At 39.8% G+C, this 72,089-nt stretch overlaps 2 protein-coding genes and 2 pseudogenes across 2 annotated transcripts in view; all 4 read right to left on the reverse strand.

Annotated features, from left to right (window-relative positions):
- Positions 1-23,773: 23,773 nt before the first annotated feature.
- LOC113882789 lies at positions 23,774-37,917 on the reverse strand (annotated as a pseudogene).
- Positions 37,918-49,483: 11,566 nt separating this feature from the next.
- On the reverse strand, positions 49,484-53,309 carry LOC113884529 (T-cell surface glycoprotein CD1b-2). Its single transcript, XM_027529161.1, has 6 exons — positions 53,068-53,309; positions 52,547-52,813; positions 51,607-51,885; positions 51,035-51,313; positions 50,439-50,532; positions 49,484-49,801 (listed from the first exon to the last, which is right to left on the reverse strand). The coding sequence occupies exons 1-6, from the start codon at positions 53,126-53,128 to the stop codon at positions 49,780-49,782; spliced, it is 1,002 nt and encodes a 333-aa protein (XP_027384962.1). The 5' UTR covers positions 53,129-53,309; the 3' UTR covers positions 49,484-49,779.
- Positions 53,310-58,322: 5,013 nt separating this feature from the next.
- On the reverse strand, positions 58,323-61,579 carry LOC113882793 (annotated as a pseudogene).
- Positions 61,580-70,478: 8,899 nt separating this feature from the next.
- LOC113882800 (T-cell surface glycoprotein CD1b-2-like) overlaps positions 70,479-72,089 on the reverse strand; it is a 5,268-nt gene continuing 3,657 nt past the window's right edge. The window contains exons 3-5 of the mRNA XM_027525945.1: position 72,089; positions 71,424-71,585; positions 70,479-70,786 (exon numbers count right to left, since the gene is read on the reverse strand). The exon at position 72,089 is cut by the window's right edge and continues 278 nt beyond it. Of these exons, the coding sequence (XP_027381746.1) occupies positions 71,464-71,585; position 72,089 (123 nt within the window). The 3' untranslated portion in view covers positions 70,479-70,786; positions 71,424-71,463. The remainder of the gene's footprint in view (positions 70,787-71,423; positions 71,586-72,088) is intronic.

Raw genomic sequence — 72,089 nt, forward strand, 5'->3', positions numbered from 1 at the left:
TCTTCTGACAATCTTGATTACAGCTTGAACTTCATTCAGCCTGGCAGTTCACATGATGTACTCTGCATACAAGTTAAATAAGCAGGGTGACAGTATACAGCTTTGATGTATTCCTTTCCCAATTTGGAACCAGTCCATTTTTTCATGTCCAGTTCTAACTGTTGTTTCTTGACCTAAATACAGGTTTCTTAGGAGGCAGGTAAGGTGATCTGGTATCACCATCTCTTGAAAAATTTTCCACAGTTTGTTGTGATCCACACAAAGGCTTTAGCGTAGTCAATGAAGCAGAAGTAGATATTTTTCTGGAATTCTCTTGCTTTTTCTATGATTCAATGTGTCGACAATTTGATCTGTGATTCCTCTGCCTTTTCTAAATCTAGTTTGTATACCTGAAAAGTAGTTCATGTACTTTTGGAGCTTAACTTGAAGGATTTTTACTATTACCTTGAAGTATGTAAAATGAGTACAATCGTGCAGTAGCTTGAACATTCCTTGGCATTGCCTTTCATTGGTATTGGAATTAAAAATGACCTTTTCCAGTCTTGTTGCCACTGCTGAGTTTTCCAAATTTGCTGGCATATTGAATGCAGCCCTTTCACAGCATCATCTTTTAGGATTTGAAGTAGCTCAGCTGGAATTCCATCACCTCCACTAGCTTTGTTCATAGTGATGCTTCCTAAGGTCCAGGTGACTTCACACTCCAGGATATCTGGCTCTAGGTGAGTGATCACACCTTCATGGTTATCCGAGTCATTAAGCTATTTTTTGTATAGTTCTTCTGTGTATGCTTGCCATCTCTTCTGAATATCTTCTGCTTCTCCTAGTTCCTTACTGCTTCTGCCCTTTATTTTACCCATCTTTGCATGAAATGGACCCTTGAAATCTCTAATTTTCTTGAAGAGATCACTAGTCTTTCCTGTTCTATTGCTTTTATTTCTTTGCATTGTTCACTTATGAAAGCTTTCTCATCTCTCCTTGCCATCTTTGGAACTCTGCCTTCATGGGTATGTCTTTAGGAGGCTGAAAACATGAAACATAAGAAGAGGTTAAGGGAGTGTAAGTCATGCTCACACCTTAATCTTCCCCAAGACTCCACATTTGACCCACTGTTATAAAACCCTCATCAAGGTCTCTGAGCTGAGACACACAGATTCTGAAGACAGAAGCCCAATATGTCTCCCTTTGCCTGGAAAATCTGTCCTTCTCTATTCACCCAAAGCTCTGTCTTCAGGATTTCTTCACCAGTGTTCTGAGAGGCTGAGTTTTCAGTAACAGCCTGAACACTTAACCTGGGGAATCTGATGTTATCTCCAGATACATGGTGTCAGAAATGGGCTGAGTTATAAGATCCCCAGCTGGCCAAAAGTGTTGTTTGTTAGATGTATGGAAAATCCCTTACCTCACACACTGGATCTGGGTGCTCAAAATCCTTGGATCACAATAGAATAAACACAAAGAGAATAGAAGAAAGGACATGATAAAGAAAATGATATGATAACAGGAAAAAAAAAAGTTAAAACTTAGTTTTTGAAAAATTTATAAAATTGATAATCTCCTGTAAATATCAGAAAGAGAACAGAGAGAGAACACCAATTTCTAAGATCTGTTTTTTTAAAAAACAGGGACATATGTAGTTATGAACCCCATAGATATTAACATGATTTAACAAAAAGAAGGTATTATGCACAAGCCAATATTTGGCAAAACTAATACAATTATGTAAAGTTTAAAAATTAAATAAAATTAAAAGGATTAAAAAAGGATAAAAAAAGAAATCTGAAAAATTGGACAAATTTTGTTAAATCAAAATTTACCAAATGACACAGAGAAATAGACAATTTGAAAAGAGCTATTTTTATTTTAAAAAAACTGTTAAATTTAAACCTCCCTCCTCAAAAATAAGAAAACAAAAATTCCAACATAAATCTTCACTGCTTAATTTTACCAAGTATTTATTTTAAAAATAGATATATCACAGAAGCTTTCTCTGAGAATAAAAAGATAGGAAAGCTTTCTTGACTTGTTTTATGAGGCAAAAAACTCTCAATACCAATACTTGACAATGGAATTTTAAGAATAGAAAAACATTATAAATAAAACATTAGGAAATTGGATCCACATAATACATTATAAGTAAGTTAAATAAACAAAATTTTGTTTTACCATTTGAGAATTTACGTGTGACTCAAAACAATAAAAATAGAAAACATATAAAACATTTTGTCATCTCAAGAAATTCAGAATAAGCTCTTAATGAAGCTTAATAGTCATCCATAATAAAAATGGTAATAAAAAATTTAATAACTTTAAAAGAAAGTGTTCTTAATCTGAAAAAAATTATCCATGATACACTTAGAGCAATTACCATACCTAACGTTGTTTTTCAGTCACTATGTTGTGTCTGACTCTTTGCAGCTTCATGGACTGCAGCACTCCAGGCTTCCCTGTCCTTGACTATTTCAGGAGTTTGCTCAAACTCATGTCCATTGAATCAGTGATGACATTCAACCATCTCATCCTCTGTCATCTCCTTCTCCTCTTGCCCTCAATCTTTCCCAGCATCAGGGTCTTCTCCAAAGAGTTTGTTCTTTCCATCAGGTGGCCAAAGTATTGAACTTCAGCTTCAGCATCAGCCCTTCCAATGAATTTCAGGGTTGATACCTAATATTAATTGTTAGAATATTCTTATCCAGTAAAAGTAAAAAGATGAGAATGTCATCTGTCAGTTCTATGCACTGGTTCAGAGTCAATGCCATTGGACAAGAAAATGCAATAGAAGATAGTAAGAGGACTGAAAAAAAATGAGAATTTTCATATTTAGAGCTATTATGAGAGTATGAATAAAAAATCAAAAAGGATTTACAGATAAAATATTATACTTAATAAGTTAATTTAACATGCATACTGGAAGCAAGGACAAAATATTTTAACATATTTCTATATATTAGCAAAATCAAACTAACACATACACAGGGACAAAAACTCTTATATAAAAAAGAGTTGAAGAGCTCTTGTATTGTGAGACTTAAGATTTTTTTTTTTGAAAGTCTTTCATCTACAGGTCATAGTTAAAGTCATGAGTAAATTAACACTTTCCAAAGTAAGGAAACTTAGGGAAAAAAACACAAGTCCAAAAAACCACCTTTAAGATATGATGACTTGATGGAAGGAGGAGAAATAAAAGGAGTGAAGAAAACAGAGAAAAGCTACAAAAAGGATATGAAAAAGCTGTTACAAGACATCAGAAAGCAAAATAATTTCAGAATTTTAAAACAAGTGAAAATTCTAGCTCAGTTTTAAAAGGAAGAAATGAGATTGTTGTGCTCATATAACTGAAATATCCAGAGGCAGGTAGCCTCCAGATCTGCTCTTTGGCTCTGTCCACCCAAAGAAAGGCAATGCCAAAGAATGCTCAAACTACCACACAATTGCACTCATCTCACACGCTAGTAAAGTAATGCTCAAAATTCTCCAAGCCAGGCTTCAGCAATATGTGAACTGTGAACTTCCTGATGTTCGAGCTGGTTTTAGAAAAGGCAGAGGAACCAGAGATCAAATTGCCAACATCTGCTGGATCATAGAAAAAGCAAGAGAGTTCCAGAAAAACATCTATTTCTGCTTTATTGACTATGCCAAAGCCTTTGACTGTGTGGATCACAATAAACTGTGGAAAATTCTGAAAGACATGGGAATACCAGACCACCTGACCCACCTCTTGAGAAACCTATATGCAGGTCAGGAAGCAACAGTTAGACCTGGACATGGAACAACAGATTGGTTCCAAATAGGAAAAGGAGTTTGTCAAGGCTGTATATCATCACCTTGTTTATTTAACTTATATGCAGAGTACATCATGAGAAACGCTGGACTGAAAGAAGCACAAGCTGGGATCAAGATTGCTGGGAGAAATATGAATAACCTCAGATATGCAGATGATACCACCCTTATGGCAGAAAGTGAAGAGGAACTCAAAAGCCTCTTGATGAAAGTGAAAGTGGAGAGTGAAAAAGTTGGCTTAAAGCTCAACATTCAGAAAATGAAGATCATGGCATCCGGTCCCATCACTTCATGGGAAATAGATGGGGAAACAGTGGAATCAGTGTCAGACTTTATTTTTCCGGGCTCCAAAATCACTACAGATGGTGACTGCAGCCATGAAATTAAAAGACGCTTACTCCTTGGAAGGAAGGTTATGACCAACCTAGATAGCATATTCAAAAGCAGAGACATTACTTTGCCAACAAAGGTCTGTCTAGTCAAGGCTATGGTTTTTCCCGTGGTCATATATGGATGTGAGAGTTAGACTGTGAAGAAGGCTGAGCGCCAAAGAATTGATGCTTTTGAACTGTGGTGTTGGAGAAGACTCTTGAGAGTCCCTTGGACTTCAAGGAGATCCAACTAGTCCATTCTGAAGGAGATCAGCCCTGGGATTTCTTTGGAAGGAATGATGCTGAAGCTGAAACTCCAGTACTTTGGCCACTTCATGCAAAGAGTTGACTTATTGGAAAAGACTCTGATGCTGGGAGGGATTGGGGGCAAGAGGAGAAGGGGACGACAGAGGATGAGCTGGCTGGATGGCATCACTGACTCGATGGACGTGAGTCTGAGTGAACTCCGGGAGTTGGTAATGGACAGGGAGGCCTGGCGTGCTGCGATTCATGGGGTCGCAAAGAGTCGGACACGACTGAGTGACTGATCTCATCTGATCTGATCCTGTTCTATTTCTGAACTTCATTCCTGGTCCAGTTTTAACTACACAACAAAATTCTACAGCAACTTTGAGCTTAGAATGAATTATACCATCCAGATGAAGAGTCCTTCTTTTTTCCACCACCGAATATAAACTGTAGACCTCAGTTAGGTTGCTGCTAAGTCGCTTCAGTCGTGTCCGACTCTGTGTGACCCCATAGACGGCAGCCCACCAGGCTCCCTGGTCCCTGGGATTCTCCAGGCAAGAACACTGGAGTGGGTTGCCATTTCCTTCTCCAATGCATGGAAGTGAAAAGTGAAAGTGAAGTCGCTCAGTCGTCTCCGACTCTTAGCGATCCCATGGACTGCAGCCCTCCAGGCTCCTCCGTCCATGGGATTTTCCAGGCAAGAGTACTTGAGTGGGGTGCCATCAGTTAGGTTAGAGCACCAATTATTACAACTAAGTGATGAGAAGGGAGGTGAAATGTTATATATTATCATCGACCTTAACCCTTATCTGGGGTCCATTTACTATCCAGGGACATTTGGAAAAGTTTGAAGATCTATTTTGTTATTATAACTTGGGGAGAAATTACTGGCATCTGGTGACAGAGTCTGGAGAAGGCAATGGCAACCCACTCCAGTTCTCTTGCCTGGAAAATCCCATGGGTGGAGGAGCCTGGTAAGCTGCAGTCCATGGGGTCGCTAACAGTCGGACAGGATGAGTGACTTCACTTGCACTTTCATGCATTGGAGAAGGAAATGGCAACCCACTCCAGTGTTCTTGCCTGGAGAATCCTGAGGACGAGGGAGCCTGGTGGCCTGCCGTCTATGGGGTCTCACAGGGTGGGACACAAATGAAGCGACTTAGCAGCAGCAGCAGCAGTGACAGAGGCCGGTTCAGTTCAGTTCAGTCACTCAGTCGTGTCCGACTGTTTGCGACCCCGTGGACTGCAGCACACAAGGCCTCCCTGTCCATCACCAACACCCAGAGTCCACCCAAACCCATGTCCATCAAGTCGGTGATACCATCCAACTATCTCATCCTCTGTCATCTCCTTCTCCTCCTACCTTCAATCTTTCCCAGCATCAGAGTGTTTTCCAATTAGTCACTTCTTCACATCATGTGGCCAAAGTATTGGAGTTTCAGCTCAGCATCAGTCCTTCCAATGCTGCAAAACTCCTACAAGTGCACTGAGCAACTCTCCGCAACAAATAATTATTCAGCCCAAAGTATCAGTAGTCCAGAGCTTGAAAAATCTTTAGACAGGATGTTCTTAAAATTAAATATGCATTCAAATAACCTAAAAGGCTTATGAAAACACAGCATTATAGTTCCCATTCCAGGATTTTTTTTCAATAGGTTTAGAGTTGAGCTTGAAAATTTTTTCTTCTGACAAGGTCACAGGTACTACTGCTACTGCTGTTTCATAATCCACACCCCCAAGATACACAGACTAATTAGGGTCCTGGCCTTAGCTGAGGGTGCAGTGAAGCATAGAACAGCATGCCTACCCTGTAAGATGAGGTGGTGTTTAATGCATGCTGGAGAAATAACGAGATGTACTAATGGATCAGAGAAAATAAAATATGTCATTTGAAAAGTCATTTCCTACCCTGCCCAAATTTTAACATCTGTATTGTCCTAGCATGATGGGGTGGCAGAACTGTTTCCATTAACCCCAGCTGCTCCAAAACTTCCACTTGCTCTAACCTCCCTTCCTAAATCCTACAAAAAAATGTACTCAGAATCTCTTCTCTCCTTTCCTGTTGTATTTGTTAAATAAGCTTAGATTTTTAAAGTGAAGTTTCTAGAAAACTGTAAAATAAGCAAAAGGATGAACAAACATAAATAAAAGTCAAAAATATAACTCAGTATCAAAGATATCACAGATATCAAAGATAGCACAGATATCAAAGATAGCACAGATATCAAAGTCCCTGAGAGCAATAAAATCCTCTTGACTCTTTCCTTAAATATTTAACAACCATCTGCACCATTACTCCCTCACCCATTCCAACTCACATTGAGAAATATGATCCTTTTCTGACAAATAAATCTTTACATGTAAACTACAAGGGCACAAGTGATTTTCTCCAGAGGAGTTCAGAGTAGAAACAAGGAAAGCATGTTATTCTTGGCTATGTGGAAATATTTTAGTAAGACGAAAATATAGAATATCAACTAAAGAGGGGAAAAAAAAGAAGGAAAGGTGCTTTGGGGGAAAGGGATTTGAGACAATTGTATCAACTCAGACTATGTTACAAAATAAATATATAGGCAAGTTAAAGATCTTGCCACCTAGAATATGCCCCTCTCTAAAGGAACTTATAAGTAGAAGAAAAAGAAAAACAAAAAGAACTGCAGTGTTGTGGATACTGAATACTGTGGACCTGAGCATGACATCAGTCAAAGGAGGGTTATTTCCACTGTACCATTAAGGAAGACTTCCTGAAGAAAGAAACTTCTTTGCTGACCCTCATGGTCAGAAAATCAGCCAGGCAGAGACAGAGAAATTATGTTACAAATGCTCAGCATCTCTGAAAATATAATTATTTTGGCACCATTATAGTTAGCTCACTTTGACAAATGGTATTACAGAAGAAACAGAAAACAAATTTTCAAATAAGAAGCAAAAGAGATATCACCATAAAAGTTGTGTACACCATTTCATTTATTACAAGGTACATTCTTTCCCACATCTCACATCCAATAAATCTGAGCAGATCCTAATATTAATATTGTCTTATAATATATGAACAAGTTTAATTCTGTTTCTGATCTTACAATCTACAGGACCTCTGATTTGATCAGATGATTATTTGATGAAATATGATGAAATTGACTACTGGGCTGACCACTTGAGTTTCTGGGTTCCTGGGTACTTATTCCAAATGGAAAAGGAGACGGTGAAGGGCTCACATGATAGTCTGATATAGCCTGTTAAGAGCACAAGCAAAAAATCACTCTGCATAAGAGATATTTCACACCATGTTCATAGCCAGCACTATTCACAAAAGCCAAAAGGTGGAATCAAACCATCTGTCCATAAGCAAATTAATTTATAATCTAAAATGTATTACACAATCTTAAAAAGAAAAGAAATTCTTGATTTTTTTGTGTGTGTTTTTCCCTGTTTTTCCTGCCAATATCACAGATAAAAATACAGACAAAAATTCTCAACAAAATACTAGCAAACTCAATTCAGTAACACATTAAAAGTATCAGACACCATGATCAAGTAAAATTTATGTCAGGGATGCATGGATTTTTCAATACACAAAATCAATCAGTGTGATAAACTGTATTAACAAATTGAAGAATAAAAATCATATAATCCTCTAAATAGATGCAGAAAAAAGTTTCAACAAAATTCAATACCCATTTATGATTTAAAAAAAAAACTCTCCAGAAAATGAGGCTAAAGGGAAACTACATCAACATAATAAAGTCTGTATATGACAAATCCACACCAAATATTATTCTCAATGGTGAAAAACTAAAAGCATTTCCTCTAAGATCAGGAATAAGACAAGGGTGTTCACTCTCACCATTATTATTCAACATAGTAATGGAAGTCCTAGCCATGGCAGTCAGTGAGGAAAAAGAAATAAAAGGAATCTAAATTGGAAAAGATGAAGTAAAAGAGTCATTGTTTATAGATGACAAAATACTGTACATGGAAAAACCTAAAGATTCCACCAGAAAACCACTAGGGCTAATCAATGAACTTAGTAATGTTGCAGGATACAAAATAAACATACAGAAATCTTGCATTCCTATATGTTAATAACAAAGGATCAGAAAAAAAATTAAGGAAACAATTTCATTCACCACTGCAAAAAAGAAAAAAAGAATGAAAATTCTAGGACTAAACCTGCCTAAGGAAGTAAAAGACCTGTATGCAGAAAACTACAATACACTGATGAAAAAAATCAAGACAATACTAAGAGACAGAGAAATATATGATGTGCTTGGATTAGAAGAATCAATATTGTGAAAATGACTATACTACCCAAAGCAATCTACAGATTTAATATAATCCTTATCAAATTACCAGTGGCATTTTTCACAGAGTAGACCAAAATGTTTTCAATTTGTGTGGAAACACAAAAAAAAAACCCGGAATAGCCAAACAATCTTGAGGAAAAAAAAAAAGGAAACTTGAAGAATCAGGCTTCCCAACTTCAGGTACTATAAAGTTATAGTAAACAAGATAGTATGATACTGACACTAAAACAGAAATATATATCAATGAAATGGATAGAAAGCCCAGAGATAAACTATGCATCTATGGTCACTTAATCTATGACCAAAAAAGGCAAGAATATACAATGGAAAAAAGGCAGTCTCTTAGTTAAGTGGTGCTGGGAAAACTAAACAACTACATGTAAAAGAATGAAATATAACACTTCTTAATACCATACATAAAAATAAACTCAAAATGGATTAAAGACCTAAATGCAAAACCAGAAACTATAAAAGTCTTAGAGGAAAACATAGACAGAACAGTCTCAGACAAAAATCACAGCAAGATCTTTGACCCACCTCCTAGAGTAATGGAAATAAAAGCAAAAATAAATAAATAGGACCTAATTAAACTTAAAAGTTTTTGCACAACAAAGGAAACTATAAACAAGATAAAAAGACAACTCTAAGAATGGGAGAAAATAATTGCAGACGGAGTAACTGACAAAGGATTAATCTTCAAAATATAAAAGCAGCTCATGCAGCTCAATATCAGAAAAACAAACAACCCAATCAAAAACTGGGCAGAAGACCTAAACAGACATTTCTCCAAAGAAGATATACTGATGGCCAACAAAAACATGAAAAAATTTCTCAACATTGCTCATATTAGAGAAATGCAAATCAGTACTGCAATGAGGTATCACCTCAAACTTATCAGGATGGCCATCATCAAAAAAATCTACAAACAGTAAATCCTGGAGAGGATGTGGAGAAAAGGGACCCTCTTGCACTGTTGGTGGGAATGTAAATTGATACAGCCACTATGGAGAACAGTATGGAGATTCTTTAAAAAAAAACAACAACTAGGAACTACCATATGATCCAGCAATTCTACTACTTGGCATATATCCTGAGAAAACCATAATTTAAAAAGACACATGTACCCCACTGTTTACTGCAGCACTACTTACAATAGCCAGGACATGGAAGCAACCTAAATGCAGTTGAACTGAGTCTGTTATACAGAACAAAGTCAGTCAGAAAAAGAAAAACAAATATCATATATATGGATTCTAGAAAAATGGTACTGATGAACCAATTTGCAGGGCAGGAATAGAGACCCACACGTGGAGAACAGGCTTATGGAAACAGCAGGGGAAGGACAGGGTGGGATGAATTGAGAGAGTAGGATTGAAGCATATATATATATCACCACATGTAAAATAGATAGCTAGTGGAAAGATGCTGTGTAACACAGGGAGCTCACCCAGTGCTTTCTGACACCCCTGAGGGGGTGGGATGGGGGATGGGGTGGGAGGACATATATGTATACTTATGGCTTATTCGTGTTCTTTGTACAAAACCAATACAATATTGTAAAGCAATTATCCTCCAATGAAAAAATAATAATAAAACCAGTGACTGTTTAAGCTGGAAAAAAAAAAAAGAAAGAAAGAAAAAGAAAGGAAGAAAATGTTTGCAAAAGAAGCAATTGACTTCCCAGAGCGGGTGATGGTTGAAAGGCGATAACGTGGACCGGAGCTCAGTTCCCAGACGGTGTCTCAAAGGCCGGGTGGGGAAGGCGAGTGAGATACCCGGGGCCTGTCTCCCCATCTCATCAGAACCCTGACCCCCGAGCCCTGTCTCTTTCGCTGTGACACTGTGTACCCATCTATGGGACAGGAGACTTTGCGCCTCGCATTTGCCAAGCTCTGCGGAGACTGCATGTTTCTGCAAGCCTCTGCCCGAGCTCCGTCGCCAAGGGGCCTGAGGACAGCGGCCTGGGCCTTTCGAACATTTGACGTCATGTTTTTGCTGTTGTTTGACATCATTTTACAGAGAGGTTCAGAGTTTGACGCGCCGCCTAAGGTGACCCTGCCCTGGTCTCCCGCCTCATTCCACCCACTATGTCCTGCGGCAGTGGCAGGTGCGGCAGCACCGATGAACCTGGCGCAGGGCTGTGTGACCTTTGAGAATGTGTTCCTGTACTTCTCTTGGGAGAAGTGGGAGCTGTTAGAGGAAGCTTAGAGGCTCCTGTACCCTAATGTGATGCTGGAGAACTTTGCACTTGTGTCATCGCTGGAGCTTGTGGTTTCCAGGTCTCATGGAGCTACTCGGCTGGAGCCGGAGGGGAGCCTGGGGTGTCTGAGGACGTAGACACTGCTCCAGTCATAGCAGAGAAGACCTGGAGGAGGCCTGGACCTGGTCGTTGGCCCGGAGTGGCAGGTGTGGCTGCAACTTCTGAGCAGGGGCTTCCCTGTGAGCCAGCCACAGATGAGAACTCCCCAGGCTGAGCCTTCCGCCCACACGGCTCACCCCTGCGACATGTGTGGCCCAGTCTTGAAAGACAGTTTGGCCCCTGGCTGAGCCATCGGGAACTCCCAGCAGGTGAATCATGGGGAGAGACTTCCAGTGTAGTGTAAATCTCCACAGGATGCAGAAGAGATGGAATGGAGTCTTCAGAAGAGAAAATCCAGGCTTCGTTTGTAAAGCACTGTGGATCATGTGCATCAGAGACGGCCTTCACTTGCAGGGAGGGTGGAGAGAACTTCTGGGCCCTCACCTGGCCCGTCAGCATGGGGAAAAGCCACGCGGGCATGTCGGGAGCTTTTTCTCTGCTGTCATGGCTAAGAGGTCCTTTTGGGTATTGGGTTCCCACTGAGCCAGAAAGCACAACTGAGACCATAAAGGCTTCTGCTTCTCAGTGGCCCTTGTCAGAAGGAATGTTGCTCCAGGGTCAGTTGATTCTGGGACTCTGGGTTGGAACAAACTAGGAATCAGAAAGGCAGGAAAAGCCCTTGAGCCCAGGGACTTTTCCCACAAGGAGAGTCTTCTCAGGAGGATGAACTGTGAACACAGTGATATGAGGACAGGTGACAGTCTGCACTCCAGCAATTACTCTAGCAATCCTCCGGAAGATGCTTTTCATAAACAGAACTCACATGCACCAGGGAAAGTATCCATTATCTATGCAGAGAAGAATCTCTGCAAGTGGAAGAAATGTGGTGAAGGCTTCAACAAACATTGATATGCCTTTCTCATGAGGGTGGGCCTGAGTCAGCACATGAGGATTTATGCTCAGCAGAACTACATGAGTAGTCAGACTTATGCAGCAACAGCACATTCAGACTAAGAAGTCTTAAAATGCAAAGAATATGGGAACGTGTCTTGTGTCTGCTCTGCATTTGTCCCAAGTAACATTTCCCGCTCCAAAGGCAGTCATACTTTGATTGCAAAGTATGTGGGTATACCTTTTGTGACAGCTGTTTTTTCACTCATCATGTGAGGGTTCTCACAGGAGACGTTCCCACAGGAGAGATTCTCACAGGAGTGCACTAAGTGCAGTGAATGTGGAAAAACCTTCACTCACTCTTATTTGTCTGGCCTAATAGGATCCATGCTGGAGAAAAACCCTTTGAGTATAAGAATATCAGAGAGCCTTTCATTATAGCTCCTCCCTGATTCCACATGGGAATGCTCACAGGAAGGAGAAACCCCGTGAATCCAGTGAATGTGGACAGTCCCTTCGCCTTCATTCATCCCTTACCAAGCCTTAGAATATTCGTACTGGGGAGAAACCCTGTGAGCATAAGAAATCGGTGAAAGCCTGTTACAAGTGGACTTAGCTTAGGCACTATCAGAGAACTTATACTGGAGAAAGACCTTTTGAATGTAACTTCTGGGGAAAATCTTCTGAACAGAGGAAGCGTCTTACTCTGAGGAATTATACCAAAGAGAAATAAGTGTCCATATGCTGTGAGAAAATCTTCTGAGGCCAGTCATCACTTATTGTCATTGGAAGAAGCATCTAGGAAATGGATCCATCCTAAGACATTGCATCTGAGAATAAAGGAGAGAGAACCAGTGGCTACTGTGCAATTTCAAAGATCTTCAACCATAGCTCTACCTTTACTAAACATTGAAAAAGCAACCACAGAAATATTTAAAAAACAAGGGAGAAAGAAAAATATAAGTAGATGTAACAGGCAAAAAAAATGTATTTATGACTTTTTTTCTGGTTTTCATGAGAAACCTATGACAATTTATTGGCTGTTTTTGTTGTTGTTGTTGTTGTTGAGTAGCGGGGGAGGTGTTTGAGAGATAAATACCTGAATTAACATGCACTGTGTGCTACACCACACCAGGAAAGCCGGGATTTGAGAACAGCTCTGCAAATGTTACTTGTAAAAAAACATCGTCTTAGGTGACACCTTGATTTATGAAGTATTTTAAACTTAAATTAGGATAAAAAAATGTTATCTAAAATTATAATCTAAAGACATAAGGACAAACTTATGAATAGGTACATTTTACTTTACTACTTAAAACTATTTAAGGCTTCATTTTTATTTTACTTATCCATTAATTATTGAGATGTTCAGTTCAGTTCAGTCACTCAGTCATGTCCAACTCTTTGTGACCCCATGAATCATAGCACACCAGGCCTCCATGTCCATCACCAACTCCCAGATTTCACTCAAACTCATATCCATAGAGTCGGTGATGCCATCCAGCCATCTCATCCACTGTCATCCCCTTCTCCTCCTGCCCCCAATCCCTCCCAGCATCAAAGTATTTTCCTAAGAGTCAACTCTTTGCATCAGGTGGCCAAAGTATTAGAGTTTCAGCTTTAGCATCTGTCTTTCCAAAGAACACCCAAGACTGATCTCTTTTAGAATGGACTGATTGGATCTCCTTGTAGTCCAAGGGACTCTCAAGAGTCTTCTCCAACACCACAGTTCAAAAGCATCAATTCTTCAGCACTCAGCTTTCTTCACAGTCCAACTCTCACATCCACACATGACCACAGGAAAAACCATAGCGTTGACTAGACGGACCTTTGTTGGCAAAGTAATGTCTCTGCTTTTCAATAGGCTATCTAGGTTGGTCATAATTTTCCTTACCAGGAGTAAATGTCTTTTAGTTTCATGGCTACAGTTACCATCTGCAGTGATTTTGGAGCCCAAAAAATAAAGTCTGACACTGTATCCACTGTTTCCCTATCTATTTCCCATAAAGTGATGGGACTAGATGCCATGATCTTCGTTTTCTGAATGTTGAGCTTTAAGCCAACTTTTTCACTCTCCTCTTTCACTTTCATCAAGAGGTTTATTAGTTCCTCTTCACTTTCTGCCATAAGGGTGGTGTCATCTGCATATCTGAGTTTACTGATATTTCTCCCAGCAATCAATTCCAGGTTGTGCTTCTTCCAGCCCAGCATTTCTCATGATGTACTCTGCATAGAAGTTAAATAAGCAGGGTGACAATATACAGCCTTGATGTACTCTTTTTCTTATTTGGAACCAGTCTGTCGTTCCATGTCCAGTTCGAACTGTTGCTTCCTGACCTGCATATAGGTTTCTCAAGAGGCAGGTCAGGTGGTCTGGTATTCTCATCTCTTTCAGAATTTTCCACAGTTTCTTGTGATCCACACAGTCAAAGGCTTTGATATAGTCAATAAAGCAGAAATAAGTGTTTTTCTGGAACTCTCTTGCTTTTTCGATGATCCAGCAGATGTTGGCAATTTGATCTCTGGTTCCTCTGCCTTTTCTAAAACCAGTTTGAACATTTGGAAGTTTATGGTTCACATATTGCTGAAGCCTGTCTTGGAGAATTTTGAAGAGTACTTTACTAGCGTGTGATATGAGTGCAATTGTGTAGTAGTTTGAGAATTCTTTGGCATTGCCTTTCTTAGAGATTGGAATGAAAACTGACCTTTTCCAGTCCTGTGGCCACTGCTGAGTTTTCCAAATTTGCTGGCATATTGAGTGTAGCACTTTCACAGCATCATCTTTCAGGATTTGAAATAGCTCAATTGGAATTCCAACACTTCCACTAGCTTTGTTTGTAGTGACGCTCTCTAAAGCCCACTTGACTTCACATTCCAGGATGTCTGGCTCTAGGTGAGTGATCACACCATCGTGATTATCTTGGTCGTGAAGCTCTTTTTTGTACAGTTCTTCTGTGTATTCTTGCCACCTTTTCTTAATATCTTCTGCTTCTGTTAGGTCCCACCATTTCTGTCCTTTATCAAGCCCATATTTGCATGAAATGTTCCCTTGGTATCTCTAATTTTCTTGAAGAGAACTTTAGTCTTTCCCATTCTGTTGTTTTATGTATTGAGATACAACTGACATATAACACTGTGCACATCTAAGATGTACAACATATTTATCTGATACATTTATACTGTAGTATGATTGCCATTGTTGCATTAGTTAGCCTCTGTTGTGCCACAGAAATATCATCTGTTCTAGTGGTGGGAACAAATAAGAATATCATCTTTTGGCAAGTTTAATGTTTGTAATATTAGTTTTGTTGTCTGTAACCCCTGTACTTTATATTATATTAGATCTCTATAAATTATTTGTCTATGAGTTGTAAGAATACACCCCTGAACATCATCTCTCCCATCCCCTGATCCCACCCCTGGCCTTTAGTACCATCACTGTAATGTTTTCCAGTTCAGTTTTTGGTTTTACTTTGTTTCTTCCACATTTAAGGGATGTTATTTCAATGGCACCCCACTCCAGTACTCTTGCCTGGAGGATCCCATGGACGGAGGAGCCTGGTGGGCTGCAGTCCATGGGGTCGCTAAGAGTCGGGCACGACTGAGCGACTTCACTTTCACTTTTCACTTGCATGCATTGGAGAAGGAAATGGCAACCCACTCCAGTGTTCTTGCCTGGAGAATCCCAGGGACAGAGGAGCCTAGTGGGCTGCAGTCTATGGGGTCGCACAGAGTTGGAAATGACTGAAGCGACTTAGCAGCAGCAGAAGCATACAATATTTAACTATATTACTTAGCATAATGTCATCAAGGTCCATCAGTATTGTTAAAAATGGCAGATTTTCTTTTTTCTCAGGGCTGAATAGTATTCCATTTCTGGTATTTATAGGTTTTTATTTATTCATCCATTGATAGACATTTTGGTTGTTTCCACATAAACATGGAAGTGCTCATTAAAAAATAGAAGTGATTTACAAAGGGATTAATCTCCAAAAGATACAAGCAACTCATGAAGCTCAATATCATAAAAAACAAACAACACAGTTAAAAAATGGACAGAAGACCTAAATAGACATTTCTCCAAAAAAGACATACAGATGGCCAACAAACACATGAAGATATGCTCCACATCACTGGTTATTAGATAAATGCAAATCAAAACTGTAATAATGTATTACCTCACACTGGTCAGTATGACCATCATCAAAAAAATCTACAAACAATAAATGCTGGAGAGGTGTAGAGAAAAGTAAACACTTATGTATTGTTGGTGGGAGTACAAATTGGTACAGCCACTATGGAAAACAGTATGGAGGTTCATTAAAAAACTAAAAATAGAACCACAATATGACCTAGCAATCCCACTCCTAGGCATATATCCCAAGAAACCATAATTCAGAAAGAAACATTCGCCCTCAGTGTTCATAGCAGCACTGTTTACAATAGCCAGGGCATGGAGGCAATTTAAATGTCCATCAAAAGAGGAATGGATTAAGAAGATATGAGGGCTTTCTTGGTGGCTCCTGGTAAAGAATCCACCTGTCAATCCAGGAGACATGGGTTCAATCTCTGATCCAGGAAAATCCCACATGCTGCAGAGCAACTAAGCTCATAGGCCACAACTGTTGAGTTTGTGTTCTGGAGCCTGAGAGCTGCAATCACTGAGCCCACATGCTGCAAACACTGAAACCCACACACACTAAAGCCTGTGCTCTGCAACAGGAGAAACCCTTGCAATTAGTCCACACACAGAAATGAGTAATCCCCATTACTGCAACTAGAGGAAAGCCCCCACAGCAGTGAAGACCTAACATAGCCAAAAAAAATTAATAAATGAAGTAAAACAGAATCAGAAAAATGAATATCATATATGAACACATATATGTGGAAGTTAGAAAAATGGTAAAGACGAACATGTTTGCAAAGCGGAAATAGAGACACAGATGTAAAGAACAAATGTATGGATAGCAAGGGGGAAAGTGGGTGGGAGCAACTGAGAGATTGGGATTCACACATATACACTATTAATGCTGTGCATAAAATAGATAACTAATGAAAACCTATTGTATAGCACAGGGAAATCTTACTAATGCATTGTGGTGACCTGAATGGATAGGAAGTCCTAAAGGGAGGGAATATATGTATATGTATGTTGTTTCATAGAAACTAACACAACATTGTATAGCAACCATACTCCAATTTTTAAAAAACAGAAATGGAACAAACTTGGAGATTCCTGGTTTCTCCTCAAAGAATATACATAACAATATCTTTGAGAGCACCAGCAGAAAATAAGACCACCACACCAGATGGAGAATGCCAACACAGGCTGAGTAAAAGATTCGGGTATACCCCCTGTTACCTCACCACCAAAAAGAAGAAAAGTCTCACACCCAGCAGGCACAAATTTTGCCTATGAAAACATTTCCCTCAAAACCACAAAGAAGTTTGGGATTCTTGAGCACATCACCCATTGTTCTTGCTTGGCATTGTATACACATATCTCTGCTTCAAACTCTGATGTTCAGGATTGTTTGACTTCGTTGTGCCTTAGGCACATGAACTTGTGTTCAGTAACAATTTTGGCAAGTCATCCAGAACTCTGTACCCAGAGCAAGTGAGTCAGAAGTAGCCCCTTTCCTGAGTTCCCAGGAGGTTTTGGGGCTCATTTTGCTCCAGGCATCTGGAAGAAATGTCCTTCCTGTCAGGGACAGGTGCCAGTAACCCCACAGCACAAGACTGTTTGAAGCCAGAAAATGTCTGGAGCCAGAGTCCACATTCAGTGTAATTTGGGGCTAAGTTGCTTCATCTTGCACAGGCTGGGAAATTCCTCCATTCCATATAGGCAACTTCCCTTGCAGGAACTGAGACACTCAGGTCTCCCTGAGAGCCACTCTGGGTATCTTCCCTATTAAGATCTGGGCCAATCTGTTTAGAGGCCTCCATCTGGGAGTGAAAGTCAAATTTTTAGATTACATTTCCTCTGATTTTCTGTCTATATGACCACAGCTTATTTGCTACCATATTTGTTGTTTGTATATGTGTGTGTCAGTACTTGCATTGGCCAGTTGGGATGTCTTTGGTGAGTAACAGTTCTCCCTATTACATTGGGCTTCACTTGAGGCGGAGCATTGGTTGAGGGTTTTCCTTTTTGGACTAGCCTTGGTCATTCATTCAGCTTCATCTCTGATGGGGCATTTGTTTTTCTGGGACTAGGGAACTGCAATCCTAGGAAAACTCTCTTCATTGCATTGGTATGCGCTTTGGCTATGAATAATTAGGTGTGAGTGATCAGAGCTCTATTCCAGCTTGTAGTTCCCCTAGGATATTTTTGCAAAAAATGGGGGGATCTTCAGCTCTGCTCCCATGAAAAAGAATTGGTATTTCTGTCCCCCTGTGCCTTGATGTAAATGTTCTATCAATGGTCTCAGGAACACAGCTTATCTAGGCCATCTTTAATTCCTAACACTAAAAGTAAAAAAAGAGAGACAGGATGGGGGAGGTTTTTATAAACTCAAAGAAAAAAGCTGTGAGATCTCTGGTTTTGTCTTCACATGACAATTAGCTTGCAAATGAGTTCTAATTAATGGACTAAAAATAAATGCATACAAATTAAAAACTTCTACATATTTAGGAAATTGATCAGGATAACTCTTAGGTCCACATGATCTAGGAAATATTCCATACTGAATCAGCATTTGGTAGAAAAGCTAGCTTAAGTTTGTTGCTTTGATTTATATAGACATGTCTTTTTTTTTTTATTTTATTTTTAAACTTTACATAATTGTATTAGTTTTGCCAAATATCAAAATGAATCCGCCACAGGTATACATGTATTCCCCATCCTGAACCCTCCTCCCTCCTCCCTCCCCATACCATCCCTCTGGGCCGTCCTTGTGCACCAGCCCCAAGCGTCCAGCATCGTGCATCGAACCTGGACTGGCAACTCGTTTCCTACATGATATTTTACATGTTTCATTGCCATTCTCCCAAATCTTCCCACCCTCTCCCTCTCCCACAGAGTCCATAAGACTGTTCTATACATCAGTGTCTCTTTTGCTGTCTCGTATTACACTTAACAGCAATGACTCTAAAGACATATATAGACATGTCTTTAGAGTCATTGCTGTTAAGTGTAATATTGCTGTTGTACCTAGTTTTATTAGAGATCAAACAAAATTTTATATGATTTGCAAATATATCAGCAAGGAAAATAACCTGATATGATGAAAATGGTGGTGGTTTAGTCACTAAGTCATGTCCAACATTTGCGATCCTATGGACATCATTCATCAGGATCCTCTGTCCATGGGATTTTCCAGGCAAAACTACTGGGGTCAGTTGTCATTTCCTTCTCCAGGATCTTCCTGACCCAGGGATCAAATCTGCATCTCCTGCATTGACAGGCAGATTCTTTACCACTAGTGCCACCTGGGACACCCCATGATAAAAATGTTATTGAGTCGTGTCCAATTCTTTGTGACCCCATGGACTGCAGCATGCCAGGCTAATCCCTCATCACCTCCTGCAGTTCACCCAAGTTCATGAAGTTAATGCAAATGAAATGAGAGTGCTTCTAGGTAAATGCTGTAGAAATAAATTATGTTTGGAAATGTCTATCTAAAATAATCTTTCCAGATATTTGATAACTTGAAATTTTAGAATTTGGTAGTAAGGTAAGAATGTTGAGAACTGATGTTTCAGTCCTAGAAGAACCATGGGATGCCATGTACTATGAATACCAGGGAGGATGCTTCACCAAAGTTAGACCATTTTTGGCAGCCCAGTCAACCCTGAATGCTGCAGGACTCTGATTGGGGACCTAGATATGGACCAGAGAAATAATAATAATAATAGGCATGACTTGCTATATAAAGAGGGTATGGAAATTTAGAGACAAGGAAGCCATATTGTTGGTGTACAGCACAAGGTAAATGGTATAAGAACAGGAAGGAATTTTACTGTCTGGGTTGCTTCTGGACCCAGATGTAGTAAAATGATGTAAGTTATTGAATAGATAGATCACTCAAATAAAATAAGTTACTGAAATAATAACTAACAAACATTGGTTTCCTTTTGAAAAGAAAAGAAAACAAAGGACTATTATGAATATGTTTGGTGCCACCTCTATAAGAAAGCACACATTTTCAGAAATTACTGTTGCACTTTACATTTAGAAACCTACAGAATGCTAGTAGGAAAGACAGTTCATAACTGCTTCTTGGTTTTCACTAGGAAGTCCAGGAATCTACTTAAGCATGCAATTAAAGGTAGTAAATAGGGGAGACATTGTAATATGCCAGGAAAATTGAATCCATGTTTTCAATAAAAGAAGGCACAAGGAATGGAATGACATTTAGTTAAAGAGAAAAAGGACAATTTTTTCCTAGTACTGGAGGTTTCTAAATGGAAAAGAGCCAAAGTAATGAGGACCAAAGTGATATGGATAAACCCGTAGAAGGTTTGTGAAAGGAAACACTGAGAAGAATTGTCCTTGATCAGGATTCTCTAAGATTGGGTTGAATTTAGTTGGGTAAATGGATTTTGTTGGGATTGAGCTTAGGCAAGACTGAATTTGGTTTCTCTGTTAAGAGAATAGTTTTCTTGGAATGCTTCTTTTGATAACAGATTGTGTGAGTTTCTTTGTCTTTAAGTGATTTGTATTTGCCTTTGAAATCTTTTCACTTTAATTAAGTGTATAAGTATAGTTTGACAGATTCTAAATTTTGACCTCCAACTAACATTGAGATGCTTCAGAGGAATTCTGAGGCATCTAAGAGAAATACTGTATTAACCAGGAAAATCTGGTAAATTAAATTATATGGGAGTATGGTCAAGGAATGATGAGCCTTCTCAGGTTATACTGTATGGATAAGTATTATTAATACAGATATTCTAAAAATTACATGAAATTTGTAAAAAGTTGTTATGTCCTCATAAAATGTTGCCAGTCATAATTCTGCTTATTGTAATCAAATTTCTTTACCAATGACATTGTAATTAGGCATTTAACTGTGGACTTAAGTTTTTCTGTCATTTAAAGACAGATATTGTTGCACTCTAATGCTTCTGCCAAAGTGCTTCATCTTGAAGTAGACTCATAGAAAGGAACTTTTGACAACTACAAGTCTCTGATAAATTTCAGATTATACCACTGAACTAGGTAAAAAATTAAAGAAACCTGGGGAAACCTGGTGGCTTCATAAAAGTTAATAAAAGAATTAGTTACTGAGTGAACTGGTGATTATGATCATAATGTTTATGGGGTATTTTGTCTGGAATATTATTGCTTTTGATCTATGTTTTCCAGATAAAAGTAAGCCCTTCCCCTCAAGCTACTATGACTTACAGCAATTAAGTAAAGTAGACCTCTATGGGTAGAATTGAAATATTGTTCTTTTCTCTCTGCCTGCTCCCTCCAGAAATTGGAGAGTGTTTGGTTCTGAGCAGCTTTATCTGGTGAATGTGGAAGACTATCTTCTGGCCTGTAGGAGACTCTAGCTGTCTTGCAAATTCAGTCTGAGACTCCTGAGGAGTTCCACAACATCCAGTGTGGAGGAGCCTATGTAGTCAATAGACTGGACTTATTTTGGAAATAAATTAGTCTTGATTTGGCCCTGTTTGATGGAAATAGGGTAATTAGAGACAAAAATATTGTTTTAATACATATTAAATTCTTGTTTTGTTGAAGTTACTATGTTAAGCACTCTTTTACCCTCATAGTCAGAAAGAAAAAAAAAGTTATCTCCTGGAGTTATCACAGAGTATAGCTACTCATGGTGTATAATACTGCTTGCTTTAAGTCTGTTGCCAAAAGCACATGTATAGTGCTTATGTGACAATGGATGTATACAAATGGGTGTAGTGGGTATATATAAAATCTTTCCCTATTAACATATCTCTGAGCTTGTTATCTGATCAGTTTTCCAAAATGTGAATAACTAAGTAAATATAAAGGAAATCTAGAACAAAGATACATAATCTACACCTGGGGCAAGTAGTTGAATCACCTCAACCTTGACAAATGCATATTTTGATCATCAACATTTTCTATTGAAAGACCTGTAATCAAAAGGGGAAATCTGCACATACTGAAGTAAGGGGAATTAGTCTGGTTTATACAATGCTTAACTTAACCTTTATTGACCAAACTGTCCTGTTTTGTGGCCTTTCAGATATGCATTGTACATCCACTTTGGTCACTGAAGACAAAAATACATTTAAAGTCAAAAAGAAAGTTACTGGTTCAGACATCCAAGGTAATACCAGGTGGTCATTGTGGATGTGATTTCAGATATGTTACTGTATTGTTGAGTTTTCTGAACTGTGTCAAACTTTGAAATTCCACTAGCCATTCTCAAAGCAGTGTCTGCTGGCAGCTGGTAGATGCAAATTTATGTTTTCAAGGTTTCTTCTGTATCAAATTTTTAGACAATAAGATTCTATAGATTGCTGCTGGCCAAAATCTTGGCCCTCTCTGCCCACTGAAGGCTGAATAAAAAATAGAGACAGTTTGGAGGAAATACAAAGGTGGCTTTAATTTTAAGCTGGCAGATAGGGGAACACAGTAGGCTCATGCCTCAAGAGCTGTGCCTGCCTCCCTGAGGAGTCTTGGGTGTGTGCATGCTCCATCGTATCCGACTCTTTGCAATCCCATGGACTGTAACACAACAGGCTCCATGCCTGTTGGGTTACATGGGATCTGTCCATGGGATTTTCCAGGCAAGAATTCTGGAGTGGGTTGCCATTTCCTTCTCCAAGACTTGGATTAGGGCCCTTATAAAAAAGACCCCAGAGAATTAGCTCACCTCTTCTGCCTTGTGAGGTTACAGTGAAAAGATGGTTATGAACCAGGCAGCAGGCCCCCACCAGACTTAGAACCTGACCATGTGAACACACATGGTTTGTTCCAGCTTCCCAACTTTTTAAACTTAAACTTCTGTTGAAATAATTTTCTTTGATGGGAGGAAAAGAGATAATTAACCAAATTTAAATAAAATCACCTGTAATGTTTCAATACTACTATTCAAAAGATACATGCTATGTTTAATTTGAAAAGCATATGTTACCAAAAAAAATGTCCGTAGCTTCTATCCCATTTTACTGTTATTTAGAAGTAATTCATTATTAGAAATACATATAATGGATAATTAGAGATAATATGATATTATAAACAATCAAAATGTTTAAATACCGAAGTCTCCAAAAAAAAAAAAAAAGAATCCATTTACTTTTTAAAACCCTTTTTTAAAAGAGGCTTTTTAAAAAGATTTTATGAGTACTTCAAAATATTATTTCTGGGGGACTTTCCTGGTGGTCCAGTGGCTAAGACTCCAGCTCCCAATGCAGGTGGACCAGGTACAATCACTGACCAGTCAGAGAACCAGATCCCATGTGCAGCAACTAAGAGCTTGCAGGCCACAGCTAAGGATTCGTCATACTGCAACCAAGACAGAAGATCCCACATGCCACAACTAAGGCCCTGTGCACCAAATAAATAATTGTTTTAATTATTTTTAGAAAATCTCATTAATTCAGACAGTGCTAATGTGGATTTTGCTGTTTCCTGAATGCCAAGCCAAGATTAGCACTGGAATGTGGATGAGCTAGATAAACTAAAAGTATAAAGAAAGTCTCCTAAGGCCAAGAAATTACTTTTCAAACTATTTCTGAATATTTAAAAAAACCCACTTTTAAAGGAAGCTGTTTCAAGAATGCAATAATTATAAAGTATATATTATTAGCACATTTAAAATATTATGTAAGATATGGAATTCATTGTATGAATATATATGTTTGAAAATCTGTAATTTAGGCTTTCTACTAAAGACAGTGAAGTCACATTTCTCAATTCCCTCCACCCAAGACAAACTTCACTTCCATTATGGAGCTAGAAGAGAAAGGGAAAAAGAAAATTTATGATCTTACCATATTTTAATTGACTCTATCATAGCTACAATTGAACTGAGCCAGCAGAAAACATTAATAATAAAACTAAATATAATTACTACTCATTCAAATGCTCCAACTAAATTGAAATAAAGGCCCACATATAAATTCATTCATGTAGAACATGTATTCTTTTTATTAAGCTAAAATTAAGTTATTTCTCAGCAAGTAAATATTAAAAGAAATACTGCACATCTTTTAGGTTAATGGTTTAAATGAGCACTCTCTATTAGTATTAAATTTTAAAATGATTAATCACCACTCCAGGTACTTATCCTAGAACACATGCACAAAAACCATGTACTGATACAAGGATGTTCACTGTTAATAACAGCAAACGTACAGAAAAAAAGAAGGTTGAGTCAACCTTGACACCTTCATACTGTTAAATACTATACAACAGTTTAAAAGACTGTACAGATAGATCTATTTCTACAACCATGCAAAGGTCTCCAAGATGTAATGTAAAAGCAAGTTGCAAAAAAATATTTACAATATGACATCATACATGCAGGTCACACACATACACACTCCTACAGCATTCCTATATTGACACATGTGCTTGTGAGAATTCAAAGGAAAATACCTAGAAGAATATTCAGGAAACAGAACATGTTACCTCTCTAAGGGTGTGTGTGTGAAACGAATGGAAGGAATCATAAGAATTTGTGCTTCATTTTTACAAGGAGAATGTACTCATGTCACTTGAGACACTAAAAAGCAGGAGGAAAGAAAAAAATGCCTGTTAACTTCTCTCAAATAATCACAAACCAGAACTATCAGGTGTAATGAGATTTCAATTTCTTTCATTGATTTTAAGTCAAAACCATTTGACTTAAAATCATTTAAATGACATTTATAGCATTTAAATGACATCAACAAATACCTAAAAGTGAAAAAAATGGTAAGAAAAAAAATTTAATGATGTTGTTTTGCCTTCAAATTAAAAATAAAAAAGAAAGAATAGAGTAATGATAAGACTGCAGAGGAAGGAAGAAAAAAGATTCTTACTAAATCCATCCACTTTTAGCTCAGGCGTGACCCAGAACCATGAGAAGTCTAGGGGATTATATAAGATGTGAGTTCAAAGTCAGGAGTCAGGGGTGAGGAACAAAGATGTTAGGATCTTGATTTCTTTCTCGTGCCTCATTTCAAAGACAGTCATAGTCTGACATAAGTAATCCAATAATTGAGTCTGGCAGTTCAGTGGCTCAGCAGTCTTCTTTCTGATATGTAAAAAAGAACCATAAGAGGAAGTGTGTTGTAGAGGTAAGCACCAATACAGATATAGTTAGTCTAGAGTCAAAGGAAAATAAGTGTGAAGTTTAGCTCCTGCTGAGTTTGGGGGCAGAAAAGCAAATAAACTTAGTTACAGACATTCAGAGTTAGGAGCAGTTAAAGTAAAGAAAACTAGGAATGTTCAGCCCTGCTCACTATTCTCTTTATCTTCTTTGTTCTCAGGAAAGGGAAAGAAAATAACTCATCCCTCCCCCTTTTTTTTTCTTTTCACTGCAATAAGATCACATGTTAGCAGAGAAAAAAAGAGACTTGTAATGACCAGTAGGTCTTATTCAGTCAGTTTGGTTCAGTCTCTCAGTCGTGTCTGACTCTTTGCAACCCCATGAACTGCAGCACGTCAGGCTTCCCTGTCCATCACCAACTCCCGGAGCTTACTCAAACTCGTGTCCATAGAGTCGGTGATGCCATCCAACCATCTCATCCTCTGTCATCCCCTTCTCCTCCTGCCTTCAATCTTTCCCAGTACCAGGGTTTTTTCAAATGAGTCAGCTCCTCACATCAGGTGGCCAACGTATTGGAGCTTCAGCTTCAGAATCAGTCCTTCCATTGAATATTCAGGACTGATTTCCTTTAGGATTGACTGGTTTGATTTCCTTGCAGTCCAAGGGACTCAAGCGTCTTCTCCAACACCACAGTTCAAAAGCATAAATTCTTTGGTGCTCAGTTTTCTTTATGGTCCAGCTCTCACATACATACATGACTACTGGAAAAACCATAGTTTTGACTAGACAGACCTTTGTCAGCAAAGTAATGTCTCTGCTTTTTAATATACTGTCTAGGTTGGTCATAGCTTTTCTCCCAAGGAGCAAGTGTCTTTTAATTTCATGGCTGCAGTCACTAACTGCAGTGATTTTCGAGCCCAAGAAAATAAAGTGTGTCACTCTTTCCATTGTTTCCCCATCTATTTGCCATGAAGTGATGAGACCGGATGCCATGATCTTAGTTTTCTGAATGTTGAGTTTTAAGCCAACTTCTTCACTCTCCTCTTTTGCTTTCATTAAGATAGCTCTTATTGTGTATTTATTAATATTAGTACCATATCAGAGATAAAAAGCTACTTATGTAACCAGGAGATGTTAATTTTAAACTCATGCTGGATCTGCTTCTGTGACTTTAACCCTCATCTTGCTGTTTTTGTTATTGTAGACATACATAATGGCCTGCCTCAGAGAGATAGCCTGAGTCTACCCACAAGTGAAGGACTGTAAGGAAGTGAAACTAACACATCCCCCTGCCTGAAGCTCACCATTCTAGAGGACATTTACAAGAAATGAATAGCCTTTTTACTTTGTTTTCTCACCTTCCACCCCATTTTTGATCCATAAAAGAACCTGGCATCCAGGCCTCTGACAAGATAGTTATTTTGAGGCACTAGCTTGCCATCTTCTCAATCTGCTGGCTCCCAAATAAAGTTCCTTCCTTCTCTCAATGCCCTGGTCTTAAATTTATTGGCCTATCTGTCTGATGAGCAGAGCGAGCTTGGATGGTAAAGCTTAGATAAAAGACTGGATACAAGTCTCCCCAAGATGCTAGGTCCAGACTAAGTTTCATGTTTATTCTCTTGAATTCCTTAGGTAATGACATCTATTTTCTCTATTAAAGTCAGTTTTAACTGAGTCTGTTGCACCAAAATGGCAGGCTAAGGGATAGAGGGGTAATCATACCAGATGCAGATCCAGGACTTGGAACACATGAATATTTCTAATTTGGTGTCCATTCCCCAAACTGAGGCAGGACTATGTCCTATTTCAGTAGGAAGTACCCAGAGTGGTTCCCCTCTCATTCCCTGAAAGATATGGGGAAGGTTGAAAGACAAGGGGCAATTGAAACCCAGTCCCCCTAAACCTGAGATCCTCTGCTGAGTTGATGATTATCCTTTATACTCAATACGTTATTTCCTTTCTTATCTAGCACTTGTTCTCAAGATTGAGAAGTTTAAGGAAAAAAAAAAAAAAGCAGGAGGGATTGAAACAGAGCAAGATCTTATGAGACCATCCTGGGCATGAAAGCCTTTCTTTTTTTTTTTTTTGGGGGGGGGGGTGGGGCGCTCATCCGGTATCTGAACTGAAAGCCTTTCTGTCTCCCACTTCTTTTTTGTAGAAATTACTCCTTCAAACAGTTGCTAATCAGGAAAAGGAGGGAAAGAAGAAGCAAAGGAGGAGCAATCAAGAAACAACAGGGTGACCTTGGGGAAGAGTCCTGGTTTCTGCTTAAGCAATAATATACCAATATCTTTGAGTTCTTCTATAGGAAATAAAGCCCCCATCCCAGGGGGAGTATAGCAACTTCAGGCTAAGCAGATGACTCCTGGAATCCCACCCTGTACTTCACCACCAATCCATCAGAATAAAGTCACACCCTGCAGCCCTTACCCCAAATATTGCGTATGAAACCTTTTCCTCCAAAATCATCCACGTGTTTGGAACTTTGAGCATGAGCCTCCCGTTCTCTTTGTTTGGCCCTGAAAAAACTTTTCTCTTCTCCAAAATGTGATGTTTCAGCTTGCCTAACCTCACTGTGCACTGGGCACACAAACTTGTGTTCTATAGTACTATTATTTGTATGACCTTCTTTTCAGTAGCGCTTGACCTTTGGTGTGACCACTTCTGGCACAGAGTTCTTCAAACCTTTGGAATTTCCTAAGTGTTGAAAATAATCAAGCTATTGTCTGTTAAATAATGAAGTGACCTTGGAAACTACCTTTATGACCCTCCTAAATAAACCTTGAATTGAATTCTATAACTGATAGTTCAATTTGCCTATGTAATGAAGTCTCCATAAACAACCCCTAAGAATGATGTTCGGAGAGCTTTCAATTTGATAAACACGTTGAGATACAGGAGAATAGTAGGCTTAAAGTGGTGCAGAAACATCATTACCTTACCCCATATCTTATCTGACACATCTCTTCCATCTGGCTATTACAGTCCTTTTATAATATGTGATCTAATAAGTAAATATTTTTCTGAGTTCTGTGAGATACTCTAAAAAAAAATCAAATCTAAAAAGAAGGTCATGGGAACTTCCAATCTATTTGTGATTGGTAAGTCTGATTGCCCTCCACAGTCTTGTAGGTCTGAATCCTTAACCTGCGGAATCTGACAGTATCTTCAGGTAGATAGTGTCAGAATTGAGTTGAATCACAGGACCCTTAGCTATTCTGTTGTAGCCACACGTTCCAGGAAACAAACTCACTCAGAAAGACAGTGCAGATAATGGAGTGCAGTTTATTACACCCGCGGGACCAAAGCAGAGTCTCCTCTTAGCCAAGGACCCTGACCAGTTTTTGTGAAAACCTTATATACTCTAAGTGTACATGCACAAACCCACCTCCCCAAACTCCCTGACAATCAAAGTTAACCCATGATTCATATGTCTTAAGCCTAGGTAGTTAACAGTGGACAATTATCAATAGGCCTGTGGTCATACCGCAATAAGCATAATAGAATGTATGATTCAATTCGGTTACACAGATAATTAGGGTATTCTTTTAGCAAAGGAAGACCCCTGGGGCTCTTCCTTCCTGGGGCCTGGATTTCCAGTTGGTATGTCATTTCCATAGATACTGGGCATACAGCTCAAAGTCCACAGTCCGGCCCAAGCTGGAGTCCTACTTTCAAGATAGGGCCTGTTCTGTTTCCTCCTTCAATTCCAAAGTGTTGCTTGTTGGATGTGTGGAGAAATCGTCTCATTCATAAACTGGAACTTTGTGAGCAGAATCCTTGAATCACAACAAAATAAATGCAAAAAGAGTAGAAGGAAGGAGATAATAAAGAAAATGATATGATCATAGCAATAACCCCCACATTAAGACTCCCTCAGGATCCAGTGGTCAAGAATCCACCTTGAAATGCAGGGGATGTGGGTTAGATCCCTGCTGGGGAATAAGATCCCACATGCTGTGGAGTAACTAAGCCCATGTGCTGCAACTACTGAGCCCATGTGCTGCAACTACTGAGCCCATGATACAACTAGCAAATAAATAAAAATACTAAAAATGGAAAAAAGAAAGAAAGAACAAACCAAAATGTAATTATTGAAATAATGTATAAAATTGGTAATCTCAATTATCAAAGAAGAGAGAACCAATTTTTAATTTCTGGTTTTAAAAAGGGGAATACATAATTGTGAATTCTATCCATATTAACGTGATAAAAAGAAGATATGTGCAAGCCAACAGTAAGTCAGAAATTTGAACAACTTAGACAAGTCCTTTAAAACCTAAATTACCAAAGAAGACACAAAGAGAAATAAATGATTTGAAAAGAGCTCTTTTTATTTTAAAAAATTATCTGTGAAATTTAAAACTCCCTCCCCTCTAAAAAAATTTCCAACACCTGAGTCTTCACTACTGAATTTTATTGACTACTCATGTAAAAAATAAGTATATAACAGAAACCATCCATGAGAACAAAAACAGAGGACAGAATTCTTAACATGTTTTAGGAGGGAGAAATCTTCAACTTACCAAAGAAATTATAAGACCTAAAAAAGCATTATGAACAAAATGAAATATAATTTTCCACATAATACATTATGAACAAGACAGATAAGTTACAAAAACAAAATTTTGTTTTACCATTTGAGAATCAATGTATACTCATGACATTAAAGGAAAAAAAATATGTAAGATGTTTTGTCATTTCACTATAAACTCTAATGAAATTCAATAGTCATCCATAATAATAATGATAATAAAAAAATTAACAACTTTGAAAGTGATAAATCTGATTAAAAGTATATATAAACACATTAATTATCATAGCTAATATTAGCTCTTGAATTATTCTTATCCAATACAAATAAAAAGAGAAGGATGCCAGCTGTCAATTCTATTCATCAGTGTACTGGTCTTTATAACAAGTGCCATTGGGCAAGAATATGCAATAAAAGATAGTGTGAAGATTGAAAAGAAACAACTGGAATTTTCACATTTAAACCTGTCATAAGAGTGCACATCAAAATTCCAAAAAGACATACAGATTAAGGGTTAAACTTAATAAATTAATTTAACAGAGATACTGGAAACAGGACAAAATATTTTTAACATATTCCTATATATTAGAAAGAAAAATCACACAAACACATCAGAAGCACACAAGCTCTCAAATAAAAAGAGTTGAGGAGCCCTTATAGTCTGAGACTGAAGATCTATTACAGAAAGTGAATCATCCAGAGGTCATAAAGTCATGAATAAATTAAAGTTTTCCAAGGTAAGGACACTTAGAGGAAGGTAAGGACACAAGTCCAAGAAACTACCTTTGAGGAATGTGACTTGGCGGAGGGAGGAGAATAAGAAGAATAAAGAAAACAAAGATAAAGAATAAAAAGGATGTGAAAAAGCTGTTGCAAGGCATCAGAAAGCAGAGTAATATCAGAATTTTTAAGCAAGTAAATATTCTAATTCAGTCCTTTTAAAAGGAAAATGAAATCTATTGTGCTCATATAACTAAAATATCCCGAGATAGGTTGGTCTCCAGATCTGGTCTTTGATGCTGTCATCATTCTGTTCTATTTGTGAGCTTCATTCCTGAGCCAGTTTACCTATGGAACAAAATTCAATAGCAACTTTGAGACTTGAAGAAATCATACTATCCAGATGAAGAGTCCCTTCTTCTTCAACCAGCAAATTTGCTTCATTTAAATGGGATCACCAATTATTCCAACTAAGTGATGATGGGGGAGATGAAATTCTGTATATCATCTCAGACCCTAGTTTTCATCTGGAATCAATTTTGCCCCCTAGGAACATTTGGAAATATCTGAAAATATATTTGGTTATTATAACTGGGAAGGTGCTACTGGCATCCAGTGAGTAGAGGGCAGGGGTGCTGCTAAAAATCCTACAGTTTATTGAACAATCCTCCATAACAAAGAATTATCCAGCCCCAAATGTCAATAGCTCAAAGCTTAAGATATTTTTAGACAAGAGGTTCTTAAAATTAAATGTGCATTGGAATAACCTAACAGGCTTATTAAAATACAGCATTCTAGTTCTCTTTCCAGGATTTTCTGAGCTCTAGAGTGGGGCCTGTAAATGTTTTTATCTAACAATCTCACAGGTTCTACTGCTGCTTGTGGTCCATAGCTCACACTCCAAGAAGTACACCAATCAGAACCCTGGCCTTAGCTGAAACTGTAGTGAAGCACAGGTAAGTATGCATACCCTATAAGATGATTTGGGGTTTAATGCATCCTAGAGAAATAACAGGTTGTGCTAATTGATGAGGGAAAAAAAAAAAAATATATATATATATATATATATATATATATATATATATATGCTTTCATCCATTTCCTACCATGACCAAATCCTAAAGTCTGTTTTGTCCTAGTATAACTGGGTGGCAGGACTGCTTCTAGTACCTCTGGCTCACAATTTCTCCCCTCTTCCACTTTCCTACTGTTTTAATTAAATGAGTTTGGACTTTTTAAATGAGGTTTCTAGAAAATTATGGAATAAGCAAAATAATCAATAAACATAAACAAAGGTCAAAGATAAAGTGAAGTCACTCAGTCGCTCAGTCGTGTCCAAGTCTTTGCGACTCCATGGACTGTCGCCTATCAGGCTCCTCAGGCGACAGTCCATGTTGGTGACAGTCCATGTAGGCAACAGTCCATGGCGTTTTTCAGGCAAGAATACTGAAGTGGGTTGCCATTTCCTTCTCCAGGGGATCTTCCTGACACAGGGATCAGACCTGGGTCTCCTGCATTGCAGGCAGACACTTTACCATCTGAGCAACAGGGAAGCTGGATAAAACTGACTTGTTAAGCAAAGATAAATGTTTCTGAGAGCAAGTAAAGCCCTCTTGACCCTTTGCTTGAAGATTTCACAACCCATTTCCACTATTACCCTTCAACCATCCTGCCTGTCACTCATTCTAACTGGTAAATGAGAAACAGGATCCTTTCTTGATTAATCTCTATTGTAAACCACAGTTGTAGTATGGACAGAGCTGATTTCCTTGAAAGGAGTTCAAGGTAGAAACAAGGAGAGCACAGCATTTTTTCCCTATATGTGAATATTTTAGTAGAAATATTTAGAAGAAAATAGAGAATATGAAGTCAAGAGGAAAAAAAGTGAAGAGATGACTTGGGGGGCGGGGCGGGGGAAGACTAGTAATGTGGCAGTTATAGCAACTCATATTATTTTACTAAAGAAAAACATAAGAGATCTTGCCAGGGATCCACAGAGAGCAAGCTCTTCTCTCAAGTAACTGATAAGGAGAAACAAAAGAAAAACAAAAAGAACTGTCAAATTCTGGATACAGAGTAAAGTGGATCTCTGCAGTACCAGTCAAAGGAGGGTCTCCTTTCACTGTAGCACTAAGGAAGGCTTTCTGGAGTAAAAGCTGCTCGGCTGACCCTCATGGTTAGAAAAGCAATCTACAGATTCAACACAATCCTTATCAAGCTACCAATGGCATTTTTCACAGAGCTAGAACAAATAATTTCACAATTTGTATGGAAATACAAAAAACCTCGAATAGCCAAAACAATCTTGAGAAAGAAGAATGGAACTGGAGGAATCAAACTGCCTGACTTCAGGCTCTACTACAAAGCCACAGTCATCAAGACAGTATGGTACTGGCACAAAGATGGAAATGTAGATCAATGGAACAAAATAGAAAGCCCAGAGATAAACCCCATGCACCTATGGTCACCTTATCTTTGACAAAGGAGGCATGAATATACAGTGGAGAAAAGACAATCATTTTAACAAGTGGTGCTGGGAAAATTGATCAACCAACCACTTGTAAAAGAATGAAACTAGAACACTTTCTAACACCACACACAAAAATAAACTCAAAATGGATTAAAGATCTAAATGTAAGACCAGAAACTATAAAACTCCTAGAGGAGAACATACGCAAAACACTCTTTGACATAAATCACAGCAGGATCCTCTATGACCCACCTCCCAGAATATTGGAAATAAAAGCAAAAATAAACAAATGGGACCTAATTAAAATGAAAAGCTTCTGCAAAACGAAACTCTAAGCAAGGTGAAAAGACAGCCTTCAGAATGTGAGAAAATAATAGCAAATTAAGCAACTGACAAAGAATTCATCTCCAAAATACACAAGCAACTCCTGCAGCTCAATTCCAGAAAAATAAATGACCCAATCAAAAAAATGGGCCAAATAACTAAACAGACATTTCTCCAAAGAAGACATACAGATGGCTAACAAACACATGAAAAGATGCTCAATATCACTCATCAGAGAAATGCAAATTAAAATAACAATGAGGTACCATTTCACGCCAGTCAGAATGGCTGCTATCCATAAGTCTACAAGCAATAAATGCAGGAGAGGGTGTGGAGAAAAGGGAACCCTCTTACACTGTTGGTGGGAATACAGACTAGTACAGCCACTATGGAGAACAGTGTAGAGATTCCTTAAAAAACTGGAAATAGAACTGCCATACGACCCAGCAATCCCATTGCTGGGCATACACACTGAGGAAACCAGAAGGGAAAGAGACACGTGTACCCCAATGTTCATCGCAGCACTGTTTATAATAGCCAGAACATGGAAGCAACCTAGATGTCCATCAGCAGACAAATGGATGAGAAAGGTGTGGTACATATACACAATGGAATATTACTCAGCCATTAAAAATAATACATTTGAATCAGTTCTAATGAGGTGGATGAAACTGGAGCCTATTATACAGAGTGAAGTAAGTCAGAAAGAAAAACACCAATACAGTATACTAATGCATATATATGGAATTTAGAAAGATGGTAATGATAACCCTGTATGTGAGACTGCAAAAGAGACATAGATGTATAGAACAGTCTTTTGGACTCTGTGGGAGAGGGTGAGGGTGGGATGATGTGGGAGAATGGCATTGAAACATGTATATTATCATATGTGAAACGAATCACCAGTCCAGGTTTGATGCATGATACAGGATGCTCAGGGCTGGTGCACTGGGATGACCCAGAGGGATGGGATGGGGAGGGAGGTGGGAGGAGGGTTCAGGATGGGGAACATATGTACACCCGTGGTGGATTCATGTCAATGTATGGCAAAACAAATACAATATTGTAAAGTAATTAGCCTCCAATTAAAATAAATAAATTTATATTTTAAAAATAATAAAAGTAAAGAAAATCATCCAAAGAGAGTGGAATTATACTTAAAATGTTCAGCAGCTCTGCAAATACAATTATCTCAGCGTAATCATAGTTAGTTCATTTTAACAAATCACATTTCAGCAGAAACAGACAAAAAATTTAAATAAGAAGTCAAAGTGATAACACCATGAAGTCATGTACCTCATTTCACTTATTTCAAGGTATATTCTTTCTTACCTATCACATCTACAAAATCTCAGTGGATCCTACTATTGATATTGTCTCATAAAAATAATTTTATTTATGTTTCTGCTAGTGCATAAATTATTATTCATCTTAAAGCCTACAAGAACACTGATTTAATCAAATGTGATGATTATTTGTTGAAATATGATTAAATTGAAACCTAAGCTGATAACTTGAGTTTCTGGGTTCCTGGATATTTATTCCAAATGGAAAAGGAGACGTGGTCAGGCCTCACAAGATATTCTGATATGACCTGTTAAGAACACAAGCAAAAAATTGCTCTTCTTGAGAGATATTTGTATGCCATGTTCACAGCAGTGTTATACACAATAGCCAAAAGGTGGAATCAACCCAAAAGTCTATTGAGAGATGAGCAGGTAAACAAAACAGCCATTAAAAGGAAAGAAACTCTAATACACTCCACCACACAAATGAATTATGAAGATATAATGTTAAGTAGAATAAGCCATTAGCAAAAAACACAAATGATTTCAATTCTATGAGGTACCACGGGTAGATAGATTCATATAGACAGAAAGTGGAATGGTGATTGCCAGAGCCTGAGGGAGAAAGGATTGGGGAATGTGATTTAATGGAAGAGACTTTTAGTTTTTCAAGATGAAAAAAGTTCTAGAGATTGGCTGCATAAAACATGTATGTACCTAATACAACTAAACTACACATTTTTAAATGGCTAGTGCAGTAAGTTTTATGTCATGTATATTTTACCGCTTTTTTTTTTTTTTTTTAGATTTACCTACAAATGAGAATTGGAGAAGAAAGGAAAATGATCTAGTGGAAATATTGAGACTAAAGGGACATAATAGTAATAGATAAAATGGAAGGAAAGAGTAAAAGGATGAACAGAAAAGAAAGGTCAAAAAAAGAAAATTCACCAGCACCTCCAAACCATATCAAAAGGATCAAGGAAGGCAATATTATTGCCACAAGTATCAAGCCAATGGATGTGGAGCACCCTGGCAATTGGGAGAAGACCAAAATAATAGCACTTCAAACCCCTTCTCTAGTTCTCCAGGCCTTCTTGCCCACCTGAATGTCAACACAACCATGACCTATTCTGGATGCATTGGCATCTCTGGTTCCCTTTCTCATATTCCCAGAGGTCTCATACTCACAACCACCCTTAGTCTCTCCTTCTTGCCACATCCCACCCAGACTACAGTCTTTCATTCTTATCTATTGTGTAGTTTAAAACAGCTATTTTCATACCTCTGGCACTGTAGTCCTAGAAATAAATCTTAAACTCTGACTCTCTCTCTGTCTCCCTGAATCTCTCTCTTTCCTCCCTGTCTTTCCTTTCTCCATGCCTGTCTTCCTCCCTCCATTCTTCTCTCATCCATCAAATCCTTTCCCTTTCTTTGTTCCCCTCTCTGTTCTTCAGGACCATTTCCTCCCATCCCCAGTCGGGCCCCAGTTCCTTCTCACCCCAGTACAGGATGATGTCCTGGTCTCCTAGACTGCTGTGCTTCACTCAGCAACTCAGGCCAGCTGCCTCCCCAGCCACCACATCCAGGGTTACTAAGAGATACCAAGTCCAGTCTGCATTAAGCATGATGTCTCCTTGCTGAGTGCCAGGCTGCTCCTGCTCACCCCTCACCCACATCACCCGCACAGGTTTGGCGTAGAATCCTGAGACATGGCACACCAGCAGTAGGCGGCCAGGCCCGGGAATGGGGCCACTGGACAGCCAGGCCTCAGGCTTCACTGGGGTAGGGAGCAACAGTAAGAATGTCAGATTATGACTCTAACTCAGAGCATACTAACTCAGAAATTTGGACAGTTACCTCTTCCACTTCCATGGGAACCAAATCATTTATTAATTAACCCCTCTCTACTTAGGTACTTCCCACTTTTGAATTTAAAGGAAGTAGTGGGAGGTGAAATAGAAAAGTCTTGTAGAGAGAACAAGACTAACCTTGCCTCTGCAGTTCTGCCTTTCCTATGTCGAGAACACCCAGGATATTGAGGACAGGTTTCTGACATGAGCCTCTCAATGATATTGGAGATGCCTGGATACTGAGTCATGCGTGCACAAAACTTCTGCCCCCTGCTGCCACTGTCTGGTGCAGACACACAGGAATGATTCTGGATCCTCACAAAATCCAGTCCTCCTATAGCTCCTCTCAAAGAGCTTCCTATGGCCTTCCCAGAATGCAACCCACAGCTTTCTATCACCTGGATCACAAAGGGGTCTGTGTAAAGGAAAACAGAAGTGAACTTAGTAAAATGCAAACAATGAAAAGAAGGATGGGGAAAAGGCATAGGACTTTAGTTTTCAGTGGCGAGAAAGGTCTGATGTGAAATGATAACTCAAAAACCAATTGCAGTATTCAGGACTTTTCAGAAAGAAGAGCACTGAGGAGAGGTATGCATATCATAAATGGTACGGTTAGGCTCTTTTAAGGATGTACAATAGACAGGAAGGGAGAAGAGGGGCAACGTGTGATGGAGTCAGAAGTGCAGCATTCCATGGTGTAGGGAATGCTTACATGTAGAGAAGGGATTGGGCAACAGATGCTTGAAGACGTTGATTAGAAGAGTAGGAAGTCACACTTTACATCACTCGGGCATGAAGTAGAAAAAGGAGGCTCTTCCTTGGAGTTTTAGAGAAGCAAGTTACATGCAAGTAAACCAGGAAATGGCTACAAAGGAGGAAATTCATGTGTCACACAAGAATGCAAGAAATAGGAAGAATCTGTGAGACTGGGTGGATATGTGGAGTCAGAGGCCGGAGACTATTCTAGACAAGTGTGTACATGCAGTTGGATAAAGAGGGGAAAGGAGAGTAATAGCCTGAACCAAGGGAGAGAAAAGTCATTGAGAGTGTCTTCAGGTCAGAGGACTGTACTCACATTCCAACGAGAATTCATTAATGTGGTTCTGCACTTCCTGGATGAATCCGATGAAGTAGACTCAAAACAGGTCCTCCAATTTAGTCATCTCCTCATCACTGAAGTTGCTTTTGGACCAGGGTTTCAGGAAAATGTCAGTGCCCGAGTCACTCTCCCAGCCATGAAGCTGCAAGTCATCCAACCAGCCTAAGCCTTGATTTGAACCCAGGTTCTTTTGGCATAGGCCAAAATCTGGTTGAGATAGAAGGTGGTTGGCTCCTGGAACACTGTAGAAGGATAAGAAGAGTGAGGGAAAATGTAGAATCAGGATGGAATGAAAAAGAACCCAGAGTCTGAACAACAATATAGAGCTTGAAACAGTTTCCTGCCCCCAAAGCTTCTGGTTCCATCCCCAGCCTCCAGAATAGAGGAGAGGGCTGGAGACAGCAGAGCCCAGACCCATCATGGTAGGTGCAGCATGCTTTTATGCAGAACCCCTGCACCTGTGCTGAGAGCAACCAGAGTTACTCTTACCGCCCTCATTGTTACTACCCGGGATGATAAACACTAGTAACAGAGTAGTAGAAGCAGCATTTCATTGGGAAGTAGAATTTCTAACTCTCTGAGCTGGTATTTAATCTCTAATTTCAGCACACCTTTCCCCCAGAATTCTAAAGTGACTTCATGTTTTCCCCAACTGACAAATCTCTGGCCTACGTTGCACACCACAGAAAAACTATATCTCCCACTGCTCTCTAGACTCCCACTCTGCCTCTCATTTCACTCCTCGGTCTCAGCCTCCTTTATAGTTACCACCTTGGAAAGGCTCCCATGTGATATTGAAAAGTTATTTCACCTTCCCAAACTTTTATTTTCATATCCATTAAATAGGAGGCTGTTGATGGGTGGGGCTGTGTTCCCTCCCTGCTATTTACCTGGGACCAAACTATGGTGGAGGTAATGAAGATAATGGCGACCTCCTTCAGAAGGTCCCATGCATGCACTGCTGCACTCAGTACCCTCAACCCTGTAGCAGGCCACCGTCAACCCATGCTTCCACCAGAGTCTCCTGGACACTTATGGGCAAGGCTGGGTCAGTCTCTTGTGGGGTCACTGCTCCTTTTTCCTGGGTCTTGGTGCACACAAGGCTCTGTCTGTGCCCTCAAAGAGTCTGTTTCCCAGTCCTTCAGACTTAGATTGAAGAAAGATGTCAGTCCTTCAGACTTAGACTGAAGAAAGTAGGGAAAACCACTAGACCATTCAGATATGACCTAAATCAAATCCCTTACAATTATACAGTGGAAGTGAGAAATAGATTCAAGGAATTAGATCTGATAGACAGAGTGCCTTAAGAAATATGGATGAAGATTCATGACATGGTACAGGAGGCAGGGATCAAGAACATCCCCAAGAAAAAGAAATGCAAAAAGGCAAAATGGTTGTCACAGCTATTTCACAAATAGCTGTAAAAAGAAGAGAAGTGAAAGACAAAGGAGAAAAGGAAAGATATACCCACTTGAATGCAGAGTTTCAAACAATAGCAAGGAGAAATAAGAAAGTCTTCCTCAGTGATCAATGAAAAGAAATAGAGTAAAACAATAGAATGGGAAAGACTAGAGATCTCTTCAAGAAAATTAGAGATACCAAGGGAACATTTCATGCAAAGACGGGCACAATAAAGGACAGCAATGGTATGGACCTAACAGAAGCAGAAGATATTAAGAAGAGGTAGCAAGAATACACAGAAGAACAATACAAAAAAGATCCTTATGACCCAGATACTCATGATGGTGTGATCACTTACCTAGTCAGACATCCTGGAAAGCGAGTCAAATGGGCTTTAGGAAGCATCACTACAAACAAAGCTAGTGGAGGTGATAGAACTCCAGCTGAGCTATTTCAAATCCTAAAAGATGATGCTGTGAAAGTGCTGCACTGAATATGCCAGCAAATTTGGAAAACTCAGCAGTGGCCACAGGACTGGAAAAGGTCAGTTTTAATTCCAGTTCCAAAGAAGGGCAATGACAAAGAATGCCTACACTCTAGTAAAATAATACTCAAAATTGTCCAAGCCAGGTATGTGAACCATGAATTTCCAGATGTTCAAGCTGGTTTTAGAAAAGGCAGAGGAGCCAGAGATCAAATTGCCAACATCCATTGGATCATTATAAAAGCAAGAGAGTTCCAGAAAAACATCTACTTCTGCTTTTTTGACTACGCCAAAGCCTTTGACTTTTTGGATCACAACAAACTGTGTAAAATTCTTAAAGAGATGGGAATAAAAGACCACCTAGCTTGCCTCTTGAGAAATCTGTATGCAGGTCAGGAAACAACAGTTAAAACTGGACATGAAACAACAGACTGGTTCCAAATAGGAAAAGGAGTATGTCAAAGCTGTATATTGTCACCCTGCTTATTTAACTTACATGCAGAGTACATCATGAGGAATGCTTATCTGGATGAAGCACAAGCTGGAATCAAGATTTCTGGGAGAAATATCAGTAGCCTCAGATATGAAGATGACACCACCCTTATGGCAGAAAGTGAAAAAGAACTAAAGAGCCTCTTGATGAAAGTGAAAGAGGAGAATGAAAAAGTTGGCTTAAAACTCAACATTCAGAAAGGTAAAATCATGGCATCTGGTCCCATTACTTCATGGCAAATAGATGGGGAAACAGTGGAAACACTGACAGACTTTATTTTGGGGGGGCTCCAAAATCACTGGATATGGTGACTTCAGCCATGAAATTAAAAGACGCTTGCTCCTGGGAAGAAAAGTTACGACCAAACTAGACAGCATATTAAAAAGCAGAGATGTTACTTTGCCAACAAATGTTTGTCTACTCAAGGCTATGGTTTTTCCAGTAGTCATGTATGGATATGAGAGTTGGACTATAAAGAAAGTTGAGTGCCAAGGAATTGATGCTTTTGAACTGTGGTGTTGGAGAAGAGTCTTGAGAATCCCTTGGACAGCAAGGAGATCCAACCAGTTCATCCTAAAGGAAATCAGTCCTGAATATTCATTAGAAGGAGTGATGCTGACGTTGAAATTCCACACTTTGGCCACATAATGTGAAGAACTGACTCATCTGAAAAGATGCTAATGCTGGAAAAGATTGAAGGCAGGAGGAGAAGGAGAGAACAACCAAGGATGAGATGGTTGGATGGCATCACCGACTCAGTGGACATGAGCTTGAATAAACTCCAGGAGTTGATGTTGAACCAGGAAGCCTGGCATGCTGCAGTCCACGGGATAACAAAGAGTTGGACACAATTGAGCAAATGAACTGAACTGAAATAGGATGCTAATATTAAACAATTGCTCAGCTTCCAGTCTGTTTTAATCTAAAAGAACTCCTTTGGTTTGTCCACCTATGTCATTCTCCCTCTCCACTGCCTTCAGTCCCCTGGAACTCTGTCATTACCTCTTCCCACTGTCTCACTTGGCCCTCTTTCTTATCTCATTCTTCTTACCTAGACTCTTTAATTCCACATTATGGTTTCTGAGAGTGGGTATGTGTTGATCATACAGCTTTTCTATATTTGATTCTGGAACCCAAATCCCAGAATTAAATATGATAAATAGTTTATATTCTGAACAAAATTCTCTACACCATAGGAATTTCTGAGGTTGAAAATTATATTTACTACTGGTTTATGATCTTCCCTTCAGTCACTCTTCACCTCTAGCATTTTCAGTAACTAATCTTCATGAGACATGTAAACAGGAGTTATGATATGTGCAGCTTTACCTAAGTCTAAGATAGCTTTTTTTAGTAGGCTCATTAGAAGTAGAACTTCCTTCTCCTTTCATAATATCTCATAATCTCTACCTACATTTTGCTCTTTCCTATCAACAAATAATAGCTCCATCCTTCACCATTCCCCCGAGCTTGCTCAAACTCATATCCATTGAGTTGGAGATGCCACCTGAACATCTCATCCTCTGTCACCCCCTTCTCCTCCTGCCCTCAATCTTTCCCAGCATTGGAGTCTTTTCTAAAGACTCAGCTCTTCATATCAGGTAGCCACAATATTGGATCTTCAGCTTCAGCAACAGTCCTCCCAATGAATATTCAGGATTGACTTCCTTTAAGATTAACCGGTTTGATCTCCTTGTTGTCCAAGGGACTCTCAAGACTCTTCTCCAAGAGCACAGTTCAAAAGCATCAATTCTACAGCACTCAGCCTTCTTTATGGTTCAATTCTCACATCCAAACATGACTTCTGAAAAATCATAGCTTTGACTCTATGGACCTTTGTTGGTAAAGTAATGTCTCTGCTTTTTAATACATTGTATAGGGTTGTCAAAGCTTTTCTTCCAAGAAGCAAGCGTCTTTTAATTTCATGGCTGCAGTCACCCTCTGCAGTGATTTTGGAGCCCCCCAAAATAAAGTCTGTCAGTATTTCCACTGTTTCCCCATCTATTTGCTGTCAAATGATGGGACCGGATGCCATGATCTTATTTCTCTGAATGTTGAGCTTTAAGCCAACTTTTTCACTCTCTTCTTTCACTTTCATCAAGAGGCTTTTCAGTTCTTTTTCACTTTCTGCCATAAGGGTGACGTTATCTGCATATCTGAGGTTATTGATATTTCTCCCAGCAGTCTTGATTCAAACTCGTGCTCATCCAGCCCAGCATTTCTCATGATGTACTCTGCATATAAGTTAAATAAGCATATAAGTTAAATAAGGTGACAATATTCAGCCTTGTCGCACTTTTTTCCCCCAATTTTGAACCAGTTTTTTACTCTTTGTCTGGTTCTAACTGCTGCTTCTTGACCTGCATACAGGTTTCTCAGGAGGCAGGTCAGGTGGTCTGCTATTCCCATCTCTTGAGGAACTTTCCACATTTTGTTCTACTCCACACAGCCAAAGGCTTTAGCATAGGTAATGAAGCAGAAGTGGGTATTTTTCTGGAATTCTCTTGCTTTTCTATGATTCAATGGATGTTGGCAATTTGATCTCTGGTTCCTCTGCCTTTTCTAAATCCAGCTTTTACATCTGGAAGTTCTAGGTCCACATACTGTTGAAACTTAGCTTGGAGAATTTTGAGCATGACCTTGATAGCATGAGAAATGACTGCAATTGTAAGTAGTTTGAAATTCTTTGGAATTGCCCTTCTTTGGGATTGGAATGAAAACTGACATTTTCCAGGCCTGTAGCCAGTGCTGAGTTTTCCAAATTTGCTGGCATATTCAGTGCAGCACTTTCACAACATCATCTTTTATGATTTGAAATAGCTCAGCTAGAATTCCATCACCTCCACTAGCTTTGTTCGTTGTGCTGTTTCCTAAGGCTCACTAGACTTCTCACTCCAGGATGTCTGGTTGTAGGTGACTGATCACACCTTTTGGTTATCCAGATCATTTTTGTATAGTTCTTCTGTTATTCTTGCCACTTTTCTTAATATCTTCTGTTTCTGTTAGGTCCATACCATTTCTGTCCTTTATTGTGCCCACCTTTGCATGAAATGTTCCCTTGGTATTTTTATTTTCTTGAAGAGAACTCTAATCTTTCCCATTCTATTTTTTCCCTCTATGTCTTTGCATTGTTCACTTAGAAATGTTTTGTTATTTCTCCTTGCTCTTCTTTAGAACTCTCCATTCAGATGGGTATATCTTTCCTTTTCTCCTTTGCCTTTCACTTCTCTTCTTTCCTCAGCTATTTGTAAGGCTTTCTCAGACAACCATTTTGCCTTTTTGCATTTCTTTTTCCTGGGCATGGTTTTGATCACTGCCTCCTGTAAATGTTACAAACCTCTGTCCATAGTTCCTCAGGCACTCTATCTGTCAAATCTAATCCTTTGAATCTATTTCTCACTTCCACTGTATAATTGTAAGGGAATCGATTTAGGTCATACCTGAATGACCTAGTGGTTTTCCCTACTTTCTTCGATTTAAGTCTGATAGTTGCAATAAGGAGTTCATGATCTGAGCCACAGTCAGATCCCAGTCTTCTTTTTTTCTGACTGTATAGAGTTTCTCCATCTTTGGCTGCAAATAATATGATCAATCTGATTTCAATATTGACCATCTGATGATGTCCATGTGTAAAGTCATCCCTTTTGTTGTTGGAAGTGTTTCTATGCTATGACCAGTGCATTCTCTGGGCAAAATGTTGTTAGCCTTTACCCTGCTCCATTTTGGACTCCAAAGCCAAATTTGCCTGTTACACCAAGTATCTCACAACTTCCTACTTTTGCATTCCAGTCTCCTATGATAAAAAGGACATCTTTTTTGGTGTTAGTTCTAGAAGTTCTTGTAGGTCTTAGAACTATTCAACTTCAGTTTCTTTAGCATTAGTGGTTGAGGCATAGACTTGGATTACTATGATACTGAATATTCTGTCATTTTTGAGATTGCACCCATATACTGCATTTCAAACTCTTTTGTTGACTATGAGGGTTACTCCATTTCATCTAAGGGATTCTTGCCCACATTCTTGCCCATTTGAATTAAATTCGCTCTTTCCAGTCCATTTTAGTTCACTGATTTCTAAAATGTCAATGTTCACTCACCATCTCCTGTTTGACCACTTCCAATTTATCTTGATTCATGGACCTAACATTCCAGGTTCCTATGCAGTATTGCTCTTTACAGCATCAGACTTTAATTTCACCACCAAACACATTCACAGCTGGACTTTTTTTTTTTTTTTTTTCCACTTTGGGCCATACTTTTCATTCCTTCTGGAGCTACATCTCTACTCTTCTCCAGTAGTATATTGGGCACCTACTGTCCTGTGGACTTCATCTTTCAATGTCATATCTTTTTATCTTTTCATATTGTCCACGGGGTCCTCAAGACAAGAATCCTGAAGTGATTTGCCATTCCCTTCCCCAATGGACAACATTTTGTCAGAACTCCCCACCATCCGTCTTGGGTGGCCCCACATGGCATGCCTCATAGTTTCATTGAGTTAGACAAAACTGTGATCCACGTGATCAGTTTGGTTTTCTGTGATTGTGGTTTGCATTCTATCTGCCCTCTGATGGATAAGGATAAATGCTTGTGGAAGCTTCCTGGTGGGAGATAGTGACCGTGGTGAAAACTGTGTCTTGCTCTGATGCGCAAGGTCATGCTCAGCAAATCTTTAATCCAATTTTCTGCTGATGGGTGGACCTAAGGCCAAACTCTGGTAGGGGTAATGGCAACCTCCTCCAGGACTTATGCCAGCATGCTGCATATCCCAGGACTATTGCACTCAGTGTCTCTGGCTTGGGGCAGGCCAATGTGGACCCACACCTCTGCCAGAGACTCCCATATACTCACAGGCAAGTCTGGATCAGTCTCTTGTGGGATCAGTGCTCTTTTCTCCTGGGTCCTGGTGCACACAATGTTTTGTTTGTGCCTTCCAAGAGTCTGTTTACCCAGTCCTGTGGGAGTTCTGTAATCAAATCCCACTGGCCTTCAAAGGTATATTCCCTGGGGGTTCTTAGCTGCTCTGCCAGATCCCCAGGTTGGGAAATTTCTTGTGGGCCCCAGAACTTTCACAGTGAGAAAGAACTGTTGTTAAATTTGTTATACCATAACTCCTTTGATTCTCCAGTTTGTGGGTCGTATGCTCAGTTGCTCTATTCAGTTCAGTCACAATCATGTTCAGCTCTTTGCAAACCCATGAACTGCAGCACATCAGACTTCCCTGTCCATCACCAACTCCTGGAGCTTACTCAAACTCATGTTCATGAAGTCAGTGATAGCATCCAACCATCTTATCCTTTATTGTCCCCTTCTCCTCCTGACTTCAATCTTTCCCAGCTTCAGGGTCTTTTCACATGAGTCAGTTCTTCACATCAGGTGGCCAAAGTATTGGAGCTTCAGCTTTGGCATCAGTCCTTCCAGTGAATATTCAGGACTGATTTCCTTTAGGATTGACTGGTTTGATTTCCTTGCAGTCCAAGAAACTCAAGAGTCTTCTCCAACACCACAGTTCAAAAGTATCAATTCTTTGGTGCTCAGTTTTCTTTATAGTCCAGCTTTGACATCCTTATATGACTACTAGAAAAATCACTGCTTTGAATAGATGCACCTTTGTCAGCAAAGTAATGTCTCTGCTTTTTAATATGCTGTCTAGGCTGGTCACAGGATTTCTTACAAGGAGCAAGTGTTTTAATTTCATGGTTGAAATCACCATCTGCAGTGATTATGGAGCCCAAGAAAATAGTCTCTCACTGTTTCTATTATTTCCTCATCTATTTGCCATGAAGCGATGGGACCAGATGCCATGATCTTTGTTTTCTGAATGTTGAGTCTTAAGCCAACTTTTTCACTCTCCTCTTTCACTTTCGTCAATAGGCTTTTTAGTTCCTCTTCAACTTCTTCCTTAAGGGTGGTGTCATCTGCATATCTGAGGCTCTGTAGTGTGGCTAATGGTGATCTCCTCCAAGAAGACTTATGCCACACACTGCAACTCCCAGGACTGCTGCTGCCAAAGTCCTTGTCACCATGACAGGCCACTACTTACCCCCACTACCTCCACAGGAGACACTCAAATACTGAAAGGCAGGTCTGGCTCAGTCAGCTGTGCAGGTCACTGTCCCTGCCCTAGATCCTGGTGCACACAGGTTTCCTTTGCATGCTCCAAGTGTCTCTGGAGGGGAGGAGGTTTAAATGCAATTGTCTCACTCTTGCCGTCTTGTTTCAGATTCTCCTTTGCCCTTGGACATGAGGTATCTCTTTTTTGTGGGATCCAATATTCTGTCTATGCTTTTTCAGCAGCTCGTTGAAATATTGGTGTTCTTGACAGAGAAGATAAATGTGCATTCTTCTACTCCGCCATCTTATGGGTATGAGATGGCAAATAGAAAGGGAAATAGAAATGGAAACAGTGAGATATTTTTGTGTGTGTGCTCCAAAATTGCTGCATACTGTGACTGCAGCCATGAAATTAAAAGGTGCTTGCTCCTTTGAAGGAAAGCTATGACAGGCTTGTACAGCATATTACAAAAAAAAAGAGATATCACTTTGCCAACTAAGGTCCACATAGTCAAAGCTTTGGTTTTTCCAGTAGTCACGTACAGATAAAAGAGTTGGACCACAAAGAAGGTTGAGCATCAAAGAATTGACGCTTTTGAATTGTGGTGTTGGAGAAGACTCTTGAGAGTTCCTTGGACTACAAGGAGATCAAGCCAGTCAATCATAAAGGATATTCACCCTGAATATTCATTAAGAGGAAAGATGCTGAATCTGATCGTCTGATAATTTGACCACATAATGTGAAGACCTGATGCACTGGAAAAAAAAAAAAAAAAAACCCTGATGATGGGAAAGATTGAAGGCAAAAGGAGAGGAGGCAGCAGAGGATGAGATGGTTAGATAATATCATCAACTCAATGGACATGAATGTGACCAAAATTCAGGAAATAGTGAAGTAGAGGGAAGACTGGCATGCTGTAAGTCCCTGGGATTACAAGAAGTCAGACACGATTGAGTGACTGAACAACAACAAATGCTAGCCATTGTTTCTTGAGGCTCACCTGCCCCAACTGTGACATGGGAGCCTTTTCACACCAGTCATTTGTGAATCCTTTCAACACACCTTTATCATTGAGCTTCCCTTTACCTTATGGCATGCAGAGTTCCCAATAATAGCAAGGAGAGATAAGAAAGCCTTCCTCAGCGATCAAAGTAAAGAAATAGAGGAAAACAGTAGAATGGGAAAGACTAGAGCTCACTTCAAGAAAATTAGAGATACCAAGGGAACACTTCATGCAAAGATGGGCTTGATAAAAGACAGAAATTGTATGGATCTAACAGAAGCAGAAGATATTAAGAAGAGGTGGCACAAATACACAGAAGAACTGTACAAAAAGGATCTTCACAACCAAGATAATCAAGATGGTATGATCACTCACCTAGAGCCAGACATCCTGGAATATGAAGTCAAGTGGGCCTTGGAAAGCATCACTACGAACAAAGCTAGTGGAGGTGATGGAATTCCAGTTGAGCTATTTCAAGTCCTGAAAGATGATGCTGTGAAAGTGCTACACTCAATATGCCAGCAAATTTGGAAAATTCATCAGTGGTCACAGCACTGGAAAAAGTCAGTTTTCATTCCAATCCCTAAGAAAGGCAATACCAAAGAATGCTCAAACTACCACACAATGCACTCATCTCACATGCTATCAAAGTAATGCTCAAATTTCACCAAGCCAGGCTTCAGGAATATGTGAACCATGAACTTCCAGATGTTCAAGCTGGTTTTAGAAAAGGCAGAGGAACCAGAGATCAAATTGCCAACACCCATTGGAACATCAAAAAAGTAAGAAAGTTCCAGAAAAACATCTATTTCTGCTTTATTAACTATGCCATAGCCTTTGACTGTGTGGATCACAAGAAACTGTGGAAAATTCTGAAAGAGATGGTAATACAAGACCACTTGACCTGCCTCTTGAGAAACCTATATGTAGTTCAGGAAGCAACAGTTAGAACTGGACATGGAACAACAGACTGATTCCAAATAGGAAAAGGAGTACATCAAGGCTGTATATTGTCACCCTGCTTATTTAACTTAATGCAGAGTACATTATGAGAAACGCTGGGCTTGAAGAAGCACAAGCTGGAATCAAGATTGCCAGGAGAAACATCAATAACCTCAGATATGCAGATGACACCACCCTTATGGCAGAAAGTGAAGAGGAACTAAAAAGCCTCTTGATGAAAGTGAAAGAGGAGAGTGAAAAAGTTAGCTTAAAGCTCAACATTCAGAAAAAAAAGACCATGGCATCTGGTCCCATCACTTCATGGGAAATAGATGGGGAAGCGGTGAAAAGAGTGTCAGATTTTATTTTTTGGGCTCCAAAATCACTGTTGATGGTGATTGCAGCCATCAAATTAAAAGACGCTTACTCCTTGGAAGGAAAGTTATGACCAAACTAGATAGCATATTGAAAAGCAGAGACATTACTTTGCCAACAAAGGTCTATCTAATCAAGGCTATGGTTTTTCCAGTGATCATGTATGGATGTGAGAGTTGGACTGTGAAGAAAGCTGAGCACCAAAGAATTGATGCTTTTGAACTGTGATGTTGGAGAAGACTCTTGAGGGTCCCTTGGACTGCAAGGAGATCCAACTAATCCATTCTAAAGGAGATCATTCCTGGGTGTTCTTTGGAAAGACTGATGCTAAAGCTGAAATTCCAATATTTAGGCCACCTCATGTGAAGAGTTGACTCATTGGAAAAGACTTTGATGCTGGGAGGGATTAGGGGCAGGAGGAGAAGGGGACGACAAAGGATGAGATGGCTGGATGGCATCACCAACTCGATGAACATGAGTTTGGGTTAACTCAGGGAGTTGGTGATGGACAGGGAGGCCTGGTGTGCTACAGTTCATGGGGTCACAAAGAGTTGGACATGACTCAGCAAGTGAACTGAACTAAACTGAATTGATGGCAAAGTTGTTCCAGACTCTTAAAGAATCTTTCTGCCCCAACTAGAAATCAGCCATTTCTTCAAGGTCCTTTGGTGCCTTTAGTGTGAAAATATGTCAAAGCCATAATGTGAGCACTAAGTCTTGGTTTTGTGGCTTTTTTAAGTGGTCAGGACATTTTTTAATCCTAAATATTATGATTTTTTAATTATGCTTGCAATTCAAGTTTAAGATTACAGAGTCTAATATTACATCTATCTCGCATCACCTTCTCTAGACAGAAAATCTTGGTTCCAAGTGAATTAACACAACTATATAATCACCTAAACTATATACTATCCACCTGTCACACTGTATCCTATATTTCAGTAGCCTATACAAACATGATAGTCTTACAATAACAGTAATAACTCTACCACCAGAAATAAGTTTTTGACAGGGACCCACTGAGAACAAGCCATTCTCTAAGGAACTCATAAGTAGAAGGAAAAGAAAAAGAAAAGGAACTGCAGTGTTCTGGGTATCAGTAAAGTGAATCTCTGCACAATACCAGACAAGGGAGACTTTCTTCTACTCTAACAGTAAGGAATGCTATCTGGAGAAACAAGCTGCTCAGCTGACCCTCATAGTTAGAAAATCATCCAAATAAAGAGAGTGAAATTATGTTAAAAATGCTCAGCAACTCTTCAAATACAATTACCTCAGCATAACTATAGTTAGATCAATTTGAAAAATGATATTTCAGCAGAAGCAAAAAAAAAAAAGTTTTAAATAAGAACTCAAAAGCATGTCACCATGGAGTTGTGTACATGATTTCATTTATTCCAAGGTATATTCTTTCTCACAAATCACATCTATGAAATCTGAGTGGATCCTGCTAGTGATATTATCTCATAATAACAATTTTCATTTATGTTTCAGCTAGGGTATAAATTATGATTTATCCTACAACTTACAGAAACAATGATTTGATCAAATGTGATGATCATTTGATGAAATATGATGAGATTGACTACTAGACTGACAACTTGAGTTTCAGGGTTCCTGGATACTTATTCCAAATGGAAAAGGAGACATGGTCAGGGCTCACAAGATATTCTGATATGACCTGTTAAGAACACAAGCAAAAAAATGCTCAACTTAAGAGATATTTGTACACTATGTACATAGCAGCATTATTCACAACAGCTAAAATGTGAATTAACCCAGGTATCTGTTGAGAGATGAACAGGTAAACAAAACAACATTTAAAAGGAAAAAAATTCTAATACAGACCACCACATGAATGAATTATGAGGACATAATGCTAGGTGGAGTAGGCCATTCACAAAACGACAAATGATTTCATTTCTATGAGGTACCTAGAGTAGACAGATTCATATAGACAGAAAGTAGAATGGTGGTTGGCAGGGCCTGAGGGAGAAAGGATTGGGGAAAGTGGTTTAATGGGCACAGACTTCTAGTTTTTCAAGATGAAAAGAATTCTAAGAATTGGCTGCATAAATGTGAATGTACTTAATACTACTAAACTATATGTGTAAAAATGGCTAATGCAGTAAATTTTCCAAGACTTATTTTACCGCAATTTAAAAAAAAATAAATTTACCTACAGATGGGAGTTGGGGACAAAAGGGAAATGTTTTAGCAGAAATTGTGAGACTAAAGAGATGTAATATTAATAGATAAAAAGGAGGGAAAGAATAAAAGGATGGACAGAAAAAAAAGATTAAAAAATGAAAACTCACCAGCGTCTCCAAAACCATAATGCAAGGCATATCAAAAGGATCAAGGAGGGTATTATTATTGCCACAAGTATCAAGCCAATGGATGTGGGGTGTCCTGGCAATTGGGAGAAGACAAAGGAATGTCACTTCAAACCCATTCTCTAGTTCTCCAAGCCTTCTTACCCATCTGAGTGTCAGCACCATCATTAACTGCTTCTGATGCATGGGCATCTCTGGTTCCCTTTCTCATATTCCCAGAGGTCTTATACGCACAGCCACCTTAATCTTTCCTTCTTGCTGAATCCCACCGAGACTACAGTGGGACTACTACTGTAGTAGTGAAGACTACTTCATTTTTATCTATTGTACAGCTTAGATCAGCTATTTTCATACCTCTGGCACTGTAGTCCTAGAAATAAATCTCAAACTCTGTCTCTCTGACTCTCTCTCTTTCTGTCTCCCTGATTCTCTTTCCTCCCCGCCTATCCTCTCTCCATGCCTGTCTTCCTCCCTCCATCCTTCCCTCACCCATCAAATCCCTCCCCTTCCTGTATCCTCCTCTCTGTTCTTGAGGGCCATTTCCTCCCATTCCCAGTTGGGCCCCAGTTCCTTCTTACCCCAGTACAGGATGATGTCCTGGTCTCCTAGACTGCTGTGCTTCACTCGGCAATTCAGGCCAGCTGCCTCCCCAGCTGCCACATTTAGGGTTACTCGGAGATACCAAGTCCAGTCTGCATTGGGCATGAGGTCTCCTTGCTGAGTGCCAGGCTGCTCCTGCTCGCCCCTCATCCACATCACCCGCACAGGTTTTGGGTAGAATCCTGAGACGTGGCACACCAGCAGTAGGCGGCCAGGCCCAGGAGTGGGGCCACTGGACAGCCAGGCTTCAGGCTTCACTGGGGTAGGAAGAAGCAGTAAGAATGTCAGATTATGCCTCTAATCCAGAGCATGGGGACTCAGAAACCCACAAATTTGGACAGTTTCCTCTTCCACTCCTATGGGCACCAAATGACTTATTGATTAATCATTTCTCTATTTAGGTACTTCTCACTTTTGAATTTTTTAAATTTTTTTTAATTTTATTTTTTAACTTTACAATACTGTGTTGGTTTTGCCATATATCAAAATGAATTTAAAGAAAGTTGTGAGAGGAGAAATAGAAACATCTTGGGGAGAGCATGAGACTAACCTTGCCTCTGCAGTTCTGCCTTCCCTGCATCGAGGACACCCAGAAGATATCGAGGACAGGTTTCTGAGAGAAGTCTCTCAATGATATCAGAGATGCCTTGATACTGAGTCGTGAGTGCACAAAACTTCTGCCCCCTGCTGCCGCTGTCTGGTGCAGGCACACAAGAATGATTCTGGATACTCACAAAATCCAGTCCTCCTAAAGCTCCTCTCAAAGAACTTTCTATGGCCTCCCCAGAATGCAGCTCACAGCCTGCTGTGACCTGGATCACAAAGGGGTCTGTGTAAAGGAAAACTGAGACAAGTTATTAAAAAGCAAACAGGAAAGAAAGAGATGAGAAAAAGGCATAGGATTTTTTACTTTAGTGGCAACAAGTTGAGAGGTGAAATTATTGACATAAAACCAATTACAGTATTCAGGACTTTTCAGAAAGAGCACTGGGGAGAGGTATGCATATCATCAATGGTGGGGTTAGGCTGTTTTAAGGATGTAGAGGGGGCAAGAGGGGAGAGGGGCAATGTGTGATGGAGTCAGAAGTGCAGCATTCCACGGTGAAGAGAATGGTTACATGCAGAGAAGGGATCAGGCAGAAGATGCTTGAGGACATCAATTGGAGGAGTAGGAAGTCACACTTAAGTTCAGTCAAGCACAGAGTAGGAAAAGGAGATTCTTCCTTGGGGTTTTAGAGAAGCAAGTTACATAGACGCAAACAAGAAATAACCACAAGAGTGGTCATGTACACAGAAGAGAGCAAGAAACAGGAAGAATCTCAGATACCAGATGGAGGTATGGAGTCGGGGTTGAAGGCTACTCTGGACAATTGTGTACATGCAGTTGGATAAAGAGGGGGAAAAGGGACCATCATCAGAGGGAGCAGTAGCCTGACACAAGAGAAAGAAAAGTCATTGAGAGTCTTTCCAGATCAGAGGACTATACTCACATTCCAACTGGAACTCATTGACACGGTCCTGCACTTCCCGAGTGAATCCAATGAAGTAGGCTCGGAAGAGGTCCACCAGCTCAGTCACCTCATCATCACTAAAGTTGCCCTTCGACCAGGGCTTCAGGAAAATGGCAGTGCCCGAGTCACTCTCCCAGCCATGAATCTGCAAGTCATCCAACCAGCCTGAGCCTTGATTTTGAGCCCATGTGCTATTGACAAAGGTTGAAATCTGCATGAGATGGAAGGAGGTTGACCCCTGGAACACTGTAGTGGTGGAAAGATAAGAAGAATGAGGGGGAAATGTGGAATCAGGATAGTATGAAAAAGAACCCAGAGTCTGAACAACAATACAGAACTTGAAATGGTCCCCTGCCCCCAAAGCTTCTGGCTCCATATCCAGCCTCCAGAATAGGGGAAAGGGCTGGAGACAGCAGAGCCCAGACCCTTAGTGGTGGGTGCAGCATGCTTTTATCCAGAACCCCTGCACCTGTGCTGGGAGCAGCCAGAGTTATTCTTACCATCCTCATTGTCACCACCTGGGAGGATAACTCCAAGTAACAGAAGTGGTAGAAGCAGCATTTCACTGGGAAGTAGAACTTCTGACTCTCAGAGCTGGTATTTGATCTCTAATTTCAGCATTTTTTTTTTCAGTACTCTAAATTGACTTCCTCTCTTCCCCAACTGACAAATCTTTGACCCACATTGCACATCTCAGAAAAACTGTGCCTCCCACAGCTCTGAACTCCCACTCCATCTCATTTCCATTCTTTGGTCTTCATCTCTTTTATACATTCTACCCTGGAAAAGCTCCCTTGTGATGCTGAAGAGTTATTTCACCTTCCTCATCCTTTATTGCCACATCTATTCAATAACAAGGTAATACTAAACAATTGCTCAACTTCCAGTCTCTCTTAATCTAGAAGTATTCCTTTGGTTTGTCCACCTATCTCATTCTCTCATACAGCAAATATAACACTGACAAGTGATGTAGCAGTAACTGAGAGGTAGTGCAGGTGGTCTTGGAGAGAATACCAAATGGATCAGTGTGAGTGGCCACAGTACCTTGGTGTACATTCACAGAGAGACCTCCTCTGAGAATGGAGACATACCATAGAAAGGGAGATTCTGAGAATCCTAGCCCCATTTCAAGGAGTCAGACACTGGAAAAGTGAACCAATGCTCTCTATACCATTTATTTATTTTTTTGTTTTACTGTCTGCAAAATATATTCATATATTTTATTTATTTTTTTATTTTTTTTTAATTTTATTTTATTTTTAAACTTTACAATATTGTATTAGTTTTGCCAAATATCAAAATGAATCCACCACAGGTATACCCGCGTTCCCCATCCTGAACCCTCCACCCTCCTCCCTCCCCTCCCCTCCCTCTGGGTAGTCCCAGTGCACCAGCCCCAAGCATCCAGTACCGTGCATCTCCTGCTTGGCTAATACTTGGCTAAAGGTACTGACAGACTCACTGGAACATGAAGATGATGTCCAGGAAGTACGGTGCTCAGAGCTTGATTTTCACTCCGCACTAATACTACAAAGGCTGCTCTCTCAATGGCCCTTGGTACCAAAGTGAAAACCTGAGTGGAAACAAATTATTTCAACACCTCAATTACTCCAATCAAGAGGATCAGTAAACAAGATTTTGCCTTTATTGGTGAAAATTAGACTGAGATGGTAGAGATAAAAAGATGAAAATTTACCTCTGATTCCCTTAAGTTCCCTATAAAAATAAATACAACAAGTACCTTAAACTCTACTCCAAAAGTAAGGAAGACACACACCTCAGGTCCAGAAGTAAGATTTCGGCAAACACCAGAGTTCCTTCCACTGAAGTACAAGGCAGTTGCCCAAGTGAGCTGGTATCTAATGGTTGCCTGAGGACAGCTACTGAGCAATCCTATACAGTCTGAGTGGTGGTCACAGTATCTAAAGAGTGTTAAAACTACATAAGCATGGAGTATGGATGTGAGAATTTCCTGAACAGATGAAAATGTTTAAGCCATGTAAGAAAACTAAAACCAACTTATTTCACAAAAGTAAGTGAAACCCAAGCCAGGTTTGTTTTGTAAATGGCTCTGACAATCATAAAAGAAACAGAAGTCAACCACATAAAAATGGCAAGAAAAACTTCTACTGTAGTAACCAATCATTGTAAAAAGTAATAACTTCCTCATTTTTGCTCTGTAAGTCATTCTGTAATTTCATGCCCCTGAATTTCACATCAATCTTTTAATTTGGAATCTCCCCATTTGTGAACTGCTTTCATATCCACAAGAAACTCTTACTAAATATTACTCACTGATTTGGTGGTTTTAATTTTTCCATTTCTGGATTTTGGACATGTTGATAAACTAAACAAAGGAAACTCAAGCAACGTGTAACCTGTGCTATAACTTTTGTTTTTAATGTTGTAATTTAAACCATGTGCCAAAAGTTAACCTCTAGATGTCCAAGCTGGATTTAGAAAAGGTAGGGGAAGCGGAGATCAAATTGTTAACATCTGCTGGGACATAGATAAAGGAAGGGAACTCCAAACAAACAACAACAACAAAAAAAAGAATATTAAAACTACATACATATGGAGTATGGATGTGAGAATTTCCTTCTGCATCACTGAAGATTTCCCTTGTGGCTCAGCTAGTAAAGAATCCACCTGCAATGCAGGAGACTTGGGTTCGATCCCTGGGTTGGGAGGATCCCCTGGAGAAGGGAAAAGCTACCCTCTCCAGTATTTTGGTCTAGAGAATTCCATGGACTGTATAGTCCATGGGGTGGCAAAGGGCCTGACACGGCTGAGCGACTTTCACTTTCTACTTCATTGACTATGCTAAAACCTTTGTGTGGATCACAACAATTTTTTGAAAATTCTTCAAGAGTTGGTTTGAGAAACCTGTATGCAGGTCAAGGAGCAACAGTTAGAACTGGACATGGGACAACAAACTGGTGAAAACTGGGAAAGGAGTACATCAAGGCTGTATATTGTCAACCTGCTTATTTAGCTTCTATACAGAGTACATCATACAAAAAGCCAGGCTGGACAAAGCACAAGCTGTAATCAAGATTGCCAAGAGAGATATCAATAACCTAAAATGTGCAGATGACACTACCCTTATGGAAAAAGTGAAGTGCAACTAAAGAGTCTCTTCATGAAGGTGAAATAGGAGAGTGAAAAGGCTGGCTTAAGACTCAATATTCAGAAAACTAAGATCATGGCAGCTGGTCCCATCACTTGACAGCAAATGCTGCTGCTGCTGCTGCTGCTGCTGCTAAGTCGCTTCAGTCATGTCCAACTCTGTGCGACCCCATGGACAGCAGCCCACCAGGCTCCCCCGTCCCTGGGATTCTCCAGGCAAGAACACTAGAGTGGGTTGCCATTTCCTTCTCAATGCATGAAAGTGAAAAATGAAAGTGAAGTTGCTCAGGCGTGTCCAACTCTTAGCAACCCCATGGACTGCAGCCCACCAGGTTCCTCCATCCATAGGATTTTCCAGGCAAGAGTACTGGAGTGGGGTGCCATTGCCTTCTCTGTGACAGCAAATAGATGGGGAAAAATGGAAACAGTGGCAGATTTCATTTTCTTGGGCTCCAAAATCACTGTGAACAATGACTGCAGCCACAAAATTAAGACACTTGCCCTTGGAAGAAAAGCAATGACAACCCTAGACAGCATATTGAAAAGAAGAGACATCACCTTGACAACAAAGGTCTGTATTGTCAAAGTTATGGTTTTTTCAGTAGTCATGTACAGATGTGAGATTTGGACCATGAAGAAAGCTGAGTGCCTAAGAATTGATGCTTTCAAACTGTGGTGCTGAAGAAGACTCTTGATAGTCCCTTGAACAGCAAAGAGATCAAACCAGTGTTTCTTAAAGGAAGCCAAACTTGAATATTCATTGGAAGGATGGATGCTGAAGCTGAAGCTCCTATACTTTGGCCACCTGATGTGAAGAGTCGACTCATTGGAAAAGACCCTGATGCTGGGAAAGATTGAGGGCAAGAGGAGAAAGGAGCAACACAGGATGAGATGATTGGATAGCATCACTGATTAAATGGACATGAGTTTGAGAAAACTCCAGATTTGTGATGAACAGGGAAGCCTGGTGTGCTGCAGTCCATGGGGTCACAAAGAGTCAGATGGGACTGAGAGACTGAGCAACAACAACAATGTACGGATGTAAGATCTGGACTGTTCAGAAGGTTGAGTGACAAAGAATTGATGTTTTCTAACTGAAGGGCTGAATAAGACTCTTGAGAGTTCCTTGGACTGCAAAGACATCAAACCAGTCAGTCTTAAAGGAAGTCAACCTGAATATTCATTGGATAGACTGATGATGAAGCTGAAGCTCCAGCACTTTGGCCACCTGATGCAAGGAGCTGATGAATTGGAAAAGACTCTCATGCTGGGAAAGATGGAAGGCAAAAGGAGAAGGGAGTGGCACAGGATGAGATGATTAGATACCTTCATTGATTCAATGGACATGAATTTGAGCAATCTCCAGGAGACCATGAAGGACACTTAAGCCTGGCATGCTGCAGTCCATGGGGTCAAAAAGATTCAACACAACTTAGCTATTAAACAACAACATCAAATCCTAGCCATTGTTTCTCTTGAGACTCAAACTGTCCCAATTATGATGTGGGAGTTTTTTCAACCCAGTCGCTTATTAATCCTTTTATCATACATTTATCATTGAGCTTCCCTTCACCTTCTGGTATGGCAAAGGTGTTCCAGACTCATGGAGAAACTTCCTGCTCCAAACTATAATCAGCCATTTCTCCAAGGTCCTTTGGTTCCTTGTAGTGGGAAAATATTATGTGAAAGCCTTAATCTGAGTTCTAAGCCTTCATTTTAGGGTTTTTTAAGTGGCCGGGACCTTTTTTTTAAGTCTTAATATTATGATTTTTTATTTATACTTGCAATTCAAGTTTAAAACTATAGTTTTACTCATTTACTCACAACTTTTCCACATAGAAAAATTCTAGTTTCCTGTGAATCAACACAATTATGTACTCACTTAAATCCACTATACGCTATATTCCATATTATCCACCTGTCTCACTATACACCATATCTCACTAGCCTATACACAGATAGCTTTAGAATAACAATAAAAACACTACACACAAAAATATTATTTTGGGCCAGAGATCCACCAAAAGCAAGTTATTCTCTCAAGGAACTTATAAGTAGAAAGAAAAGAAAAACAATAAGAACTGTAGTGTTCTGGGTATGAGTAAAGTGGGTCTATGCAGGATACCAGTCAAGGGAGGGTTACTTCCACTGTAGCACTAAGGAAGGCTTTCTGGAGAAACAAGTTGCTCAGCTAACCATTATAGTCAGAAAATCATTCAGGCCAAGATAGAGACATTTTGTTAAAAATGCTCAACAGCTCTGCAAATACAATTGCCTCAGCATAATTACAGTTAGTTCAATTTGAAAAATGATATTTCAGCAGAAGCAAAAAAAAAAAAAAGGTTTAAATAAGAAGTCAAAGGCATGTCACCATGAAGTCACCATCATTTCATTTATTTCAAGGTATATTCTTTCTCACAAATCACATCTATGAAATCTGAGTGGATCCTGCTAGTGATATTGTCTCATAATAACAATTTTCATTTATGTTTCTGCTAGTGTATAAATTATGATTTATCTTACAACCTACAGGAACAATGACTTGATCAAATGTGAGGATCATTTGATGAAATATGATGAGATTGACTCCTAGGCTGACAACTTGAGTTTCAGGGTTCCTGGATACTTATTCCAAATGGAAAAGGAGACATTCAGGGCTCATGAGATATTCTGATATGACCTGTTAAGAACACAAGCGAAAAATTGCTCTTCTTAAGTAATATTTGTACACTATGTTTATAGCAGCATAATTCACAACAGGCAAAAGGTGACTGTTGAATTAACCCAAGTGTCTGTTGAGAGATCAACAGGTAAACAAAACAATCTTTAAAAGGAAAGAAATTCTAATACAGATCACCACATGAATGAATTATGAGGACATACTGCTAAATGTAATAACCATTCACAAAAAGGCAAATGGTTCCACTTCTAGAGGTACCTAGAGTATAGAGATTCATATAGACTGAAAATAGAATGGTGGTTGCCAGGGTCTGAGGGAGCAAGGATTGGGGAAAGTAGTTTAATGGGCATAGACTTCTAGTTTTTCAAGATGAAAAGAGTTCTAGAGATTGGCTGCATAAAATGTGAATGTACTTAAGACTACTAAACTATATGTGTAAAAATGCTAATGCAGTAAATTTTCCATGATGTATTTTACTGCAATTTTTTAAAAATAAATTTACCTACAGATGGGAGTTGGGGAAAGTTTCTAGTGGAAATATTGAGGCTAAAAAGGCATAATATTAATAGATAAAATGGAGGGAAAGAATAAAAGGATGGACAGAAAAGAAAGATTAAAAATGAAAATTCACCAGCATCTCCAAAACCATAATGCAAGGCCTATCAAAAGGATCAAGGAGGGCACTATTATTGCCACAAAGTATCAAACCAATGGATGTGGGGTGTCCTGGCAATTGGGACAAGGCAAAGGGATATCACTTCAAATCCATTCTCTAGTTCTCCAGGGCTTCTTGCCCACCCAAGTGTCAACACCCACTGTTACCTGCTTTTGATGATTGGACATCTCTGATTCCCTTTCTCATATTCCCTGATGTCATATTCTCACAGCCACCCACAGTCTGTTCTTTTTGCTCCATCCCACCTAGTTTATAGTCCTTCATTCCTACCTATTGCCTGCCTTAGATCAGCTATTTTCATTCCTTTGGCACTGGAGTCTCAGAAATAAATCCCGAACTCTAACTCTCTTTCTTTGTCTCTCCCTTCCTACCTTTCCCTCTGTCACTCTTTCTTCCCCCTCTCCTTCCCTCCCTCCATAGTCCATCCATCAAGTCTCTCCCCTTCCTCAGGACTGCCTTCTGTTCTTGAAGACCAGCTCCTCCCATCCCCAGCTGGGCTCCACTTCCTTCTCACCCCAGTACAGGATGATGTCCTGGTCTCCTAGACTGCTGTGCTTCACTCAATAACTCAGCCCAGCCGCCCCATCCAAGGTTACTCGGAGATACCAAGTCCAGTCAGCATTGGGCATGATGTCTCCTTGCTGAGTGCCAGGCTGCTCCTGCTCACCCCTCATCCACATCACCCGCACAAGTTTTGGGTAGAATCCTGAGACATGGCAGACCAGCAGTAGGCAGCCAGGTCCAGGAGTGGGGCCACTGGACAGCCAGGCTTCAGGCTTCACTGGGGTAGGAAGGAGGAGTAAGAATGTCAGATTATGACTCTATTCCAGAGCATGGGGACTCAGAAACCCACAAATTTGGATAGTTGCCTCTTCCACTCCTATGGGAATCAGATCATTTGTTGATTAAACTCCTCTCGATTCAGGTATTCTCCACTTTTGAATTTAAAGAAGGTGATAGGAGGTAAAATAGAAAAGTTTTGGGGAGAGAACAAGACTAACCTTGCTTCTGCAGTTCTGCCTTCCCGGCATTGAGGACACCCAGGAGATATCGAGGACAGGTTTCTGAATGGAGCCTCTCCATGATATCAGAGATGCCTTGATACTGAGTCATGAGTCACAAAACTTCTGCCCCCTGCTGCCGCTGTCTCGTGTAGGCACACAGGAATGATTCTGGATCCTCACAAAATCCAGTCCTTCTAAAGCTCCTCTCAAAGAGCTTTCTATGGCCTCCCCAGAATGCAGCTCACAGCCTGCTATGACCTGGATCACAAAGGGGTCTGTGTAAAGGAAAACTAAGACAAGTTATTAAAATGCAAACAATGAAGAAAAGGATGAGGAAAAGGCATAGGCCTTTGGATTTTAGTGGCAAGAAAGGTCTGAGATGTGAAATTGTAACTCAAAAACCAATTGCAGTATTCAGGACTTTTCAGGAAGAAGAGCATTGGTTAGAGGTATGCCTATTGTAAACGGTGGGGATTTGCTCTTTTAAGGATGAACAGTGCGCAAGAGGGGAGAAGAGGAGCAATGTGTGATGGAGTCAGGAGGGCAGCATTCCAGGGTGAAGGGGAAGGTTACACTGAGAGAGGAGATTAGGCAGCAGATGCTTGAGGATATGAATTGGAGGATGGGGAAGTCATACTTTAGTTCATTCAGGCACACAGTAGGAAAAAGAATTTTTCCTAGGTTTTGAGAGTGGCAAGTGACATACACGCAAAACAGGAAATGGCTACAAAGCAGGAACATCATCTATTACACAAAAGTGCAAGAAACAGGAAGAATCTGGGATACTGGGTGGAGGTAAGGAGTCAGGGTTGGAGACTACTCTGGAGAGCTGTGTGCGTGTAGTTGAGTAAAGAGGGAAGGAGTAGACCATGATCAGAGGGAACAGTAGCCTGACCAAGGGAGAGAAAAGTCTTTGAGAGTCTCTCCAGATCAGAGGACTGTACTCAAATTCCAACTGGAACTCACTGACATGGTCCTGCACAACCCGAGTGAATCCAATGAAGTAGACTCGGAACAGGTCCTGCAGCTCAGTCATCGCTTCATCACTAAAGTTCCCCTTGGACCAGGGCTTCAGGAAAATGGTAGTGCCCAAGTCAGAATCCCAGCCTTGAATTTGCAAATCATCCAACCAGCCTGAGCCTTGGTTTTGAGCCCAGGATCTGTTGGCAAAGGTCTAAATATGGATGATATGGTAGGAGGTTGGCCAGTGAAACACTGTGTTGGTGGAAGGTTGAAAAGAACGAGGGAAAATGTAGAATCAGGATGGAATGAAAAAGCACCCAGAGTCTGAACAATATAGAGCCTGAAACAGTTCTCTCCCCAAGCCCTCTGACTCCATCCCCAGCCTCCAGAATAGGGGAGAGGGCTGGAGACAGCAGAGCCCAGACCCTTAGTGGTAGGTGTGGCATGCTTTTATCCAGAACCCCTGCACCTGTGCTGGGAGCAGCCAGAGTTACTCTTACCATCCTATTGTCACCACGTGGGAGGATAACCACTAGCAATAGAAGAGGTAGAGGCAGCATTTCACTGGGAAGTAGAACTTCTGACTCTCAGAGCTGGTATGTAATCTCTTATTTCAGCAAACCTTTTTCTCAGTACTCTAAAGTGACTTCCTCTCTTCCCCGGAAGAAAAATCTCGGACCCAAACTGCACATTTCAGAAAAACTGTACCTCCCACAGCTCTAGACTCCCACTCTGCCTCTCATTTCCGTTCCTTGAACTCAGTCTCCTTTATACTTACTACCTTGGAAAAACATTTTCCAAGGTAGCAAATGATGATGAAAGGTTATTTCACCTTCCCAGTTCTTATTTCCACATCTTTGAAATAAAACGATAATATTAAACAATTGCTTAGCTTCCCATCTCTTTAATCTAAAATACCTTTGGCTTCTCTACCTATCTTGTTCTCCCTCCCCATGGCCTTCTCACCGCTGGCACTTTGTCATTACCTCTTCCCAACATCTCAATGGCCCTTCTTTCTTATCTCATTCTTACCTGGCTTTTTAACTCCACGTTAAATTTTCTGAGTGTGCATGTGTGTTAACAATCACTGTCTTTTTTATATTTGATTCTGGGGCCCAAATCCCAGAATTAAATATAATAAATAGTTTATATTCTGACCAAAATTCTCTTACACCACAGGAATTTTTGAGGTTGAAAATTACATTGATCAATGGTATGTGACCTTCTTTTCAATAGCTCTTCTCCTCTACTACTTTCAGTAACCAATCTTCATGAGACAAATAAAACTTCAGGAATTATGCCCCAGCTTCAGGCCAAGTCAAAATAACTTTTTGTAGTAGGCTCATTAACAGTAGAACTTCCTTCTCCTTTTGTAATATTTTATAATCTCCATGTATATTTTGATCTTTCCTATTACCAAATAAAGCATTGCTATGTCAGCAAGCAACTTGGCATTTTTTCACCAAAAGTTCAGAGATGTTTTTCTTAAGATGTCATATCCTATGTCCTCTTTATATGCATTTGACGTTTTAACAATATATTTAGCATTCACTGGAGAAATATTAGGACTGTAATCAATATGTTGGCTCTCAGGATAATTCTTGGTTTTCTCCACTCAGGAAAATATTCCAAATTTGTGGATATATATCATCTATATTTTGAGTGTAAAGAGAGGTTTTCACTAAGTCATCCTATTTACATAGATAAGAAGATACAAAATAAGTAATAAAACATTCTTTTTTCCTGGAAATAAATCAAATAGACTTCATCCTTCAATACTCAAAGTCCCTCAAGCTAGGCTTCAATAGCACATGAACCAAGAGCTCCCAGATGTACAAGTTAGATATAGAAAAGGCAGAGGAACCACAGATCAAACTGATAACATCTGTTGGATCATAGATCACAAGAAAAAACAAGGGAAATCCAGAAAAACGTCTACTTCTGCTTTATTAACTACACTAAAGCCTTTGGCTGGGTGGAGCAAAACAAACTGTGGAAAATTCTTCAAGAGATGGGAATACCAGGCCATCTTACCTGCCTCCTGAGAAACCTGTATGCAGGTCAAGAAGCAGCAGTTAGAAACAGACTTGGAAAAATGAACTGGTTCAAAATTGGGAAAGAACTACATCAAGGATGTATACTGTCAACCTGATTATTTGACGTCTATGCAGAATACATCATGTGAAATGCTGGGCTGGGTAAAGCTCAACTTGGAATCAAGGTTGCCAGGAAAAATATCAACAACCACAGATAACCAGATGATACAACTCTTAATGGCAGAAAGTGAAGAGAACTAAAAAGCCTCTTGATGAGGACCAAAGAGGAGAGTGAAAAAGCTGGCCTGAAACTCAGTATTCTAAAACTAAGATCATGGCAACCAGTCCCATCACTTACTGGCAAATTGTTGCCACAGTTCAGTTGCTCAGTTGTATCTGACTGTTTGCAACCCCATGGACTGCAGCACAGCAGGCTTCCCTGTCCTTCACCATTTCCCAGAGCTTGCTCAAACTCATATCCATTGAGTTGGAAATGCCATCTGAACATCTCATCCTCTGTCACCCGCTTCTCCTCCTGCCCTCAATCTTTCCCAGCATTGGAGTCTTTTCTAAAGACTCAGCTCTTCATATCAGGTAGCCACAATATTGGATCTTCAGCTTCAGCAACAGTCCTCCCAATGAATATTCAGGATTGACTTCCTTTAAGATTAACCAGTTTGATCTCCTTGTTGTCCAAAGGACTCTCAAGACTTTTCTCCAAGAGCACAGTTCAAAAGCATCAATTCTACAGCACTCAGCCTTCTTTATGGTTCAATTCTCACATCCAAGCATGACTTCTGAAAAATCATAGCTTTGACTCTATGGACCTTTGTTGGTAAAGTAATGTCTCTGCTTTTTAATACATTGTATAGGGTTGTCATAGCTTTTCTTCCAAGCAGCAAGCATCCTTTAATTTTATGGCTGCAGTCACCCTCTGCAGTGATTTTGGAGCCCCCCAAAATAAAGTCTGTCAGTGTTTCCACTGTTTCCCCATCTATTTGCTGTCAAATGATGGGACCAGATGCCATGATCTTATTTCTCTGAATGTTGAGCTTTAAGCCAACTTTTTCACTCTCTTCTTTCACTTTCATCAAGAGGCTTTTCAGTTCTTTTTCACTTTCTGCCATAAGGGTGACGTTATCTGCATATCTGAGGTTATTGATATTTCTCCCAGCAGTCTTGATTCAAACTCGTGCTCATCCAGCCCAGCATTTCTCATGATGTACTCTGCATATAAGTTAAATAAGCATATAAGTTAAATAAGGTGACAATATTCAGCCTTGTCGCACTTTTTTCCCCCAATTTTGAACCAGTTTTTTACTCTTTGTCTGGTTCTAACTGCTGCTTCTTGACCTGCATACAGGTTTCTCAGGAGGCAGGTCAGGTGGTCTGCTATTCCCATCTCTTGAGGAACTTTCCACATTTTGTTCTACTCCACACAGCCAAAGGCTTTAGCATAGGTAATGAAGCAGAAGTGGGTATTTTTCTGGAATTCTCTTGCTTTTTCTATGATTCAATGGATGTTGGCAATTTGATCTCTGGTTCCTCTGCCTTTTCTAAATCCAGCTTTTACATCTGGAAGTTCTAGGTCCACATACTGTTGAAACTTAGCTTGGAGAATTTTGAGCATGACCTTGATAGCATGAGAAATGACTGCAATTGTAAGTAGTTTGAAATTCTTTGGAATTGCCCTTCTTTGGGATTGGAATGAAAACTGACATTTTCCAGGCCTGTAGCCAGTGCTGAGTTTTCCAAATTTGCTGGCATATTCAGTGCAGCACTTTCACAACATCATCTTTTATGATTTGAAATAGCTCAGCTAGAATTCCATCACCTCCACTAGCTTTGTTCGTTGTGCTGTTTCCTAAGGCTCACTAGACTTCTCACTCCAGGATGTCTGGTTGTAGGTGACTGATCACACCTTTTGGTTATCCAGATCATTTTTGTATAGTTCTTCTGTTATTCTTGCCACTTTTCTTAATATCTTCTGTTTCTGTTAGGTCCATACCATTTCTGTCCTTTATTGTGCCCACCTTTGCATGAAATGTTCCCTTGGTATTTTTATTTTCTTGAAGAGAACTCTAATCTTTCCCATTCTATTTTTTCCCTCTATGTCTTTGCATTGTTCACTTAGAAATGTTTTGTTATTTCTCCTTGCTCTTCTTTAGAACTCTCCATTCAGATGGGTATATCTTTCCTTTTCTCCTTTGCCTTTCACTTCTCTTCTTTCCTCAGCTATTTGTAAGGCTTTCTCAGACAACCATTTTGCCTTTTTGCATTTCTTTTTCCTGGGCATGGTTTTGATCACTGCCTCCTGTAAATGTTACAAACCTCTGTCCATAGTTCCTCAGGCACTCTATCTGTCAAATCTAATCCTTTGAATCTATTTCTCACTTCCACTGTATAATTGTAAGGGAATCGATTTAGGTCATACCTGAATGACCTAGTGGTTTTCCCTACTTTCTTCGATTTAAGTCTGATAGTTGCAATAAGGAGTTCATGATCTGAGCCACAGTCAGATCCCAGTCTTCTGTTTTTCTGACTGTATAGAGTTTCTCCATCTTTGGCTGCAAATAATATGATCAATCTGATTTCAATATTGACCATCTGATGATGTCCATGTGTGTAAAGTCATCCCTTTTGTTGTTGGAAGTGTTTCTATGCTATGACCAGTGCATTCTCTGGGCAAAACGTTGTTAGGCTTTGCCCTACTTCATTTTGGACTCCAAAGCCAAACTTGCCTGTTACTCCAGGTATCTCTCAACTTCCTACTTTTGCATTCCAGTCTCCTATGATGAAAAGGACATCTTTTTTGGTGTTAGTTCTAGAAGTTCTTGTAGGTCTTAGAACTATTCAACTTCAGTTTCTTTAGCATTAGTGGTTGAGGCATAGACTTGGATTACTATGATACTGAATATTCTGTCATTTTTGAGATTGCACCCATATACTGCATTTCAAACTCTTTTGTTGACTATGAGGGTTACTCCATTTCACCTAAGGGATTCTTGCCCACATTCTTGCCCATTTGAATTAAATTCGCTCTTTCCAGTCCATTTTAGTTCACTGATTTCTAAAATGTCAATGTTCACTCACCATCTCCTGTTTGACCACTTCCAATTTATCTTGATTCATGGACCTAACATTCCAGGTTCCTATGCAGTATTGCTCTTTACAGCATCAGACTTTAATTTCACCACCAAACACATTCACAGCTGGACTTTTTTTTTCCACTTTGGGCCATACTTTTAATCCTTTCTGGAGGTACATCTCTACTCTTCTCCAGTAGCATATTGGGCACCTACTGTCCTGTGGACTTCATCTTTCAATGTCATATCTTTTTATCTTTTCATATTGTCCATGGGGTCCTCAAGACAAGATTCCTGAAGTGATTTGCCATTCCTTTCCCCAGTGGACAACATTTTGTCAGAACTCCCCACCATCCGTCTTTGGTGGCCCCACATAGCATGCCTCATAGTTTCATTGAGTTAGACAAAACTGTGACCCATGTGATCAGTTTGGTTTTCTGTGATTATGGTTTGCATTCTGTCTGCCCTCTGATGGATGAGGATAAAGGCTTGTGGAAGCTTCCTGGTGGGAGGTACTGATCGTGGTGAAAACTGTGTCTTGCTCTGATGCGCAAGGTCATGCTCAGCAAATCTTTAATCCAATTTTCTGCTGGTGGGAGGGCCTAAAGCCAAACTCTGGTAGACGTAATGGCAACCTCCTCCAGGACTTATGCCAGCATGCTGCATATCCCAGGACTATTGCACTCAGTGTCTCTGGCCTGGGTCAGGCTAATGTGGACCCACACCTCTGCCAGAGACTCCCATATACTCACAGGCAAGTCTGGATCAGTCTCTTGTGGGATCAGTGCTCTTTTCTCCTGGGTCCTGGTGCACACAATGTTTTGTTTGTGCCTTCCAAGAGTCTGTTTACCCAGTCCTGTGGGAGTTCTGTAATCAAATCCCACTGGCCTTCAAAGGTATATTCCCTGGGGGTTCTTAGCTGCTCTGCCAGATCCCCAGGTTGGGAAATTTCTTGTGGGCCCCAGAACTTTCAACAGTGAGAAAGAACTGTTGTTAAATTTGTTACACCATAACTCCTTTGATTCTCCAGTTTGTGGGTCGTATGCTCAGTTGCTCTATTCAGTTCAGTCACAATCATGTTCAGCTCTTTGCAAACCCACGAACTGCAGCACATCAGACTTCCCTGTCCATCACCAACTCCTGGAGCTTACTCAAACCCATGTTCATGAGGTCAGTGATAGCATCCACCCATCTTGTCCTTTATTGTCCCCTTCTCCTCCTGACCTCAATCTTTCCCAGCTTCAGGGTCTTTTCAAATGAGTCAGTTCTTCACATCAGGTGACCAAAGTATTGGAGCTTCAGCTTTGGCATCAGTCCTTCCAGTGAATATTCAGGACTGATTTCCTTTAGGATTGACTGGTTTGATTTCCTTGCAGTCCAAGAAACTCAAGAGTCTTCTCCAACACCACAGTTCAAAAGTATCAATTCTTCAGTGCTCAGTATTCTTTATGGTCCAGTTTTGACATCCTTTGACCACTAGACCATTCAGCTATGACTGAAATCAAATCCCTTATGATTATACAGTGAAAGTGAGAAATAGATTTAAGGGCCTAGACCTGATAGATAGAGTGCCTGATGAACTATGGACTGAGGTTCATGACATTGTACAGGAAACAGGGATCAAGACCATCCCCATGGAAAAGAAATGCAAAAAAGCAAAATGGCTGTCTGGGGAGGCCTTACAAATAGCTGTGAAAAGAAGAGAAGCGAAAAGCAAAGGAGAAAAGGAAAGATATAAGCATCTGAATGCAGAGTTCCAAAGAATAGCAAGAAGAGATAAGAAAGCCTTCCTCAGCGATCAATGCAAAGGAATAGAGGAAAACAACAGAATGGGAAAGACTAGAGATCTCTTCAAGAAAATCAGAGATACCAAAGGAACATTTCATGCAAAGATGGGCTCGATAAAGGACAGAAATGGTTTGGGCCTAACAGAAGCAGAAGATATTAAGAAGAGGTGGCAAGAATACACAGAAGAACTATACAAAAAAGATGTTCACAACCCAGATAATCACGATGGTGTGACCACTGACCTAGAGCCGGACATCCTGGAATGTGAAGTCAAGTGGGCCTTGGAAATCTTCACTACAAACAAAGTAAGTGGAGGTGATAGAATTCCAGTTGAGCTATTCCAAATCCTGAAAGATGATGCTGTGAAAAGTCTGCACACAATATGCAAGCAAATTTGGAAAACTCAGCAGTGGCCACAGGACTGGAAAAGGTCAGTTTTCATTCCAATCCCAAAGAAAGGCAATACCAAAAAATGCTCAAACTACCACACAATTGCACTCATCTCACACGCTAGTAAAGTACTGCTCAAAATTCTCCAAGCCAGGCTTCAGCAGTATGTGAACCATGAACTTCCTGATGTTCAAGCTGGTTTTAGAAAGGCATAGGAACCAGAGATCAAATTGCCAACATCTGCTGGATCATGGACAAAGCAAGAGAGTTCCAGAAAAACATCAATTTCTGCTTTATTGACTATGCCAAAGCCTTTGACTGTGTGGATCACATAAACTGTGGAAAATTCTGAAAGAGATTGGAATACCAGGCCACCTGATCTGCCTCTTGAGAAATTTGTATGCAGGTCAGGAAGCAACAGTTAGAACTGGACATGGAACAACAGAGTGGTTCCAAATAGGAAAAGGAGTACGTCAAGGCTGTATATTGTCACCCTGTTTATGTAACTTATATGCAGAGTACATCATGAGAAACTCCGGACTGGAAGAAACAACACTGGAATCAAGATTTCCAGGAGAAATATCAATAACCTCAGATATGCAGATGACACCACCCTTATGGCAGAAAGTGAAGATGAAATAAAAAGCCTCTTGATGAAAGTGAAAGTGGAGAATGAAAAAGTTGGCTTAAAGCTCAACATTCAGAAAACGAAGATCATGGCATCTGGCCCCACGACTTCATGGGAAATAGATGGGGAAACAGTGGAAACAGTGTCAGACTTCATATTTCTGGGCTCCAAAATCACTGCAGATGGTAATTGCAGCTATGAAATTAAAAGACGCCTACTCCTTGGAAGGAAAGTTATGACCAACCTAGATAGCATATTCAAAAGCAGAGACATTACTTTGCCAACAAAGGTCCGTCTAGTCAAGGCTATGGTTTTTCCTGTGGTCATGTATGGATGTGAGAGTTGGACTGTGAAGAAAGCTGAGCACCAAAGAACTGATGCTTTTGAACTGTGGTGTTGGAGAAGATCTTGAGGGGCCCTTGGACTGCAAGGAGATCCAACTAGTCCATTCTAAAGGAGATCAGTCCTGGGTGTTCTTTGGAAAGACTGAAGCTAAAGCTGAAATTCCAACACTTTGGCCACCTCTTGCGAAGAGTTGACTCATTGGAAAAGACTCTGATGCTGGGACGGATTTGGGGCAGGAGGAGAGGGAGACAACAGAGGATGAGATGGCTGGATGGCATCACCAACTCGATGGACATGAGTTTGGGTTAACTCAGGGAGTTGGTGATGGACAGGGAGGCCTGGTGTGCTACGGTTCACTGCATCACAAAGAGTTGGACATGACTGAGCAAATGAATTGAACTTAAATGAATTGATGGCAAAGTTGTTCCAGACTCTTGAAGAATCTTTCTGCCCCAACTAGAAATCAGCCATTTCTTCAAGGTCCTTTGGTGCCTTTAGTGTGAAAATATGTCAAAGCCATAATGTGAGCACTAAGTCTTGGTTTTGTGGCTTTTTAAGTGGTCAGGACATTTTTTAATCCTAAATATTATGATTTTTTAATTATGCTTGCAATTCAAGTTTAAGATTACAGAGTCTAATATTACATCTATCTCGCATCACCTTCTCTAGACAGAAAATCTTGGTTCCAAGTGAATTAACACAACTATATAATCACCTAAACTATATACTATCCACCTGTCACACTGTATCCTATATTTCAGTAGCCTATACAAACATGATAGTCTTACAATAACAGTAATAACTCTACCACCAGAAATAAGTTTTTGACAGGGACCCACTGAGAACAAGCCATTCTCTAAGGAACTCATAAGTAGAAGGAAAAGAAAAAGAAAAGGAATTGCAGTGTTCTGGGTATGAGTAAAGTGAATCTCTGCACAATACCAGACAAGGGAGACTTTCTTCTACTCTAACAGTAAGGAATGCTATCTGGAGAAACAAGCTGCTCAGCTGACCCTCATAGTTAGAAAATCATCCAAATAAAGAGAGTGAAATTATGTTAAAAATGCTCAGCAACTCTTCAAATACAATTACCTCAGCATAACTGTAGTTAGATCAATTTGAAAAATGATATTTCAGCAGAAGCAAAAAAAAAGTTTTAAATAAGTCAAAGGCATGTCACCATGCAGTTGTGTACATGATTTCATTTATTCCAAGGTATATTCTTTCTCACAAATCACATCTGTGAAATCTGAGTGGATCTTGCTAGCGATATTGTCTCATAATAACAACTTTCATTTATGTTTCTGCTAGGATATAAATTATGATTTATCTTACAACCTACAGGAACAATGATTTGATCAAATGTGATGATCATTTGATGAAATATGATGAGATTGACTCCTAGGCTGACAACTTGAGTTTCAGGGTTCCTGGATACTTATTCCAAATGGAAAAGGAGACATGGTCAGGGCTCACAAGATATTCTGATATGACCTGTTAAGAACACAAGCAAAAAAATGCTCAACTTAAGAGATATTTGTACACTATGTACATAGCAGCATTATTCACAACAGCTAAAATGTGAATTAACCCAGGTATCTGTTGAGAGATGAACAGGTAAACAAAACAACGTTTAAAAGGAAAAAAATTCTAATATAGGCCACCACATGAATGAATTATGAGGACATAATGCTAGGTGGAGTAAGCCATTCACAAAAAGACAAATGATTTCATTTCTATGAGGTACCTAGAGTAGACAGATTCATGTAGACAGAAAGTAGAATGGTGGTTGGCAGGGCCTGAGGGAGAAAGGATTGGGGAAAGTAGTTTAATGGGCACAGACTTCTAGTTTTTCAAGATGAAAAGAATTCTAAGAATTGGCTGCATAAATGTGAATGTACTTAATACTACTAAACTATATGTGTAAAAATGGCTAATGCAGCAAATTTTCCAAGACATATTTTACTGCAATTTAAAAAAAATAAATTTACCTACAGATGGGAGTTGAGGACAAAAGGGAAATGTTTTAGCAGGAATTTTGAGACTAAAGAGATGTAATATTAATAGATAAAAAGGAGGGAAAGAATAAAAGGATGGACAGAAAAAAAAAGTTTAAAAAATGAAAACTCACCAGCATCTCCAAAACCATCAGATCAGATCAGATCAGTCGCTCAGTCATGTCCAACTCTTTGCGACCCCATGAATCGCAGCACGCCAAATGCAAGGCATATCAAAAGGATCAAGGAGGGTATTATTATTGCCACAAGTATCAAGCCAATGGATGTGGGGTGTCCTGGCAATTGGGAGAAGACAAAGGAATGTCACTTCAAACCCATTCTCTAGTTCTCCAAGCCTTCTTACCCATCTGAGTGTCAGCACCATCATTAACTGCTTCTGATGCATGGGCATCTCTGGTTCCCTTTCTCATATTCCCAGAGGTCTTATACGCACAGCCACCCTTAATCTTTCCTTCTTGCTGAATCCCACCGAGACTACAGTGGGACTACTACTGTAGTAGTGAAGACTACTTCATTTTTATCTATTGTACAGCTTAGATCAGCTATTTTCATACCTCTGGCACTGTAGTCCTAGAAATAAATCTCAAACTCTGTCTCTCTGACTCTCTCTCTTTCTGTCTCCCTGATTCTCTTTCCTCCCTGCCTATCCTCTCTCCATGCCTGTCTTCCTCCCTCCATCCTTCCCTCACCCATCAAATCCCTTCCCTTCCTGTGTCCTCCTCTCTGTTCTTGAGGGCCATTTCCTCCCATTCCCAGTTGGGCCCCAGTTCCTTCTTACC

This window comes from Bos indicus x Bos taurus, chromosome 3 (assembly GCF_003369695.1).
Source record: "Bos indicus x Bos taurus breed Angus x Brahman F1 hybrid chromosome 3, Bos_hybrid_MaternalHap_v2.0, whole genome shotgun sequence".
NCBI classification, from domain to species: Eukaryota; Metazoa; Chordata; class Mammalia; order Artiodactyla; family Bovidae; genus Bos; species Bos indicus x Bos taurus.

Coding starts and splice junctions, on each gene's coding strand:
- LOC113884529 (XM_027529161.1), bottom strand. CDS start 53,128: ATGCTGCTTCTACCACTTCTGTTACTTGGAGTTATCCTCCCAGGTGGT. Junction 52,814..53,067: donor AGGTGGTGACAATGAGGATG/GTAAGAATAACT, acceptor CCACCACTACAG/TGTTCCAGGGGTCAACCTCC. Junction 51,314..51,606: donor GGCAGAACTGCAGAGGCAAG/GTTAGTCTCATG, acceptor TTCCTACCCCAG/TGAAGCCTGAAGCCTGGCTG.